Genomic DNA, 72,089 nt, shown 5'->3' with positions numbered 1-72,089 from the left:
TGTGGACTGGAGGTGAGCAGCGCCCGGACCGAGTCCATACCGTTCTCATGTGCAATATTCGTGTATAAACTTGCTATGTCGAGAGTTACAAGCAGGCTAGACTCCGGTAAAGTGCCAAGTGCTTCAAGTTTACGAATGAAATCAATGTGTTGTACAACTGGCTGTAACCAAAAATCAACAAACTGTGACAAGGGCTGAAATAAAGAACCAACTGAAGAAATAATAGGTCTACCTGGTGGTTTAATTAAAGTCTTGTGGACTTTGGGTAAAACATAAAACCAAGGGGTCCTAGGGTGTGTTTGGGTCAAAAACTCAGAAGTGGATTCATCAATATAGCCATTAGTTAGGCCCAACTTAATAGCAGCATCGATCTCCTTCTTGTAAGGATAGGTGGGGTCATAAGTAAGTAATTTATAGCAACCTGAGTCTGCAAGTTGCCTTTCTATCTCAGCAACATAATCGCATTTGTTGATCAATACTATACCGCCCCCTTTATCAGAGGGACGGATTACTAGGGACAAATTGTCTCTCAAAGAGTTGACCGCCATGTTCTCATCCTTAGTAAGGTTGGAGAAAGATACTTTTTGGGCATCGATATGGCTTGACACATCCCTTCTAACTAACCTGACAAAGGTCTCGATAGAAGGGTTTAACCCCGGGGGGTCAAAGGAACTGGGTGGTTTAAATCTTTTTTGTACCTGATCCGCCTCAGTTTTCTTAGAAAAATAATCCCTCAGTTTCAGTAAGCGATGAAATTTGAATAATTCGGTCTCAAATTCAAATGAAGATTGCCTATAGGTTCTTACAAAAGACAACCCCTTTGATAGGACAGCCATCTCTGAAGTGGTAGGGTTATAGTCGGATAGATTAAAGACAATTACGTCCTTATTTTCCGAGTGGGGTTTCTTCGGACGCCGCCTGGCTCCTCCCCTTCTGCACGGTTTTGTTGTTTTTTTGCACCTGTATTCTTTTTCTTGGAGGTATTTCCTCCTAAAAAAGAATTGGTGCGTGAAAAATCGGAATCACTGGCAGAGGTGTCAATCTCAGAAAAATCCTGATTGGCACGACCGCGTCTAGCTCTGCTTGTACTCCGCCACAGGGGTCTGTAATCCCCACCCTGTAGCCAGCTATAGACACGTTGGTCCTTGTAATCCTCCTTTATGATCTTATATTTCCCCTTTTTAAAGGCTAATAGCTCTGAATGAAACAGGGACAAATTATTCTCAATTTTAGACACCCAATCAGTGTCAGGGTATGATCTGAGAATATCTAAGCCTGTTGACTCACAGACTTGAATCTCCTTGTCCAAGGTTTCTAAATCGGTATTCACTTGTTCAATCACCAAGATCATGAGTTGTAGTGAACAGTCATTAAAAATTTGGCACCACTGCTTGCAAAAGCTGGGATCCAATCTACCTATCGTCGGTTGGTTTCTGATGCGGAAGCCTCGGGGCACTAATTTTTCTTTAAAATACTGGGACAATGTTGATCCGTGTAGGTGCAACTCCACACGTCGCCTTTTGAGTTTAACCCCTTCCCGACATTTGACGTACATTTACGTCATGGCCGGGATGTACTTCCCGACGCATGGCATAAATGTACGTCATGGCTTTAAACTGTCACCGCGTCTATAGACGCGGTGACAGTTTGGAGATGTCTGCTGTCCCTGACAGCAGACATGTCCCTGCATGCCCAGGGGGGCTGCGATGCCGCCCCCCGTCGGCGATCGCTGTGATTGGCTGTTCAAATGTGAACAGCCAATTACAGCGTTTTCTGTGTACCGGCGAATTACGTTCGCCGGTGACACAGGGATCGGTGGTGATTGGTGCTGTAAAGTACAGCACCAATCACCACAGGGTGTAAGGGTGACACTGGTGTCACCCCACCTCACCCCACCCGCCCCCAAAGGCCGTGATTGGTCCGTCGGACCGACGAACCAATCACAGCCATGGAGGGTGATTTAAACTAACGGTGACTGCACTGCAGACGCCATTCCGGTCTGGAATTGCGTGCAGTGCGGTCACCGTGCCTATCTGCCGTGATATACTGACCTGATCCTTGCAAATACTTACCTGATCACTGCTTGTAGCGTGCTGGATGCTTCCTGGATCTTGTTACTTCTTGTGACTTCCTGTGTTGTGCTGCTGCAGTGTAATAGAGTTATAGATAGAGAGATAGAGAGAGATAGAGAGAGATAGTGACAGAGAGTGCTATATTTTGTGCTGCTGCAGTGTGATAGAGTTATAGATAGAGAGATAGAGAGAGATAGTGACAGATTGTGCTATATATTTTTTATATATATACAGCTGTGCTGCGTGTGCAACTGACTGCTGCCCCCCCTTTTGTGCTGATCAGTATAAATTAACTGATCAGCAACTTTTTGGGGGTGCAGGGTTTTTTTTTATATATATACCTGTCAGTGCTGCTGCAGTGTCATAGAGTGATCGATAGTGAGAGATAGAGAGAGATAGTGACAGAGTGATAGAGAGTGCTATATTTTGTGTCTGCTGCCCCCCCTTTTGTGCTGATCAGTATATCTGTGCTGATCAGCAACTTTTTGGGGGTGCAGGTTTTTTTTTTTATATATATACCTGTCAGTTGCTGCCAGTTGCACTGTCAGTTGCACCAAAGGTTGTGCACCTGCTGCCCCTCACTGGTAATCAGTGTCGCATCAGTGATCACCTTTTTTTTTTTTGAGGGAGCTGTGGGGTCTTTTTTTAATTTTTTTTTTTACACACACTGTGATTTTGTGGGTGTCCTGTGGCCACTGTGCGCTGATCAGTGACGTACATCACTGATCAGCTTTTTCGGCACAGGGTTGATCTATTTTTTATTTTTTTTTGATCAAATTCCTGTTGCCTTTGAGCGCTGTTCAGTGACGGACGTTACTGACCAACATCTGTGCTCAATTTTTGGCACAGGACCTTTTTTTTTTTTTGCACTACATACACACTACACACTACATATCCCCCCCGGGTTGAAATAAAGTTTGTACCCCCCCTACACTATACACGTGTTGAAACATTTCACTACCAGAAACACAAAAATAAAAATGGCATCCCAAATGTCATCCCAAATGTCATCCCAGTCATCCAGAAGAATGTATTCAGCGGAGGAGGCATATGCCATGCTTGCCTCTGACTCTGACACAGCCAGTGATGCAAGCGGGGAATTTGAAGGATTCATCTTAAGCTCCTCTTCCTCCTCTAGTGATGAGGGACCCCCTCAAAGACGCCCCCGTAGAGCAGCTGAGACCCCCCCCCAATAATTGATCTCGTATGGACCCCACCACCAGACAATTTTGAGCCCCAGGTTCCTGAGTTTTTGGCCATCCCAGGAATCCAATTTGATTCCACAGGTCTCAGAGAAATTGACTTTTTCAAATTATTTTTCTCTGATGATTTTATAAATTTAATGGTGGACCAAACTAATTTATATGCCCAGCAGTTTATTGCTCAAAACCCCACGTCATCATTTGCTAGGTGGACCCCTGTAGATGCAGTAGAGATGATGACGTTTTGGGGTCTGGTGTTTCATATGGGCATAGTAAAAAAGCCAGAAATTAGGCAAGATTGGAGTACAGATGTTCTGTACAGCACCCCACTTTACCGTATGGCCATGACCCGGACTCGTTTTGAGTTAATCCTTAAATTTTTGCATTAAAACGATAATGCACAGTGCCCACCCAGAGATGATCCCACCTTTGACCGGCTATTCAAAGTCAGGCCGGTCATTGATCATTTCTGTGCCAAATTTGCAGAGATGTACATCCCAGATTAATTCATTTGCATAGACGAGTCCCTTATACATTTTAAAGGAAGGGTTAAATTCCGCCAGTACCTTCCCAATAAGAGGGCAAGGTATGGCATAAAAATGTATAAGCTGTGTGAAAGCACCTCAGGGTACACTCACAGGTTTAGGGTATATGAAGGGAAGGATTCAAGAATTGAACCGCCAGAATGCCCCCCCTCCCTCGTAGGTGTTAGTGGAAAAATTGTCTGGGATTTAGTGCACCCCTTCCTGGATAAAGGTTATCACCTCTATGTGGATAACTTTTACACTAGCATCCCCCTGTTTAAGGCCCTTGGTTCAAGAGGTACAGCAGCTTGCGGTACTGTGCGCAAGAACCAAAGAGGCCTCCCAAAAACGCACATTGCCCAAGTAATGAGAAGGGGTGAAAGCAGGGCACAATCCACCGAAAATATGTTGTTGGTCAAATATAAGGACAAGAGGGATGTCCTTATACTGACAACAATTCACGGAGACAGTACCACCTCCATCCCTGTACGAGGTACCAGTACCCACACCTCAAAACCTAATTGTATCCTAGATTACAATAGGTACATGGGCGGAGTGGATCTTTCAGATCAGGTACTGAAGCCGTACAGTGCCCTGCGGAAAACAAAAATCTGGTACAAGAAGCTGGCCGTGTATATCATCCAGATGGCACTGTATAACGCTTACGTGCTATTCCGTTCTACCAGCCAGAGGGGGACATTTATGCACTTTCAAGAGGAAGTCATAAAGGGCCTAATATTTGGGAACCAGCAGGCAGAGGGCCCCAGTACTTCTAGTACTGGCCCCCGTATTGTACCAGGGCAGCATTTTCCTGATGAAATCCCCTCCACTGGAAAAAAGGGCAGGACACAAAAAAGGTGCAAAGTTAGCTATAAAAAGGAAATAAGAAAGCAAACTATTTTCCAGTGTGACACTTGCCCCGACAAACCCGGCCTATGTATAAAGGAGTGTTTTAAAATATACCACACATCTATGGATTATTAGGTTCATCATTTCACCGTGCTTCGGGGGTCTTGCTAATGCCACATAGCACCCACCATTCATTCCACCAGAATCTGAGCCGCAAAATCCAAAAATCACTCCTTCCCTTCTGAGTCCTGCCATGCACCCAACTGGTATTTTTTGGTCACATGTGAGGCATTGCCGTACTCGGGAGAAATTGGGGCACAGATTTTGGGGTGCTTTTTCTCCTTCATACCTTATGAAAATGAAAAATTTTGAGCCAGAACTGCATTTTTGTGTAAAAAAATGTAATTTTTCATTTGCACAGCCCAGTTGTATCAAAATTGGTGAAACCCCTGGGGGTTTGAAATGTACACTATACCCCTAGATGAATTCCCTGAGGGGTGTAGTTTGCAAAATGGGGTCACTTGTGGGGGGGTTCCACTGTATTGGTGCTTTGGGGGTCTTGCTAATGCGACATAGCACCCACCAACATTCCACCAGAATCTGTGCTGCAAAATCCAAATATCACTCCTTCCCTTCTGAGTCCTGCCATTTTTTGGTCACACATGAAGCATTGCCGTACTCGGGAGAAATTGGGGCACAGATTTTGGGGTGCTTTGTCTCCTTCATTCCTTGTGAAAATGAAAAATTTTGAGCCAGAACTGCATTTTTGTGTAAAAAATTTAATTTTTCATTTTCACTGCCCAGTTGTACCACAATTGGTGAAACCCCGGGGGGTTTGAAATGTACACTATACCCCTAGATGAATTCCCTGAGGGGTGTAGTTTGCAAAATGGGGTCACTTGTGGGGGGCTTCCACTGTATTGGTGCTTTGGGGGTCTTGCTAATGCGACATAGCACCCACCAAAATTCCACCAGAATCTGAGCTGCAAAATACAAAAATCACTCCTTCCCTTCTGAGTCCTGCCATGCACCCAAATGGTATTTTTTGGTCACATGTGAGGCATTGCCGTACTCGGGAGAAATTGGGGAACAGATTTTGGGGTGCTTTGTCTCCTTCATTCCTTGTGAAAATGAAAAATTTTGAGCCAGAACTGCATTTTTGTGTAAAAAATTTAATTTTTCATTTTCACTGCCCAGTTGTATCAAAATTGGTGAAACCCCTGGGGGTTTGAAATGTACACTATACCCCTAGATGAATTCCCTGAGGGGTGTAGTTTGCAAAATGGGGTCACTTGTGGGGGGGTTCCTAACTTTTAGCATCTTATGGTGCCTAGAAACCTACATGGTGCCTTAAAAATAATCTCATAAAAAGGAGGCTCCAAAATCAAGTAGGTGCTCCTTCTATTATGAAGCCTGTGGTTTGGTCAACGTGCACACTAGGGCCACATATAGGATATTTATGAAAACAAAAGAATTGGGGGAATCAATTTTTAGTCACATTTCTCTAGTAAAATGTACTGTGTTCCTTAGAAAAATGTATTAAAATTGCAAATCTGCAAAAAAAATGAAATTTTGAAATTTCACCTACACTTTGTTTTAATTCCTGTGAAACACCTAAAGGGTTAACAAACTTCCAAAATGCTGTTTTGAATACTGTGAGGGGTGCAGTTTTTGAAATGGCATCATTTATGGGGGTGTCTCACATACAAGTCCCTCAAAGTCACATCAGAACTGAACTGGTCCCTAAAAAAATCAGTGTTTGAAATTTTCTTGAGAATTTGCTATTCATATTTTAAGCCTCCTAGTGTCCAAAAAAATTAAAAGGAGGTTGAAATAATGATGGCAACATAAAGTAGACATATGGTCTATGTTAGTTATTAACTATTTTGAGTGGTATGATTATTTGTCTCACAAGCAGAAAATTTAACATTTTGAAAATTGCTAAATTTTCCAATTTTTTACGACATTTTGGTATTTTTCACAAAAAAACACAGACTGTATCGACGAAAACTTACCACTAACTTGAAGTACAATGTGTCACGAGAAAACAATCTCAAAATCACAGGGATAAGTAAAAGCAAAAAAAAGTTATCCCCACTTAAGTGATACATGTCAGATTTGAAAAAAAGGGCTCTGTCAGGAAGGCAAAAACAGGCTGCGGCGGGAAGGGGTTAATCAGATCAGAAAAAACCTCAGTTGGGCTATCCACATTAAAAGCTAATGCAGCGGTATCATCAAATAGAATGCGAGAAATATCCTTGGCATCAAAGCGTTTGGTGTCTGTGAGTTCTTGATGGGAACTGGTCATATCCTCCATGAATAATGTTAAATCAAACAGTCCATGCAAAAAGACAGAAAAAATGTGAAAAAAATGAACAACCAAAAAATCGTGAAAAACAAAAAATGGCGGTGCAAGCCAAACATAGGGGTTAATGTAGCAAGACCATGAGTCGAGGCAGCACACACAAGGCAATCCAGAGAGTGCTGGAGCTCACAAATTGGTCATAATACAAAAATGCATTAGAGAGCCAGCAACATCCAATAAAAATATTTATTTAATTATAGGCATATAAGTGCAAATCGGAGCATAAAAGGGGTTAAAAATGCAGGTGGAAACATCTACTTAGCATGTTAGTAGAAAGCCATAATCACTGCGTTCATCCTCCAACAACCAGTCATCACACCCGACAGGCTGTTTCGGTGCTGCTCAGCACCTTAGTCATGGGCAACTGACTGAGCGCTCCCATGCAGTCTAATATACCCACAGCACCAATCAGCATAAGCCCCCTCACCTGTATTAAAGCGGTAAATCATTTTAGCTATGATGTGTAAGCATGTGTCAGGTTCCCAAGAAAACCAGTTAGTGTAGGACTTGCAGTGAAATGGGGTCCCTTGGCGATGGGCTGCAAGCTTAAATGCATTGATCAATTCATGAACTAAAACCCCATTATTTATTTATTGATTATTTGAATGTTAAGGTGAGTTAGTTTGTTGTAGTGAGTGCTGGGCCCCCTGTGTTTGTATTTACTAGAGTGTGTGGTCACAGACCACCGCACCCCACCCTGGGATGTGGGTGCTGTTTGCACCCCATTCCTAGGAATGGCGAGTGTGTTGGTACTTCTGTATCTATATATTTGGGTTGATTTTTAATTAACCTCTGTTACTGTGATCATAGCTTTCTCATGCACCCTTGATAAGCTCATTTACCTGAAACCTGTGACAGCTGCCCCTTTAATTCTAATTCAGGTGCTGTGTTTGGGATGGTCTCACCTTATAAAAGCCATTAGGTACTTGGCAGTTGAGCATTAACCCAGAGAAAAAACACATGTTCATTTTAGCTATGATGTGTAAGCATGTGTCAGGTTCCCAAGAAAACCAGTTGCTAGTGTAGGACTTGCAGTGAAATGGGGTCCCTTGGCGATGGGCTGCAAGCTTAAATGCATTGATCAATTCATGAACTAAAACCCCATTATTTATTTATTGATTATTTGAATGTTAAGGTGAGTTAGTTTGTTGTAGTGAGTGCTGGGCCCCCTGTGTTTGTATATATATATATATATATATATATATATATATATATATATATATATATATATATATATATATATATATATACACGGTATATATATATATATATATATATATATATATATATATATATATATATATATATATATATATATATATATGGTACTTGTTTCCTATCTGGGCGCCCGCTAAGTTAATTGCGCACCATGCTATTCTCCGTAGAGAAATCTGATCGCATCGCATCGTACACATACACGATATTGAACGATGCGATGCGATGCGATCCGATTTCCCATAGGAAACAATGTGAAATGGCTCAATTTAGCCAAATTATCATAGGAACAATAGTAAATGGGCCAAAAACACCCCTGAACATTGAAATGTCCCCCCAAAAGTAGTTGACGCCACCCCGCCATCAACGTGAACCCGAAGCGTGGCGAGCGCAGCGAGCCCGCGAGGGGCGGCAGTACGCGTCCTCCGACCTTTTCATGCCCTACTATCCACTAGGGCGTGGAGTGAGATTAGAATAGTGTGGCGAGCGCAGCGAGCCACCGAGCCCGAAGCGTGGCGAGCGGACGCGGATACCTTCACAGGTAAACGCGTCCCTTCGCGGGCTTCCCAGGTGTCCGCGTCGCCATGGACACCTGGGAAGCCCGCGAGGGGACGCGTATAACTGTGAAGGTATCCGCGTCCCCTCGCCACGCTTCGGGCTCGGTGGCTCGCTGCGCTCGCCACACTATTCTATTCTCACTCCACGCCCTAGTGGATAGTAGGGCATGAAAAGGTCGGAGGACGCGTACCGCCGCCCCTCGCGGGCTCGCTGCGCTCGCCACGCTTCGGGTTCACGTTGATGGCGGGGTGGCGTCAACTACTTTTGGGGGGACATTTCAATGTTCAGATGTGTTTTTGGCCCATTTACTATTGTTCCTATGATAATTTGGCTAAATTGAGCCATTTCACATTGTTTCCTATGGGAAATCGAATCGGATCGCATCGCATCGTTCAATATCGTGTATGTGTACGATGCGATGCGATCAGATTTCTCTACGGTGCCGTACGTAGAAAACCTGGGCGCCCAGATAGGAAACAAGTACCCCATATATATATATATATATATATATATATATATATATATATATATATATATATATATATATATATATATATATAGCAGGCAAATAGACAGCGGCACTCGCAACACTTTTCAAAGTAATACGTAAGAAATAAAGTCAAGCTCACACAAGTGGCTGCTGTGACAACGTTTCGGGCTTGTACACCCTTTATCAAGACACAAATGAAACAAAATACAGTACTTACATTTATAGACAAGATCAGTGCAAAAACCCGTGCTGTACAATTCCACTGACGCCGTGGCCGGGAGCCGGGTGACGTCACTGGTGCGCCAGGGCGCCGACGGGTCCGGACTCCCAGTGGGGGCGTGTTCTGGCTCAGTTTTCACCATCACCTGGGTGATATGATACAATAAAAAGTGCATATTAAAATTACAAGATACATAAAGTACAGGCAGAGACACTGTAAATAATGCATAATGAGCAGCATGTCGGAACAATAGGAACACGCTGATGAACATCGCAGAACGGATGTACAAAGTTGCACAGTCTGTGTGCACTAATCACATCTAATTGTCTGATCAATTGACGTAATAACTCAGTTTAGTTGCCAGTGATGTTTGGCACTCTATACTGAAGCTGGTGTGTGCGCTGAAACGCACTTAAGTAGACCACTGTATCTTTGAAGAAATTGTCAAAGTCAGTGGTTGCTTGGGAAGTGTCGACAGCGGAGGTCGACTATGTGTCAAAATGTGAAAGCTTGTATGACAATCATGAAAATTACAGAAACAAAGTAAAGGATAATTGTTCATTAAGGTTGTACTGTTTGAAGCTTATAGATCCATTTCGCCTCCAGCTGTAACAACCTACGGCCTCTATCTCCCCCTCTGGAATTGGCTGGAATACAATCTATCATTTTGTATCTTAATGATGGTAGGGAGTGATTATGAGACTTAAAATGACGGGCGACTGGTTGATCTGAGCCTTTGCCAGCCAAAGCTGCTCTGATGCTGCTCCTGTGCATTGCAATCCTTTCCTTGAACTGTCTGATGGTTTTCCCTATATAGAGTAAGCCGCACGGGCATTTGACATAGTATACAACATATTGACTGCTGCATGTGAGTGGGTGGTGTATTAATATCTTCTCACCGGATCTGGGATGAAAAAAATGGTCCCCCACTTCCAGGCTGGAGCAGGTGACACAGCCTAAACACTTGAAGTTCCCATTTTTACGGGTAAGAAAATGTTGTTGTGGTGGTGGCGAAAGTTTGGCTATGTCTGTGCATACTATTTTGTCTTTTAAATTCTGACCTCTTCGATAGGAAGGGAGAATTCTCGATGATTTTAAGGAAGGTAGATTGTTATCAGTTGCTATAATTGGCCAGATTTTTTTGGCTGTTTGCATCAGGGACTCACTGCCAGTGGAAAATCTCTGGGTCCAAATGACCCTACTGTCATTATTAGTGTTGACACGGGACTCTAGAACAGAAGTTCTGTCTAGTTTTAACACTTTGTGCTTAGTATCCAGAAGGAGTTTGTGTGGGTAACCTCTGACTAAAAAGTCTTTCAGCATTCTATTTATGTCTGTTTCAGCATCATCCTTGTTGCTGCAGATTCTAAGAGCTCTTAAAAACTGCGAGTAAGGGAGACCCCATTTTAATGAGGGGGGATGATGGCTTGTACTGTGCAGGATAGTGTTCCTGTCAGTAGGTTTTTTGAAAAGTGTGGTATGTAATTCATTACTGTCATTGACTTTCACATTGACGTCCAAGAAGTTTATGCTGCTATAACTGCATGTGTATGTGAATTTGATGGATTGATCCATTGTGTTAATGTGACTCATGGTATCGTGAAAGCTCTTTTCATCACCTACCCAAAGCAGAAAAATATCGTCGATGTACCTTAGGTACATTTTAATACGATCAGCTGTAACAGTGTTGGCAAAAAATAAATCTCTTTCAATGTCATACATAAACATATTTGCGACGCTTAGGGCCACACATGATCCCATCGCCACCCCAGAGCATTATATATATATATATATATATATATATATATATTGCCAATGGAAATTTGCATGTAAACCCCTGGCAACAAGCAAAAAACTACTGTCAATAAATGAAAAATAAAGGTAAAAAGATAATAAATGTATGGGGGGGGCACCAGAATTTGTTTGACAAAATTTCTAGTTACGCCACCATACCTCCCAACTGTCACGATTACAGCGGGACAGTCCCGATTTTCGGGTCCTGTCCCGCTGTCTCACCCGCGGCAGGTATTGTCCCGCTGCGGGGGCTGGCAGTTGGCAGACCCCCCAATCTAATAAAATAGAAGCTGTGCGCTTGCGCACAGCGTCTATTCTCGTATGAAAATAAGGTTGTGGCTAATTAGCATAAGCCACACCCTCATTTGCATACGCCCCGCCACCTTTTTGGACGCTCGCGCGAGTGTCCCTATTTCATCAGCACAGACGTTGGGAGGTATGCCACAGGGTTATTACCACAGGGCTACCACATAGCTATTACCACAGGGATATTACCACAGGGTTATTACCACAGGGTTATTACCACAGGGCTATTACCACAGGGTCATTACCACAGGGATATTACCACAGGGATATTACCACAGGGTTATTACCACAGGGTTATTACCACAGGGTTATTACTACAGGGCTATTACCACAGGGCTATTACCACAGGGCTATTACCACAGGGTTATTACCACAGGGTTATTACCACAGGGTTATTACCACAGGGATATTACCACAGGGATATTACCACAGGGCCACCACATAGATATTACCATAGGGTTATTACCACAGGGATATTACCACAGGGTCATTACCACAGGGTCATTACCACAGGGATATTACCACAGGGCTACCACAGGGCTATTACCACAGGGCTATTACCACAGGGTTATTACCACAGGGTTATTACCACAGGGTTATTACCACAGGGTTATTACCACAGGGCTATTACCACAGGGCTATTACCACAGGGTTATTACCACAGGGCTACTACAGGGTCACCACAGGGTTATTACCACAGGGCCACCACATAGCTATTACCACAGGGATATTACCACAGGGATATTACCACAGGGTTATTACCACAGGGATATTACCACAGGGTCATTACCACAGGGTCATTACCACAGGGTCATTACCACAGGGTCATTACCACAGGGTTATTACCACAGGGATATTACCACAGGGCTACCACAGGGCTATTACCACAGGGCTATTACCACAGGGTTATTACCACAGGGTTATTACCACAGGGTTATTACCACAGGGTTATTACCACAGGGCTATTACCACAGGGCTATTACCACAGGGTTATTACCACAGGGCTACTACAGGGTCACCACAGGGTTATTACCACAGGGCTACCACAGGGCTATTACCACAGGGCTATTACCACAGGGATATTACCACAGGGTTATTACCACAGGGTTATTACCACAGGGATATTACCACAGGGATATTACCACAGGGTTATTACCACAGGGCTATTACCACAGGGATATTACCACAGGGCTATTACCACAGGGATATTACCACAGGGTTATTACCACAGGGTTATTACCACAGGGATATTACCACAGGGTTATTACCACAGGGATATTACCACAGGGTTATTACCACAGGGATATTACCACATGGCTGCCACAGGGATATTACCACAGGGCTATCGCAGGGTTATTACCACAGGGCTATCACAGGGTTATTACCACAGGGTCACCACAGGGTTATTACCACAGGGCTATCGCAGGGTTATTACCACAGGGCTACAACATATATATTATAATACAATACTATATACAATATAATAAACTATAATATAAAATACATTATATTAACCTGCGGACAATTGCTTAATCTGCAAAATTAATATAATAAATGCATCTAAGACCTAGCAATATATTATGTAATGTGCCCTTTGTGCGTTTATTTGTAGTACACGATGAGTTAAATATTAACCTGCAAACTGTCATTACCTGCTGTAGTATGAGACTGAACTGTGGGCAAAAAGTATATAGCCAGCTAGGATTTGCCCTTAGTTAAAATGGCCACCGGAGCATCGCCGTATACACACCTCTCTAGGAACAGAAAGGGGGTGGGGACTGACACAGACAAGAAGTACAATGATAGCAGCGACGCGCCCAGCCTGACCCGGAAGTGGAGGACCAGCAAATAGTGCACACACTGACCCGGAAGTAGGGGGTGTAAGTCGGAGACAGAAGCAGCACTGACTCCTCCTGTACTTACACACTGGTACCAGCAGCTGGGAGACCCGGATTACTGTGGTCCTGAGGGGTCTGTAATACCCAGCAAGGTATGTGATCAGTCTGACCATGCCGAGTATTGTGTTATATATGTCTGTTCTACTAACAGCGGGCAGTGCTGGGGATAACAGCGCTAACCACACTGACTGCTCTCTGTATGGGAACCAGTATATATATATATATATATATATATATATATATATATATATATAGTGAATAGTTAGAGGCCAGCATAACGAAATGAAAGTAGTAAAGGATAGCAAAAAAAGCCAAAAAAGGCTGTGTTTAATCATAAAGGTGGACACACCAGCATATCAAAAATAGTCCATATACATATTACCAAGTCTAAATAACAGCATGGCAACTGCAGCATGGTGGTCCACCTAGAGAGTCACTGATGCCCTGGGCATTTTGGGCATCAGTGACTCTCTAGGTGGACCACCATGCTGCAGTTGCCATGCTGTTATTTGGACTTGGTAATATGTATATGGACTATTTTTGATATGCTGGTGTGTCCACCTTTATGATTAAACACAGCCTTTTTTGGCTTTTTTTGCTATCCTTTACTACTTTCATTTCGTTATGCTGGCCTCTAACTATTCACTATTACACATCTATGTGGCTTCAGCATTTCCCCGGATGATGTGAATGTAGTGTGCTAACTGCTATTGAGATATATATATATATATATATATATATATATATAGCATTGCACTAACCACGCTGACTGCCCTCTGTAAGGGAACCTGTGTGTGTGTGTGTGTGTGTGTGTATATATATATATATATATATATATATATATATAGCATTGTACTAATCACACTGACTGCTCTCTATAAGGGAACCAGTATATATATATATATATATATATATATATATATATATATATATATATATATATATATATAGCACTGCAGTAACAACACTAACTTCTCTCTATATGGGAACCAGTATATATATATATAATGTATATCACTGCAGTAACCACACTGACTGCCCTCTATATGGAAACCAGTGTGTGTGTGTGTGTGTATATATATATATATATATATATATATATATATATATATATATATATATATATATATATAGCACTGCAGTAACCACACTGACTGCTCTCTATATGGGAACCTGTATATGTATATATATATATATATATATCACACACACATATATACTGGTTCCCTTATATATATATATATATATATATATATATATATATATATATATATATATATATATATATATATATATATATATAGCATTGCACTAACCACACTGACTGCCCTCTATAAGGGAACCATTATATATATGTATGTGTATAAATATATATATATATATATATATATATATATAGTACTTGTTTCCTAGCACGGCCACAATCGCGGCCATCGGGGGTAATTTTTAGTGGCCTGCGACCGACGCGATGCCCACGATTTTCCCATTGAAATGCATTGAAAATAGTGAAAAATCGGGTCGGTCGCGTCGTGTGCACCTAAAAATGCTTAAATGGTCCAGACGCGATGCCCCCGATTTCCCCATAGGGAACAATGTTAAATGCATCAATTTACCCGCGATGACCACGATTTCCCATAGGAAACAATGTTAAATGGATAAATTTACCCAAATCAGCATAGGGAAGAATGGTAAATGGGCCAGAAACCCCCCAAAAAAACACAAAGCAGTGGAATGTCCCCCCAAAAGTAGTTGACGCCACCCCGCCATCAACGTGAACCCGAAGCGTGGCGAGCGCAGCGGTACGCGTCCTCCGACCTTTTCATGCCCTACTATCCACTAGGGCGTGGAGTGAGAATAGAATAGTGTGGTGAGCGCGAAGCGTGGCGAGCGGACGCGGATACCTTCACAGGTAAACGCGTCCCTTCGCGGGCTTCCCAGGTGTCCGCGTCGCCATGGACACCTGGGAAGCCCGCGAGGGGACGCGTATAAGTGTGAAGGTATCGGCGTCCCCTCGCGGGGCTCGGTGGCTCGCTGCGCTCGCCACACTATTCTATTCTCACTCCACGCCCTAGTGGATAGTAGGGCATGAAAAGGTCGGAGGACGCGTACCGCCGCCGCTCGCCACGCTTCGGGTTCAAGTTGATGGCGGGGTGGCGTCAACTATTTTTGGGGGGACATTTCAATGTTCAGGGGTGTTTTTGGGCCATTTACTATTGTTCCTATGATAATTTGGCTAAATTGAGCCTTTTAACATTGTTTCCTATGGGAAATCGTGGTCATCGCGGGTAAATTGAGGCATTTAACATTATTCTCTATGGGGAAATCGCGGGCATCGCGTCTGGCACATCGCGACCTATTTTTAACGGCCGCGATGGCCCCGATTTTACCCCCGATGACCGCGATTAAGATCGTTGTGGCCGTGCTAGGAAACAAGTACTATATATATATATATATATATATATATATATATATATATATATATATATATATATATATATATATATATATATATATATATATATATATATATATATATATATATATATATATATATAGTGTTCCTTTGTGTAGGCGGCACTCACTCCAAAAAAATATACTCAAGGGGTAAATGAAGTATTTCAATCGACATTTCGAAGCTTTAATAAGTGTGCTTCTTCATCAGGACAAACATACAATGTTTCCAAAAGACACTAGATTTCTCTAGAGGGACAGGCGCTAATATATGGTGAATTATATTGTTATTTTTATTTCAATGTTTATTCCACTCAATATGGGATTATGTTGAACAAGCTGCAGAATTTATACAGAGGTGTCAGTGTGATCACCTCTAATAGGTCTAGGTCTGAATCATATAAAATGATTCAGACTTTTAGAACTATACGCCACAATTTTGAAACAAGAGAAATTCTGCGCTGAGTTTTTTCAGTTAACCATTTGGCTGAATTCACACTACACAATACACAGATATAAATATTTTAAATATATATTATTATTATTTTTTTATTTTTGAATAGCTAATATGAAAACTTTTCTACATGTATATCACTGTAAAATAAGATTAAGAAAATATACAATTAGGTGGCCACCTTAATTCAATTATAATACAGTTACAAAAACATATATATAAAAAGTATAAACAAATATTCAATATGTTAAAAATATTCTTGTGTAAATTAATATTGGTAGACTGCTTTAGAATTTGCCATACAACCTGTACCAGGATAGATCTCGTGTATTTTCCAAATAGGGTCCCAATGAAGAGAGTATTGTGATTTTGATATTCACAATATATTGTATGTAGTGGTCGATCCGGGCACCACTAGCCGGTTGTAATTTGTATCAAGAGTCACAGTAATAAAGGATATATGTTATGAGAGTATTGAGCGAACACCACGTCTCTCACCCGCGGTGTACTCACTCTCTTTTCTGTCAAAATGACGGTTGTACTGTCCACCGCTGTAGACGAGCCGGGTCTTATGGATGTTAGATGGCAGATGGATAATGCAGCTCTCACCCGCAGTGCCGTAACACTCGATATCCCCCGATCGAATTACTTCCCACTCCAGGGGTGCTCTAGTCGACAGGCTGATGTGGACACAGTAGTAGATGTTGCAGTAGCAAAGTAACAATTTAATTGTCCGTGGCTGTGGATGAGCTGGATCTGAGTAGTGCTGGGCAGCAGTTGGAATATGCGGCTCTCACCCGCAATGCTGTACCACACTCTTGTCTCTGACCTTGTGCTTCCCACTCGTGGGGTGCTCTAATCGACAACTTTATAGTGGACACGATGATGTATATTGCGGCAGCGGATTGAATTTGGCAGATCACGCCCGCAATGCCGTGGTGCTCGGTAGTCTGACACCTGAGTATTAGACGCTGTTGTCTCCTGCGTCTCTCACCTCAGTGTTGATAGACAGGTGTATCTAGTCTCCTCGTGGGGATCCGCCGAATGGAATGGCTGTGGATATAAGCAATCTGGTAAAGTTTGATGGGTGCCTTGTATTCCTTAGGTATATGGCCGCAGTTTCCCAATATATAGATCAATGGTGCTGGAGTGGGAAGTAATTCGATCGGGGGATATCGAGTGTTACCACACTATTCTATTCTCAACTCCACGCCCTAGTGGATAGTAGGGCATGAAAAGGTCGGAGGACGCGTACCGCCGCCCCTCGCGGGCTCGCTGCGCTCGCCACGCTTCGGGTTCACATTGATAGTGGCTTGGTTGTGAACATCCAATATCATTCATCAATATCATTCATATCTGACACATTAAGGACAACAGAATTTAAGGAATAACTGTAATTAGCATATATCAGAAATAAATTATAATAACAACAACACATAGCATACAATAATTAATCGCCGTAATTATTTAGCCAACAAACTGAGTGCATGTAGAATGCGGTTAAATGGGCTGTCACCCGCCAGGCACTTTCGCCACACAAACTCTTGCATATAAGAGTCCAGGTGATGGCAGGCTGTGCCCCGCTGGCGTTTGTTCCGCCACTTTGCACATCCCCATAGTCTTTCGATATTTTGGGTGTGTGCTCCAGTCTCCGGGTCCACAAAGTTATATCTGTGATTCACTCTCAACTGACTGTATCCAGCCTGCTCCAGTTCTGCGGTGTTGTACGCACGCCAGCAATCGCTGACAATTGTACTTCCAGCCTCGATGTGCTCCGCAATTGCAGTCATCAGGGTCGTCGCATCTCGCTTTTCCACTGGTAACATAAAACAGTCCCCTGTTTCACGACACACTCCTCCAAAGACCCACTGCTGTGGGAGAACTCTGCCGACATTGGCTTGTCTCTTTGCGAAGAGCGACTCATCAATTTCAACAATTTTGCCTGGTCCACCAATCCGGCGTTGAGGCTGGGACATGAGGTCGCATTGACACGCCTCCCGCATCAATGTATTGTAAAAGATAGTGCTTTTATTACATATCTTCAAATGCTTGGTGCAAAACTCTATAGATGTCAGTTCGTCACACCAGCAGAAAATAAAGCGCAGTATGGTCATAAATGGAAGCCTGCATCCGGGGTAAAATAGTGAGGCCCGCAGACTTTGCTTTTTCCCACAGCTTTTGATATAGCAGCGCCATTTCCGCTCTTTCACAGACAGGCGCATTGGGTGTCCATTTGGACAGGTAGCTGTGGATGGAAGCAGCCCATTGTCCTGCATGAATTTAACTGTATCCTCTTCAGTTTTGGGGAGGCGGAAGATACTGTCTGGCAAAGCCATACTGGGAAATAGGGTGTAAGGGGCAATATGGGGCAAATTTCAGAAATTTCACCTCACAAAAACTCTGAGACACACCAACACTGCAAATCACTTCTTTTCTCCTGTCAAAACTCCCTCAGAGTGAATTTGTGTCAGATGTGGCAGAGGGCGGGTTTGAAATTGGGCGGGATGTGGTAAAATCGCGTCGCATCGCGTGCCATTGTATACCATACAATAGCATACGATGCGACGCGATTTTGGATACGATGAAATTTCAAGGGAAATCGCGTCGCATCGTATGCTTATTGTACTGACATTCAATTTCCACATCGGGCGCCCGGATAACTCACAAGTACCATAAATTTTTCTACCATTAGGTCAATTTGACGTTCAGCCACGATCTCGTTACTACAGATACGCCGTGCCCGCAGGAACTGCGAGTAATGCAATCCAAACTTGAGCGAGCGTGGGTGACAACTATTGGAATGTAAGATAGTATTACGATCTGTTTCTTTTGTATAAAGTGTCGTAGAAATACGACCCTGTGCAATCATTATCTTGACATCCAAAAAGCTTACGGTATCTGTGTCGACAGAATAGGTCAACTTCACTGTCTGTGGCATTATGTCGCTCAATGACTCTCCATCACCCTGCCAGATTAAGAACAAGTCTTAATCTTGTCTAAATCTAGTCTAAATCGTGAATACAATTTCACACATCCCACTACTTGTGGGTCTGCAAAAAAGATGTCCCTCTCGATCATTTGCATGAATGCATTTGCATAAGATGGCGCAAAATTACTGCCCATCACACACCCACTTCTCTATGTAAAATTTATTATCATACAGGAAGTAGTTGTGCGTGAGCACAAATTCCAGTAAATTTACCAAAAACTGCACATCAGGACCATCATAAAAATCACTGTGTTCAATGAGTCGACGCACCGCCTGTAAACCCCCGTCATTTGGGATGACGGTGTACAGGCTGGTGACGTCGACGCTACATAATAAACAGCCTTCAGGTAATACATCCACCAGTGCCAATTTTCTCAAAAAAAGCAGTAGTATCACTAATGCTGCTTTCCCACTGCAGACCCGTTTAAGTTTACAGGTAATCTTAAATGGTATTTAGCATTCCCACTGCAGCAGATTACAGTTTCAAATGCCATTTAAGTACCATTCCCATTGCAGGTAAAACGTTTTAGCTCTTCAAAACGTTTTTACAGCACAAATGAGTGCCTGTGACTTTAATGGGCTTTTCAGGGATGAAAAGGTGCTTATGATTCTCATTGGTGCCCAGTGGTTCCAGAAATATATAGATTGCTGGCATGTGCCAGCAATCTATATATTACTGGCTTACGATTCTCATTGGTGCCCAGTGGATCCAGAAATATATAGATTGCTGGCATGTGCCAGCAATCTATATATTACTGGCTTATGATTCTCATTGGTGCCCAGTGGTTCCAGAAATATATAGATTGCTGGCATGTGCCAGCAATCTATATATTACTGGCTTACGATTCTCATTGGTGCCCAGTGGTTCCAGAAATATATAGATTGCTGGCATGTGCCAGCAATCTATATATTACTGGCTTAGGATTTTCATTGGTGCCCAGTGGTTCCAGAAATATATAGATTGCTGGCATGTGCCAGCATTCTATATATTACTGGCTTACAAAATCAAACATTGGTGGCCAGTGCTGCTCCGTGTGGAGCAGGACGGAGGGAGGCGGTGCATGTGGGTGGACCCGGCCAGCGTCGCGATTATCCACCGCAGCAGCAGCCAGCCGGACACAGCGTGAACAAGTGAGTATGACAGGAGGGGGGGGGGGGGGTCAGCGGGGCGTACCGCCGGGCTGAAAGTGGTTAATCTTTCAGCCCGGCAGCGTACACACACGGAGATGATGGCTGAAAAAAATCAGCCATCATCTCTACCGTTTAAGATGCATTCCCATTGCCTCTTAAACTGTAGATTACCGTGTAAAACCCTGCTCTGAAAACGGGTTGAAATACCCGAGTTTAACTTTAAACGGTATTTCAACTCTGGCGCTTTCCCACTGCAGCCTTAAACGGTATTTTGCCCTCAAAAATCGGCAAAATACCGTTTTAAGGCTGCAGTGGGAAAGGGGCATAAGATGATCTGGGCTAGCTTGTTTACATGGTTGTAGTACTGCATCTATGAAAGTAGGAACGTTCTGGAATAGAGAACCCCTGGCGGCGATAATGGGTCGACCAGGGGGCAATGTATACATGAGTGGTATAGTGGGGAATGGAACCAATGATGCACTTTTTAACTCTGATAAAATGATTCCCTCACTCACCGCCTCATGCAACATTGCCTCCAATTCACCTGCAAAAGCATCTGTAGGATCTCTTTGTAGTTGCGCATACACTAAAGTATCAGAAAGCTGTCTTTCTATCTCACATCTGTAGTCGAGCACATCCTGAACAACCACGGCACCGCCTTTATCAGCGGGCCGTATTATAATATTGGTATAGGACGCAAGGTCCTTTAATGCTTTAAACTCTTTTTTTTATTCAGGTTGTGGTCGACTCTATCATTAGTGCATGGAAGAACCTCCTCTCTAACATCTGAATCCACCATTCTCATGTAAGTCTTAATAGTAGGATTATAATAGATAGGCTCAAACACTGATTTAGGTTGCAAACGTTTAAGCTGAATAGGCATAATAATATAATCATTGGGAACAGTCACAGGTTGTTTACCAAAATATTCTTTAAGCTTAAGTTGTCTATTAAGCTTATACCCCTCAATGTCTTATTTAAGTGGATCAAAGTTCACAGTAGGTACAAATGACAGTTTCCTCTCATCGTCAGTAAGTGGCTGAGATGAAAGATTATAAACTATCTCCTGAGGGGCGGCCTGCCGCGTTTGCCTTGCCCTCTTGCTCTGGCCACCACGGCGCGTCTTGTATCTCTTACGGGGCTGTCCCATCGTCTTGTTCGAACCCCTAAAGGGTACTGGGAATTAGAAGATGCCAGTCCAGAACCACCTTGTACATTGCCATCAGAATCGCTGGTTGTAGGCTGTTCAAAAGAGGATTCAGCATATCCCCCAAATCTCCGTTGTTTAAACTGCTTAAGTGGCTGCTGCCTGTTAACATTAGGCCCCCCTTGGACCCACATATAAACACTATTTTGTTCATAATCGAGATTGACCTTATCTAGTTTGTCTCTTAAACTGGATCAAATCCCTTTTATAGCTAGCCACTTGCTTAGTCAAACGTTCCAACCAATCCTGGTCGGAATCAGCCATAAAAGCAGCTTTATGCTTATCCTCAAACGTTTTGATACGTTCCCGGGCAATCTCCTGCTCTCTGCCCAACTCCTCAATTACAAGCAGCATTAGATCCATGCTACATTTGTTTACCACAGCTATCCATTTTTTGCAAAATGCTGTGTTAAAGCGACCAATTGTCGGGGCATTCCGCACCCGAAATCCACGTGGTATGCTCTTTCTTTTATAATAGTCGCTCAAAGAAATTGTATGGTACATGTAGTCGATCTCTCGCTGCTTCAGATGCAACCAATCTCTGTACAAGTGGGCCAATAGTCTGTCATCCTCCTCATCAACCAAAGCATTTTTAGATAGTATGGCTTCAGCCTCAGATTCAGTCTTGCCCTGTGTCAAAAGGGCCAAATTGATGCTGTCAAAGGGCAAATCACCACCACCTTCAGCCATTTCAGCCATCACTCAGTCCACAAATAAAACCAGGAAGAGTCACTGGAAGACTGCATAAACTTTCAATAAACGGGTGCTTGAGTTCCCAATGCCACAGTGTTGACCTCACTGTCGCACCATACAAAGTCCCATAGGAACTGCACTCCTCACTACACTCACATGTGGGGTGCCATCCAGAAGTACCCAGAATCAGGGCCCAATATAGCGTTCCTTTGTGTAGGCGGCACTCACTCCAAAAAAATATACTCAAGGGGTCATGAAGTATTTCAATCGACGTTTCGAAGCTTTAATAAGTGTGCTTCTTCATCAGGACATAAACATACAATGTACATAACAACATATTTATACATACCCTCCAAAGTGCCAATCCCCTCTCCATCTCCCGCGCGCACCACGATCCCTGAAACTGTCTATGGATCCCACTTCTAAATTTACTAAAGAACTAAAATCTTTACTCGATCAGGCTCTAACTATTGACATTATCTCAAAGGAACAGTATTGTTTTTTGTTTGTGGAACATGCAGTTATTCCGGTTTACTACCACCTCCGTAAAATTCACAAGTCCATCACTGCACCCCCGGGTTGCCCTATTATTTCGGGTGTTGGGTCTCTATCCTCTAATTCAGTGGTTCCCAACCTTTTTTGTCTCCTGTACCCCTTGATTAGGCTTTTCATTTATGAGTACCCCCTCGTGAAATTTTCAGGGGGCGTGGCCTAAAAGCGGTGTGGCTTAACAGGGGCAAGTCATACTGGCAATGACGAGAAAAAAAAAAGTGCAACCACTTGACCACAATATAAGCTCAGCCCATTCTGCAGACAGCATATAAAATAACAGAACCTTGTCAAATCTCTATTACTGAAGCAACAGACATTCCAACGGATCACGTTAGCCTTCCAATAGTGGCAGATACACATATGCCCCCAAAAGTGCCAGATACACATATGCTCCAATGGTGCCAGGTATGCCACCACGGTGCCAGGTATGACCCCATGGTACTGGGTATGTGCCCACAGTGCCAACAATGCCCCTACAGTGCCAGCAACAAGTATACCCCCATAGTGCCAGCAACAAGTATGCCCCACAGTGCCAGCAACAAGTATGCCCCACAGTGCCAGCAACAAGTATGCCCCACAGTGCCAGCAACAAGTATGCCCCACAGTGCCAGCAACAAGTATGCCCCACAGTGCCAGCAACAAGTATGCCCCACAGTGCCAGCAATGCCCCACAATGCCAGTAACAAGTATGCCCCCACAGTGCCAGCAATGCCCCACAATGCTAGTAACAAGTATGCCCCCACAGTGCCAACAATGCCCCACAGTGCCAGCAATGCCCCACAATGCCAGTAACAAGTATGTCCCACGCCTGAGAAAAGACAAAATCCCTCCCCCCTCTCTCCAAGGCCACAGCAGAAGCACATAGTCAGCAAAATTTGTTACTTACATAAATGTAGTCAATCCGACCTCCTGGGCCCTGGCTGAGCTGGCTCCAGGCTACCAAGCAGCGTGTGGAGTGGGTCTGCTGGCTGTCCGCACTGCAATGTCAGCCTGCCTGTGCATAACCGCGCGGGTACCTCCCTCCTCTGTCCCCTGCTTGGCTAGTCTGGATCAGAGGAAGGGGGAGGCACTACCCGGCAGTCACCACTCGCATGTCGCACACACAGTGACATAGCTCCACCTCCACGCCGGGTCCACTCTGCTCTGAGTGGTCTCCCCGGCTGAGGCTCCCTCTATGCCCGCCTCCGCTCCTTCGTTCAGCCGCCCAGACCAGTCCCCGCTCTGTGCGCTGCTCGGCGCTCACAGACAGTCACAGCCGCCTGTCAGTCTACATATCAATGTGACAGGCAGCTGTGACTGAGCGCCGAGCTCTCAAGTCCGGCGCCCGACCACAGCCACCGGCTCGTCCCCCTGTAAAAACGGCCCTGCGCGGCCGCCATTACAGGCCGGGCAGCGGCGTACCCCCCAGCGTGTGGACGCGTACCCCCAGGGGTACGCGTACCACAGGTTGGGAACCGCTGCTCTAATTTATCACATTATGTTGACACGTATCTCCAGCCACGAGTTTCCACACTGAGGTTGTATATTAAGGATACCACCCATTTTAAAAATTTAATTTGTCAAGTAGAATGGAAAGACTCGTACGCCTTTATGACCATTGACGTACAGAGTCTATACTCTAACATTCCCCATCCTTTGGGTATAAAAGCCATAGAGGGAAGACTTACTCTGGATGAAGACCTCAGTGTGGAACATATTCACTTTATTTTAGGTTCGATAGCAATCATTTTAAGTCACAATTATTTCACATTTTCGAAGACCACCTTGTGTGGGGTGGCGGCTGGGGTGCGAGTCTGGTTCTCTATGGCCGTTACATTGATGATTTATTTATCATTTGGGATGGGGACTATTCTTCAGCACTTTCTTTTGTCACACACTTGAATTCTAATTCATTTAATTTAAAGTTCACTCACACTTTTCACCAAACCAATATTGATTTTTTTGGATATCAGTTTGACAATTAAAGGAGGTCAAATTCATACCTCAAATTTTAGGAAAGAAGTGAATACTAATTCAGGGTTTGCAAATACTCACTATAGTGAGTATTTTACCCACTTTGAAGCAACAGGGACTAATTTTTTATGAATGGCTGGGTCCCCTGGGACCTGCTCCACCCATTTTGGCGTGCACGCCGTGTTAATGTGTGTGTGACAAGGGTGGAGGGACCTGTTTCCCCCTCATTTGTGATGTGACCGTGGAGAAGACACAGCGGGACTTACGGCTGCTTCACACATCTGCTGGGCGCGAAAATGAAAGGGTCCCTGTCACAGCAGAGTCTTAGGCAGAAGTGCACGGAAGCCGCGGAAGCTGGCTCCTGCACTGTGCCTCAACAACTGCTCAGCAGGGGAACAGAGCTGCGGCTGGTGTGAGGACGGAGCATGAGGAACTGAAACCAGCATTGGGGGCCAGAACCAGGGAGTTGTGACAGTGAGGACGGAGCAGACCCGGGCAGGAATCAGAGGTAAGAGGGTTGCGTGGTCCTTTTAGCAGGCTGCTTGGCTGTGTCATGTAAGGGGATTTATTGCTAGCAGGACTCGGGCTGCAGACTTCCCTCCTCCTCTCCTACCTTGCGGTGCTGCTCTCTTGTGTGTCACTGTCACCTCCTCCAGGCTCTGAGTGCTGGCTGTTAATGGAAGGGGATTAGGAGGCTTTATTCCGTTGGAACCCAGAAAAGGGCAAGTAGGACCCCGATTTTTGTAAGTGAGGGGTCCGCGGACCCATCATTTTGGGGGGTTTTCAGCTATTACTATGATGATTTTTTCAATCCGTCCCCTAAGACATACTGTGTTCTATATTGGTTGGTTTTCCCTTAAATGCGTTCCATACATCCAGAAAACTTCCCTATAGAGAGAAACTTTAGCGTTCCAATTGCTGGAACTGCGGATTGCCGGATGTGACGCAGGTTTAGAGAGACCGGACGGGCTGGAGTCACACCATCAGTGAGAAGGGTCATGTCCGGCTCCGGCACATCTACATCATGTAGAAGATCGGGAGGTTTGCACCAGTGCAGAGTTCAAATTAGAGGGTCGTAACCCTGTGGCGCGGTGTACTGTAATGTACTATCTATATAGTGTTCACTCTAGAAATTTTTTTAGGGCAGGGTGCTGACCACGGGGAGGGCACATTTTAATTTTAAAAGGGCAAAATTATGCGAGATTGTATGTGTGTGTGTGTGTGTGTATGTGTATAAATATAGATATAGATATTCTGGCAGCACAGAACTGACTACCTATACTAAACTGGCTGTGGTGACTGAAGCAATTACCAATGAACAGACTTTATAGACTATGCTGTCAATTACCGCCAGGACGGAGAAGCGCGGCACTGTCAGTGCAGCTAGGGAGACTGCAGGCAGGGCTGCCATCAAAAATTCTGGGGCCAGGGACAGACAATAGGCAGCCCCCCTCCCCCGCTCCCCACCATAATACTCATTACATATTACACTACAAGCTTTAATGCCTATGACACATTATGCTACATGCTGTAAATGCCAATTACACATTATACCAAACACGGTAATGGCCATAACACATTATACCAAACACTGTAATGTGCATTACATATTATACCACGTGCTGTAATGCCTATGACACATTAAGCCCCACACTGTACTTTTCGGCAACCTACGGAATATCATCCTGGGTGTCGGAGAAACACATTTACTGTCGTATATTAATTAATTAATTTATAGTAGAGAATAGGTGTCACTCCCCAGACTTAAAAAATGACACCTGGAGACAGGGTACAGGGGGTGGAGTGACAGAGGGCCAGATGAAGGGGTGAGGTGATGGCATGAGGTGATGGGTGGCGTGACGAGCTGAGGCAATGGTACACGTGAAATATCCTGGGATTATTGTGTACTGTATGTTTGAAATGAATATGGAATCCCTCCAACACAAATATCTGAACTGCAAGTTGGCATACTGGATGGCACCACTGCCTCAGTACTGAGGTCTTATTATAGAGATATAGATCTATATAATCATTTTATATATTTATAATCATTTTAGGAAATTGAATTATTTTGGTAAAAGCCTATTAGCCAGGTCAAATGATTAGCCGATCAAAGGTACACTTCTTGGAGCCAGAACCCCCCCCCTGAACTGCAGACAGTAGCCCCTACCTCAGACCCAGCGGACCTCCAAATTGCATACAGAAGCCCCCTCAGAGCCAGCACCCTCCAGACAGTAGTGCCCTTTAGAGCCAGTGGTTCCCACACTGCATGCAGGAACCCCGAAAGAGCCAGTGGTCTCCACACTGCAAACAGGAGCCCCCCTCAGAACCAGGGACCCACACACACACACATTACAGACAGGATCCCCCCGTCAGAGCCAGTGGACCCAACATTGCAGACAGGAGCCCCCCACAGCACCCCCCTCCCCCAACACACACACACACACACACACAGGAACCCCTGTGACACCTGCTCACCAGCATTTTCAGTTCCTCCTTGGACATGCCGGTATAGAGGTACCGCTGCTACTCAAACTCATAGCGGGTGGTCTTGGTCACCATGGCCACCCTGTTCGGCCTAAAGCCCTCGGGTTTGGGGGGACCCGCAGGCACTCATCTTGGGAGAGGGAGCTGCGCGGCCACCGATGCTGGGGTCATGAGGTGGCGGCGGCACCGGGTGCACAGGAGAGCCGGGCAGGAGCCCACCATGGCCAGGCGTGAGACCTCTGTTCCAGGTCACCTTCCGGTGGGGATGACACAACGCGCATGGGGGGCTACCCAGACGCGATGCAGGAGGACACTTCCCGTGTGAACGCGCCATTAAATCGTGCTCCATTCACTCCTGAGTCCTGACCATCTAGGGAGGCTGCAGTACTGAGGCACCGGGGTCCGGGCAGCGCAGGTGGGCAGGAGAGCCCTGCTGACTGCCCAGGGACCGCCTGCCCGCGCTGCCCGGACCCCGGTGCCCAGGTACCACCTGCCTCCCAGGGCTCCCACAGAACTGATTTGTCAGCGGCTTCTGTTTACTGTGCAAGGCGCAGGGTGGCGAAAAATGGGCAGGGCGGAATTCGGCGGCCTTTAAAGGGGCAGTGCCCTGTGAAATAAGCCTAGCGGGAACACTATCTATCTGAGGTATAAGAACTGAGTAGTTTATATAAGCCGAAAGAGACACGTAACCATAGCAACTAACCAATCAAACAGTTGCTGATAGGCCGAAATATGTTGTAACGTCACTTCCGGTTTGAAGCAGAATAGCCGTGATTATTAGAACACTGATTCTAGATCGGTGAAGGCTATATAACATCCGAGAAGCCTCAATAGATACCCTCAATGCAAGGAAAAGGATTATATCCTAAAATGAAATAGAAGGGGTGCTAATTTTATTACGGAAGTTAAGTTTACCTAAATGACACTGGTGACCCGGAAGTGGTACGAATTACAATACGCATAAATTTAATTTCTGATTTTGTTTTATGAATTTATTCAATTAATATTTCTTCTTCCTACTTCATGGCAGCCTTTACAATGGGTTTAACCCCTTCTTCCCCAAGTGTAGACAGGTAGATTTTTTCCTAGGATCCTCCTCCTCTTCCTCCTTCCTACATAAGCCAGCTCCTCCCTCTCCTCCCTTAGTCTTTTTCCTGTCTCCTCTGTTTAGACAGGTAGTATAGTGTGAGGTTTGTTATTTTTCTCTACCGTCCAATGGGATACTGGGCTTCACTACTATGGGGATTGAGACCTCCGCAGGAGAGACAGGCACATAAAAGAACTTTCAGTGTGGGTGCACTGGCTCCTCCCCTCAATCTCCCTCCACTAGTCAGTTTTGAAAAATGTGCCTCAGGAGAGGCAGTGCTTCTGGATGCTCCAGAGTTTTTCTACATTTATTTTCAAAGTTTGTTATTTTGGGGCGCTGTGGTGACCACACAGCTGTCCTGCTTCGTGGGTGTCAGGGGAAGGGTCAGTCCCCGACCTCTTCAGGTGCAGAGCTGACCCTGCTACAGGACAATTCGGTCCTGCGTGGGGCTTGTCACCGCACAGCATTGCGCTGTGGCGAGCAAGTCCCCTAGCCGCCGCACACCCCTGACAGGTCTGAAGACTTCAGTGGTGAGTACAGGCAGGGGGTCCCACAAGGGGTCCCCGCAGCCATTTCTGGTGCGGCAAGACGACGGCTAGTAATGGCGGCTCTCCAGCAGGGACTGCGTGAACACCGCGTCTGGTAACTGGCATAGGGGTGCTGCCGCTGGACCACCAGGGACACCCCTCAGGTTATAAGTATATAATATTGCATTTATTATATATATATATTACACCTTTATTATATGTCAGTATAATCATATAGAAGCGCCAGCTCCGTGTACAGGGGGCGGGGCTTCACTCAGAGCGGGACCAAGCTCTGCTGGGCGCGCGCTGTCACTTCCTGCTTCTTCACACGCTGCCAGACTCCATTACAGAGGGCTCCTCACTGGCGTGGTGGATCCGGGTCCTTGCAGCACGGCAATGACAGCAGGTTTTTATAGCGAATCTGGCTTATATTAGACACTGTGTTGTTTATCACTGTGTTTAGCGTTACCAGCTCACCCAGATCTGTGAGTTCAGGTTAAGGGTGCACTTGGTTATCCAATTGCTCTGTTTTTCCCCCACTGATTAGTTAAGAACACACTAAAACAAGCACATAGTCTGCTTCACATCCAGAGGTGTGGTGTGTGCACGGGTGTGACTGCGTGGGGGTTGTGTTGTACTGCTGTACACTGTAGTACTTTCTCAGCATGGTGAAAAAGTTCACTTGTATGGTGTGTAGCACCAAGTTTGTGCCCAAGTCACAGTCCCAGGTTACTTGTGAGGCTTGTATGTCACCACAGCCCAGTAGTGCTGTCACCCAGATCAGTGGGGTGCCCCCACAGCTTGTGGGGCCGTCTCAGGCAGACGAGCAGGAGCCTGTTTGGGCCTCCAACATAAAGACTTTGTTGGATTCTGTGGCTTCACAGCTTTCCACTAACACTCAGCAAACGCAGAGGGTTCAGAGGGAATTGTCCATGTTAGCTGCCAGGGTGGATATTCTTCATACCCTTAATGTACCTCCTCCTCCCGCACAGCCTCAAAAAAGGCAGGCTACTGCGATGGCTCCTGACACAGATGATGACGATGAGGACATACTGGAGGAGGGTGAGGAGCAGGTTCTGCAGGAACCAGTCCCTGAGGCGGCAGTGCATGGTCCTGAACCGCTTATCAGGGCCATCAGGGATGTTTTAGATCTCCCAGTGGAGGCATCCGCAGAAGGAGATCCTTTCTTCATGACTCAGAGGAAACAGCCAGTGTACTTCCCTGAGCAGGCGGAGTTAGAAACTGTTTTCAGGGCTGCATGGCAAAACCCTGATAAGAGGTTTACTCTTTCAAAGCGGTTCACAAATGCTTATCCTTTTGAACCTTTGAGCAGAAAAAAGTGGGAGGAGCCACCGGTAGTGGACTCCTCTGTCTCCCGCCTTTCTAAAAAGGTGTTGCTACCAGTCCCAGGGGTATCCACCCTTAAGGACGGGGCGGACAGGAGGCTGGAAGCTACCCTCAAGTCCATATATACGGCTAGTGGGGCATCCCAGCGCCCAGTTTTAGCCAGCTGCTGGATGGCTAAGGCTATTCATACCTGGTCAACCCAGATTCAGGAAGGTGACATGACTGTGGCCCAGATAGGTGACAGCCTGCGTCACATTCAGGATACCGCTAAGATTCTGTGCGAGGCGCAAAAGGAATTGGGCGCAATAAACGCGCGCAATTCAGCCATGGCGGTTTCAGCCAGACGGGCCTTGTGGCTACATCAGTGGTCTGCAGATGTAGATTCAAAGAAGAGTGTGGAGGGTATTCCCTTTACAGGAGAATGGCTTTTTGGGAGTGAATTAGACGGTTGGATTTCCAAAGCCACGACAGAAAAATCTACCTTCCTTCCATCAGCTCCCACGGTTGCAAAGCGTACCTTCACAGGTGCTTCCCAGCAGTCCTTTCGTGGGAACAGGTTTCGCCCCAAGGCTAGGGGCGCCTCCAATGCCAGCAGGGAACGAGAGGCAAGTTTCGGAAGCCTAACACCTCCAACTCCCAGGACCGTCCAAATGCCGCGGCTTCCTCTAAGCCTGCAGCATGACGGGGTTTTCCCGCCACGAGACTCTCTCGCGGTGGGAGCGCGATTGTTGCATTTCAGCCATGTGTGGGACGCCTCGGGTCTGGATTCCTGGACCAGGGGTCTCATTTCTCTAGGTTACAGGCTGGAATTCGACAAACCCCCTCCCAGAAGATACTTCAGGTCGGCACTTCCAGCATCCCAGGAGGATCAGGTGCTCCTTCAGGGGGCCATTACCAGGCTGCTTCAGTCTCAGGTAATTGTACCGATGCCAGACACGGAGCAGGGCCAGGGATATTATTCCAACTTATTCCTGGTACCGAAGCCAGACGGCTCAGTAAGACCCATCCTGAATCTAAAGTCACTGAACCCCTTCCTGCGTGTGTTCAAGTTCAGGATGGAGTCCTTGCGCTCTGTGATCGCCAGTCTAGAGAGAGGGGAGTTCTTGGCCTCTATAGACGTCAAAGACATCTACACATCCCTATCTGGCCCCCACACCAAATCTATCTCAGGTTTGCCTTGGGGAACGACCATTACCAATTCCGGGCGTTGCCTTTCGGCCTGTCAACAGCCCCGCGGGTTTTCACAAAGGTAATGGCGGAAATTATGTCACTACTCAGGCTTCGAAGGGTGAATGTAGTGCCATACCTGGACGACCTGCTAATAAAGGCAGGGTCGGCAGAGGCTTTAAGCAGTGCTCTCAATCTGTCCATACAGGTACTCAGAGACCACGGGTGGATCCTGAACATGCCCAAATCATCGCTGTTTCCGACCCAGAGGATGGTTTTCTTGGGCATGATCCTGGATACATCGGAACAAAAAGTCTTTCTGCCGATGGAAAAGGTCACGGCAATACAACAGCTGGTCAAGGAGGTCCTACAGTCCCCTCTGGTACAGATCCATCTTTGCCTCCGGCTTCTAGGCAAGATGGTGGCTTCATTCGAAGCAATACAATTTGCCCGCTTCCATTCCAGGACCTTTCAGTTGGATATTCTGACAAAATGGTCCGGCTCCCCCCTGCAGATGCGCAGAAGGATTGGCCTTTCAACAAGAACCAGGATCTCGCTACAGTGGTGGCTAGATTCATCCAATCTGTTGGCAGGCAGACGGTTCCAGATCCAGGACTGAATTCTGGTAACCACGGACGCCAGCCTGAGGGGCTGGGGAGCTGTGACACAGGGAGTCCGCCTACAGGGTCGATGGTCTCCACTGGAGTCGGGCCTTCATATCAACAAGCTGGAGTTGAGGGCGGTCTACTATGCCCTGTTACAGGCAGCTCCATTGTTACAGGGCAAGGCGATCCAGGTCCAGTCGGACAATGCCACCACTGTGGCCTACATAAATCGGCAGGGTGGTACCAAGAGCATGCCTTGCATGAGAGAAGCTTCAAAGATTCTGTCTTGGGCGGAACAGAATGTCCAGGCCCTGTCTGCCATTTTTATCCCGGGGGTCGACAACTGGGAGGCGGACTTCCTGAGTCGTCACGATCTTCACCCGGGAGAGTGGGGCCTTCACACTCAAGTGTTCGATGCCATAGTGGATCTGTGGGGGCTCCCTCAGATCGACCTGATGGCTTCACGATTGAACCACAAGGTAGCAATGTACTGTGCACGGACCAGAGACCCAGGGGCGATAGCGGTGGACGCTCTCACCTGGACCTGGGAATTCCAATTGGTGTACCTGTTCCCACCTCTCCCATTGTTGGCTCGGGTGCTAAAGCGGCTCCGGCATCAGGGGACGGAGGCCATACTGGTGGCACCAGATTGGCCAAGAAGGGCCTGGTACGGGGACATTCAGGCCATGCTAGTGGAAGACCCGTGGCGTCTGCCCCTAATAAAGGACCTGCTCCTCCAGGGCCCGTTCGTCTTCCAGGACTTACAGCGGCTACGTTTAACGGCCTGGAGGTTGAGCAGCAGATCTTAGTCCACAAGGGTCTCCATCCCTCTGTCGTCACTACAATGATAAAAGCCAGGAAGCCAGTGACGGCTTCTCATTATCATGTAATATGGCGCAGATATATTGCCTGGTGTGAGAAGAATGACTTGCTTCCGGCCAGTTTTCGATTAAACAGCCTGCTACGTTTCCTTCAGGCTGGATTGGATAAGGGACTCAGATTGGGTTCCTTAAAGGTCCAAATCTCCGCACTGTCTGTGTTTTTCCAGAAAAAGATTGCGGCCTTGCCGGAAGTGCAAACCTTCTTACAGGGGGTTCTGAGGATTCAGCCCCCCTTTGTGCCTCCCACTGCACCATGGGATTTGGAAGTAGTTCTTACTTTCTTAAAATCAGCCCGGTTTGTTCCACTGGAGGAGTCTGAGCTGCGACACCTCACTTGGAAGACAGTTGTTCTGCTGGCTCTAGCTTCGGCCAGGAGGGTGTCCGAGCTTGGGGCCTTATCTTGTCGGAGCCCTTACCTTGTGTTCCACAACGATAGGGCGGAACTCAGGACCAGACCACAATTCCTTCCAAAGGTGGTGTCAGGGTTCCACCTAAACCAACCTATTGTGGTTCCTTCTAGCGCGACACACCCGGATATACCAGATACCTTGGATGTGGTCCTCACCCTTAAGGGGTATGTCAAGCGCACAGCTAGGATCCGTAAGACGGACAGCCTGTTAGTGCTTTATGATGCGCAGAAGAAGGGTCTACCTGCTTCAACGCGTACCATTGCCAGGTGGATAAGATGTACTATCCAACAGGCTTATGCATCAGCTGGTTTATCGCTTCCTTTTTCAGTAAAGGCTCATTCAACTAGGTCTGTAGGTACCTCTTGGGCTGCTGCTCGAGGGGTGTCGGCAATGCAGCTCTGCAGGGCCGCAACTTGTTTAGGGCAACACACATTTGTGAAGTTCTACAAGTTTGACACCCTGGCCAGGGAGGATTCCCAGTTCGGGAATGCGGTTCTACAGCAGAATCCGCACGTTCCCACCCGTTCTGGTAGCTTTGGGACCTCCCCATAGTAGTGAAGCCCAGTATCCCATTGGACGGTAGAGAAAATAGGATTTTGGGTACCTACCGGTAAATCCTTTTCTCGTAGTCCATATGGGATACTGGGAGCCCGCCTCGGTGCGGCTTTTCTGCTGTCAGATCCTACTTCATTGTTAGGCTTATTGCCTTGTTTTTCTATAGGATGAATATGTCTATAGACTTGTTCTAGTTTACAGGTGTCCTCTTAAGTTGTTAGGATTCACCTCTTTTATATGTTTTTGTTCGTTTGGGTGTGCTGGATGAATCTCACCACAATACATTATCACATACTCCTCACATGCTCTCCTTCGGCACAGTTTTTGCATTAACTGACTAGTGGAGGGAGATTGAGGGGAGGAGCCAGTGCACCCACACTGAAAGTTCTTTTATGTGCCTGTCTCTCCTGCGGAGGTCTCAATCCCCATAGTAGTGAAGCCCAGTATCCCATATGGACTACGAGAAAAGGATTTACCGGTAGGTACCCAAAATCCTATTTTTGTGTACTTACGGCTGGCTGGTTTGCTGTCGTCCCTGGGCAGCATAGGGAATGGTGGAGCCTTATATTCCCCTTCTGGTATGGGCCGGCGGCGATACCAAGGAAAAGAGCAGGGCACCAGATTGATAAGCCGCAGCCTTATTGTGTGTTCCATGCTGGGAGAGTGTTGGTGTCTCCTCATGCCGTCTTTTGGGACCGGCGTCCTGCCCGGCTGACGCTGCGCTGTGTGTAAGACACGCTGCATTCCAGACGCATCACTATGACGCGCATGTCGAGGGGGCGCTGCGTTCCACGGCATTCTGAATCGTGTGACGATTTCCGGTATTCACATGTATGAAGCCAGAAGTCTGGTACACGCTGCGCCAGGCAGTACTATATATGTCGCTGGATTCAACACAGCATGGCGTTTTTTCCTGTGGACAGTAGCGCAGTGCTAAGAGGAATCGCTGTACTGGATGCTATGGAGGAAGCCTCTCAGAAGTTACCAACATTGCTGCCCAGGTAGGTCCTCACAGAGGACTGGCTAGCCTTAGCTATGATGAAGACACAGCACAGAATTTCTCTGATGATGCCGGGTCATGTGCTTCAAATGTAGAATCTGGAGAGTTGGTCGAGGAGGACCGTCATTTTGATTTAGAAGTGGTAGAATTAGTTCTAAAGAACTTATATAAAACCTTGAATTATAAGGAACCTATCAAATCAGAAAGTGAAGCGTTGGTGAAGATAGAGGAAAGAAAAGATGTTTTCCAGTGCACAAAGTTGTGAAAGATATTATAATGAAAGAATGGGTTAATACGGATAGTGGGTACCTTTAAACGATTAGACCGTACATACCTGGTACAGGATGAGGAATTCCTGAAGTGGTGTACCATCCCAAAGGTAGACGCAGTGGTAGCTGAACTGTCTTATAGAACTACTAATCCATTGGCGAATGGAGCATCACTTAAAGACCCAATGGATAAAAGAATGGAGAATGCATTCAAAAGGCTGCATATAGCAAGTTCTATATCCATGAAGTCTGGAGTTGTGGTGGCATCTATATCCAGAGCCCTTAGATCAGGGCTGGGCAATTGCGGCCCTCCAGATGTTGATGAACTACACATCAACATCTGGAGGGCCGCAATTGCCCAGCCCTGCCATAGATTGTGGTGTGGGGCGTTGCAGGATGATCTTCAGGATAAAACTTCGAGGGATCAAATCAGTAAGAAGTTATCGCACATACAGATGGCGGTCGAATACATGTGCAAGGCTTCATTGGATGTTATTGATTATGCAGCAAAAGCTGTTACACCAGGAGTTGTGGCCAGAAGAGCCTTATGGCTTATGACCTGGGCGGCGGATTCCCATTCTAAAAATAGGTTGGCAATGTTACCCTATGAACGCTCATTCCTGTTTGTGACCAAGTTAGATGCCATGATATAGAGAATGTCCGGGGGAAAATCGGTCAGGCTCCCACAGGACAAACGAGGCAGATTTGGGAATGTGTACCCAAGACAGAATTTTAGGCAAGCAAGGTCATACAGACCAGGTCGCCCTTCTAAGGACAGATATGCTCCAGCAACCTCCAGAGCATTTTTTTGTCAGTCAATTAGAAGGGATTTCCAGAAGCAATGACTGCCCAGTCCCAGTGGCGTCCTTACCAGTAGCGGGGAGATTACAAAAGTTTGTAAATATATGGACCCAGTAAGCGCAGGACAAATGGGTTTTAAACATAAAAAAGAAGGATATCAAAGTTTTTGACAAGGCCAAGATTGGGCCAGTTTTTGGTTTCAAGACTTCCGGAGAGGAGAAAGAAGCTTTAAAAATAAGTTTAAAGGGATTAATAGACTCAAAAGCAGTCAAAAAAGTTCCGCTGTCAGAAGAAAGGTCAGGGTATTATTCCTGTCTGTTTGTGATAAAGAAAGTGTCAAGAGGATTCCGAACCATTCTAGATTTAAGAAGACTAAACAGAAAAATATGGAAGAAAAAATTAAATATGGAAACGGCAATAACAATTCTTATGTGTCTAAGGCAAAAAGATTATTTAGTGTCCGTAGATTTAAAGGAAGCCTATTTCCATGATCCTATCCGAGAAGCAGACCGAAAATATCTGAGGTTTTGTATCGAAAAAGATCACTTCCAATTCACATGTTTGCCGTTCGGCCTGACATCATCGCCAAGAGTGTTCACAAAAGTTCTGGTAACCCTTATAGCATGCCTCAGAAAGAAAGGCATCATGATTTGGGCTTATCTGGATGATTTACTAATATCAGGTCGGACAGAAGAAGAAGCAATAAGGGCATCAGAACAAGTGATACAATTTCTACAAAAGCACGGTTGGATCATAAATTGGGACAAAACTCATTTAGTGCCTTCACAAAATATACAGTTTTGGGGAATAAAGATAGTCACAATAAAATTTGAAATATCGCTATCCGACAGAAGGTGCGAAAAGATTCAGGAGTTGCTTCAAGTGGTCCATTCAAGAAGATGCATCCCACTAGGAGTGGCACTGAGTCTATTAGGAATGCTGGTTTCGGCCATCGACATCGTACCTTGGGCAAGGTGGAGAATGAGACCATTCCAGTGGTTTCTGCTTAAATATGCAAGGGGCCAATTTTCCATGAACAAACTGATAGAAATTTCTTGTCCAGCAAAAGAGTCACTTCTATGGTGGGAAGGCGATTGTCTAGGTCAAAAGACTTCATCGTTACTAAATCCCCAGTTCAAAGTCATCACAACAGATGCAAGCGCAAGAGGATGGGGAGCACATTTCTTGAACTTATATAAAACCTTGAATTATAAGGAACCTATCAAATCAGAAAGTGAAGCGTTGGTGAAGATAGAGGAAAGAAAAGATGTTTTCCAGTGCACAAAGTTGTGAAAGATATTATAATGAAAGAATGGGTTAATACGGATAGTGGGTACCTTTAAACGATTAGACCGTACATACCTGGTACAGGATGAGGAATTCCTGAAGTGGTGTACCATCCCAAAGGTAGACGCAGTGGTAGCTGAACTGTCTTATAGAACTACTAATCCATTGGCGAATGGAGCATCACTTAAAGACCCAATGGATAAAAGAATGGAGAATGCATTCAAAAGGCTGCATATAGCAAGTTCTATATCCATGAAGTCTGGAGTTGTGGTGGCATCTATATCCAGAGCCCTTAGATCAGGGCTGGGCAATTGCGGCCCTCCAGATGTTGATGAACTACACATCAACATCTGGAGGGCCGCAATTGCCCAGCCCTGCCATAGATTGTGGTGTGGGGCGTTGCAGGATGATCTTCAGGATAAAACTTCGAGGGATCAAATCAGTAAGAAGTTATCGCACATACAGATGGCGGTCGAATACATGTGCAAGGCTTCATTGGATGTTATTGATTATGCAGCAAAAGCTGTTACACCAGGAGTTGTGGCCAGAAGAGCCTTATGGCTTATGACCTGGGCGGCGGATTCCCATTCTAAAAATAGGTTGGCAATGTTACCCTATGAACGCTCATTCCTGTTTGTGACCAAGTTAGATGCCATGATATAGAGAATGTCCGGGGGAAAATCGGTCAGGCTCCCACAGGACAAACGAGGCAGATTTGGGAATGTGTACCCAAGACAGAATTTTAGGCAAGCAAGGTCATACAGACCAGGTCGCCCTTCTAAGGACAGATATGCTCCAGCAACCTCCAGAGCATTTTTTTGTCAGTCAATTAGAAGGGATTTCCAGAAGCAATGACTGCCCAGTCCCAGTGGCGTCCTTACCAGTAGCGGGGAGATTACAAAAGTTTGTAAATATATGGACCCAGTAAGCGCAGGACAAATGGGTTTTAAACATAAAAAAGAAGGATATCAAAGTTTTTGACAAGGCCAAGATTGGGCCAGTTTTTGGTTTCAAGACTTCCGGAGAGGAGAAAGAAGCTTTAAAAATAAGTTTAAAGGGATTAATAGACTCAAAAGCAGTCAAAAAAGTTCCGCTGTCAGAAGAAAGGTCAGGGTATTATTCCTGTCTGTTTGTGATAAAGAAAGTGTCAAGAGGATTCCGAACCATTCTAGATTTAAGAAGACTAAACAGAAAAATATGGAAGAAAAAATTAAATATGGAAACGGCAATAACAATTCTTATGTGTCTAAGGCAAAAAGATTATTTAGTGTCCGTAGATTTAAAGGAAGCCTATTTCCATGATCCTATCCGAGAAGCAGACCGAAAATATCTGAGGTTTTGTATCGAAAAAGATCACTTCCAATTCACATGTTTGCCGTTCGGCCTGACATCATCGCCAAGAGTGTTCACAAAAGTTCTGGTAACCCTTATAGCATGCCTCAGAAAGAAAGGCATCATGATTTGGGCTTATCTGGATGATTTACTAATATCAGGTCGGACAGAAGAAGAAGCAATAAGGGCATCAGAACAAGTGATACAATTTCTACAAAAGCACGGTTGGATCATAAATTGGGACAAAACTCATTTAGTGCCTTCACAAAATATACAGTTTTGGGGAATAAAGATAGTCACAATAAAATTTGAAATATCGCTATCCGACAGAAGGTGCGAAAAGATTCAGGAGTTGCTTCAAGTGGTCCATTCAAGAAGATGCATCCCACTAGGAGTGGCACTGAGTCTATTAGGAATGCTGGTTTCGGCCATCGACATCGTACCTTGGGCAAGGTGGAGAATGAGACCATTCCAGTGGTTTCTGCTTAAATATGCAAGGGGCCAATTTTCCATGAACAAACTGATAGAAATTTCTTGTCCAGCAAAAGAGTCACTTCTATGGTGGGAAGGCGATTGTCTAGGTCAAAAGACTTCATCGTTACTAAATCCCCAGTTCAAAGTCATCACAACAGATGCAAGCGCAAGAGGATGGGGAGCACATTTCTTGAACAAAAATTGCCAAGGGATGTGGTCCCCACAAGAAGCAGAATGTTCCTCCAACCTAAGAGAGTTGAGGGCAGTATGCCGTGCAATAGAAAGTTTTCAGGAAGAAATCAGGGGTTCACACCTTCGTATCTTCTCAGACAATGTTACTACAGTAACGTACAACAACCATCAAGGGGGTACAAAAAGTACATCACTAATGTTGGAGGTGAAAAATATCATGGATTGGGCAGAAGACAACTTGCTCTCAATATCAGCTCTCCATGTTCCAGGGAAGAAGAATCAAGTAGCAGACTTCCTGAGTCGGAACAGCATCATTCCAGGAGATCCCGAGATAGATCTAATAGCAACTTTCAGGAACAAGAAACTTCCAAGTATCTTTTCAAGGTACCCGTCATGGGATTTGTCAGAAGTGGATGCTCTGTCACAGAGATGGCAGTTCAGTCTGGGGTACATGTTTCCCCCGTTTGCTTTGATCCACAGAGTACTGAAGAAAGTCAGAGAGGAACAAGCAGAAGTCATTATTGTCCTTCCATACTGGCCGAGACGGACCTGGTTCCCAGTAGTGGAGAGCATGTCGGTGACATCCCCAGTCGTTCTGCCTCCAATACCCAATCTCCTGAAACAGGGGCCAGTGTATTACCAGGAACCGGAAGAGTTACATTTGATGAATTGGAAATTGAGAGGCAGATTCTGAAGAATAAGAATTTGTCGTCAACAGTAATCAACATCCTCCTGCAAGGAAAAAGGTGTCTTCAAATATTTATTATAGAATTTGGAAAGTTTTTGCAGAATGGGCAAAAGACAAGTGTGATTTCTTAAAAGCTGGGATTCCTCAGGTGTTAAGATTCCTTTGTGATGGTTTTCACAAAGGGTTGGCAGTGGCGAGTCTAAAGGTTCATATCTCTGCATTGAGTGTTCTATTGGACATGAAACTTGCGGATCATGGATTAATAAAACAGTTTTGTCAAGCCATCAAGAGACTACGTCCGAGAATTAAGTCAATTGTCCCTCAATGGGATCTTAATTTAGTATTGAATGCTCTCATGTTGCTCCCCTTTGAGCCTATGGATAGAAGCAAATTGAAGTTTCTTACATGGAAGATGGTCTTTTTGGTGGCTGTTACTTCAGCTAGGAGAGTAGGAGAACTTCAAGCTTATTTGAAAAATTTTCATGACCATTTGGTGCTCAGGACAAATCCAGCATTTTTGCCCAAAATAGTATTTTTTCACACCATCGAAACAAACCATCTCTAGGTGGCTGAAGGAAACTATTACGTTCGCCTATAAGAAGGTTGGTCGTCAAGTTCCGAACATTATTAAGGCACACTCGGCTAGAGCACTGTCAGTGTCATGGGCAAGGGAGGCAAATGTGTCGGTGAGAGACATATGTCAAGCAGCAACCTGGTCTTCTATTCATACATTTTCCAAGCATTACGCGCTGGATGTTGCAAGGGACCAATTTGGTGGAAAGGTCCTGAGTCAGGCTATGGCTTAAGATATAGTATTCCCTCCCCTTACTGCTTTGGTACATCCCATTGTAAAGGCTGCCATGAAGTAGGAAGAAGAAAACAACGGATTATGCTTACGATAATTCCTTTTTTTCGGAATACTTCATGGCAGCCCATAATTATCCCTCCCTTGATTTTCTTTTTTTCTCTATCATTCTTATGGGATACAGGGAGTCGTTCATAACGATGGGGAAAAGAGCTTATCCGAAGGAGACTGGCACATATAAAAATGTATACAGGGTGTACTGGCTCCTCCCCTCTGCTCCCCTCCCTCTAGCTTCAGTTTGAGAACTGTGCCTCAGGAGAAGCACAGATCAGGAAGAGCTCCAGAGAGTTTTATCTTCTGTTTTATTTCTTTATTATTTTGGGGCTGCTGTTTGGACTTAACAGCAGTCCTGCGTCGTGGGAGACTAGGGGAAGGGTTCAGCTGCTGGCCACTTCAAGGTACCGAGCTGTCCCTGCCACAGGACCACCGTCCTGAGTGGGTGATGTTACCGCAGGCATTGCGCTGCAGCGCGCACACCCCTGGCACGCTGCACACCCCTAGTCCAGCGTGAAGACGTCAGTGGTGAGTATTACCCCGGGGTCCCCCGCCGTGGGGTCCCCGGGTTATTGTGCGGCAAGATGGCGGCGGTATGGCGGTGCCCTGCACAGGGACTGCGTAACCCCCTGCCTACACTGGGACAGGGTACAGTTCCTGTTTTGTCCAGGGCAGTTACCAAAGAGGTTTGGACATTCCCCAATGTCAGTCTCAGTATAAAACGCAGGTAAGCTCCGGCGCCATTACGCTGGGCGGAGCTTACCCAGAGTGAGACCAGCTCTGTGAGGGCGCCAAAACCTGCTTCCTGCTTCTTCCCTGGCTGCTGGAAACGCCATTATACTGCTCCAGACACTCCTCAGCGGTGTGGATCAGAGGGAATCTGCTTGCAGAGACAGCTTCAGGTTTTCAGCGCTTGTGTACTTGTACACTTGCCTGCTTACACTGTAAAGTACTGTTATTGATTACTGTACTGTATTACCAGCCCTTCTAATCGGAGAGCTAAGGTTATCAGGTGTATTGGTCTCCTCCATTATCCTCTGTACACCACCCCACTGGCTTGTTAAGCTGTACAAGAGCAGATAAAGCTACACATAGTATTTATCTGGTTAATTTCACACTGCATATCCACTGTGTGTGCGTGCTGTGTGAGGGGAGACTGTTTGTCACAATGGTGAGGAAACTTACATGTATGGTGTGCAGTGATAAGTTTGTGCCAGCATCTTCATCACAGGTTACTTGTGAGCCATGCATGTCCCCACAAAGTACTGGGGTCCCCCCACAACTTACTGGGCAGCAGAGTAGCTCACAGGAGCCAGCCTGGGCTACAGGTATGAAAGCCATGCTTGAAACTGTGACTACACAGTTAACTGCTACTGCAGCACAGACCCAGAGAGTACAAAGGGAGCTGGCTATCCTCTCTGCCAGAGTGGATGTAATTACTCCCACCCCTGGGGATACTCGTAAGAGAAAGGCCCCCTCTCAAACCCCTGATTCCGGGGCTGATGATGGGGATGATGATGATGATGTGGATGATGCAGACGCAGGTGATGACGAGCCTGATGCTTCACAGTCACTGCTGCGGGGCACAGAGCCATTGATTATGGCAATCAGGGAGGTGTTGGACCTTCCCTTAGCTGAATCCACAGCAGGGGATGCCTTCTTTGCTACTCAGAAAAAGCAACAGGTGGTTTTCCCTGAGCAGGCTGACCTGGAAAGTACATTCAAGTCAGCGTGGAATAACCCAGAACTGAGGTTTAAAGTGGCTAAAAAGTTTTTAAGTCCACGTTTCCTTTTGATCCTGAGGGACGTAAGGTGTGGGAGGAGCCACCAGAGGTTGATTCTTCTGTGTCTCGCTTAGCCAAAAAGATGGTACTCCCAGTACCAGGGTCGTCTTCACTAAAAGACACCACGGACAGAAAGGTTGAAAACACCTTGAAGTCCATTTTTACTGCTAGTGGCGCGTGTCAGCGTCCTGTATTAGCTAGTTGCTATATGGCCAAGTCCATATACACGTGGGCCTCCCAGATCCAGGAAGGTCTTCTGGGCGACATGACAGTAGCGCAGGTGTCTGAGAAATTACACCATATTCAGGATACTGCTAAAGTTCTGTGTGAAGCGCAGAAGGAGTTAGGAGCCATTAACGGCCGTAACTCAGCCATGGCAGTGTCAGGGCGCAGATCCCTCTGGCTCCGGCAGTGGGTAGCTGACGCTGACTCCAAAAGGAGTGTAGAAAACCTCCCCTTCACAGGTGGCAGGTTATTTGGGAGTGATTTAGACGAGTTAATCTCTAAAGCCACGGCGGGAAAGTCCACTTTCCTGCCATCTACTCCACAGGCGCCGAAGCGTCCTTTTCAAGCTCACTCCCAGCAGTCCTTTCGGGCAAGTAAATTCTGCCCTAAAGCCAGGGGTGGCTCAAATGCTGCAAGAGGCTCCCGTGGTAAATTCAGGAAGCCTTCCGCTTCGGCCACCGCAGAGCGGCCATCCGGGACAGCTGCAGGGAAACCCGCAGCATGACGGTGGGGCTCCACCATTAGCTCCGGCAGAGGTGGGAGCCAGACTGGCGTTCTTCGGCCAGGTTTGGGAAGCCTCGTGCCTCAATTCTTGGGTGCAGGCTCTTATTACGCACGGCTACAAGCTGGAGTTTGCAGTACAGCCACCTCAGAGGTTCTTCAAATCAGGCCTTCCAGCGTCCCCAGAGGACCAAGTGGTGTTGCAGCAAGCAATCCAAAAGCTGGTACAGGCCAAGGTGATAACCCGGGTCCCTCCCCTAGAGAGGGGGCAGGGTTATTACTCGAACCTATTTGTAGTTCCAAAACCAGACGGGTCAGTACGCCCGATTCTGAACTTAAAATCCCTGAATCCCTTCTTGAAAGTAACCAAATTCAAGATGGAGTCCTTACGGGCCGTGATAGCGGCACTGGAGGAGGGGGAGTTCTTGGCGTCCTTAGATGTGAAGGACGCCTACCTTCACATCCCTATATGGCCCCCTCATCAGAAATACCTGAGGTTTGCGCTACTAAACGAGCACTATCAGTTTCGCGCACTGCCTTTCGGCTTGTCCTCAGCCCCGCGCATATTCACCAAGGTGATGGCGGAGATGATGGTGGTTTTAAGGAAAAAGGGTATCTGTGTGATACCATACGCGACTTGGACGCGGTCGCCACAGGAATTACAGACAGCCTTACAAGTTACCATACAGACCCTGTCGGGCCATGATTGGCTTCTGAATCTGGCAAAGTCCTCTCTGATCCCTTCACAGAGACTGCAGTTCCTGGGGATGGTGATGGACACAGCTCTCATGAGTGTCCCTGCCACAGGACAAGGTGTTGGATATCCAGCAGCTGGTCATGGACTTGCTGAGGACCCCCCAGGTGACGGTGCACCAGTGCATTGTCTTATTGGGAAAGATGGTCGCCTCTTTCGAGGCTCTCCAATTCGGGAGGTTTCACAGCAGGATTTTCCAGCTCGATCTCCTAGGGAAGTGGTCCGGTTCACACCGCCAGATGCACCGGCGAATTGTGTTGTCATCTCGGACCAGGCTGTCACTACAGTGGTGGCTCCACACGCCCAACCTGCTGGCAGGGCGTCGGATTGGCATCCAGGATTGGGTCTTAGTCACCACGGATGCAAGCCTCACGGGATGGGGGGCAGTGACCATGGGTCAGTCCTTTCAGGGCAAGTGGACCCTATGGGAAACACGCCTCCATATCAACAACCTGGAATTACGTGCTGTGTATTACGCACTTCTGAAGGCGGCCCCTCTCCTCAGCGGTCAGGCGGTCCGCATCCAATCAGACAATGCCACCACTGTGGCATTCCTGAACAGACAGGGCGGGACCAAAAGCAGGCCCTGTATGAGGGAAGCATCAAATATCCTGTCCTGGGCAGAGAGTCACTGCCAGGCGCTCTCGGCCATATTCATACCCGGGGTGGACAACTGGGAAGCAGACTTCCTCAGTCGCCACGAGCTCCACCCCGGGGAATGGAGTCTACACCACCAGGTATTCAGTTCTCTGGTGGCTCGGTGGGGGACCCCACTGGTAGACTTGATGGCATCAAGAAACAACTGGAAAGTATCCAGGTACTTCTCGAGGGCAAGAGACCCTCAGGCAGAAGGAGTGGACGCCCTCTCCATACCGTGGACGTTCAACAGCCTGGTGTATGTCTTCCCACCGATTCCCCTAGTGGCTCGGGTGCTAAGGAAGATAAGAAGAGACGGAACCGGACTTCCGGGGCACGTCATGGAGGAGTAGGCAGCGTCTCCTCGTGCTCCGTCTCCCGGCAGCTCGTTTCAGGCAAAAAAAAGCACTAAAACGGAAGAAAAAACATCCCCTCCAACTCACCGCATCCCGGACAGAGTGCAGGCGTGTGCTCCCCCACTACAAGGGATCGACGCTGCAGAAGGCACCGCGACATCAGGCCGGACGAGTGGGGCCTGCACCGCTCAGAGGCGGACGTACGCCGCACGATCAAAACTGCGCAGCTGATATCGGCGGTGTCACACCGGAGAGACGAGTGAACCGGCTACTTGAGCGGGTAGGTGCCCGCTCAGACGAAAAGAGCAGACGGATCATGGGTCTCCTAAGGTAGGCACTTGTGGCTTAACACGCTCCACTCCCAGCCCACACGACTTGATCTAAGGGGCCCAGTGAAAAGCGACACGGGGAAAGGCAATTCCCACAGTACAGTGACCAGAAATACCTTGCAGCAATTCTGCCGACCCCTTCCCTCCCTGCAACAGATACTCAGCAGGGGTGCAGACGGTAATCTAAACGGCTATCAACACAAAACGGGCATACCTGCTTCTGAATTCACAGATCTCATTGAGACAAGGACAGTTTGATTTATACCCATTTTGCACCGCATAGGGAATTCCATCTGTTCTCTTGCAGAAACCTACTTGACGGCAACCCTGTCAGCAACACACAGGCCCCGATCCCGCTCACCCAGGAGGAATACTGGGGACATGGATATCACCCCTGAACCCCAACCACCTGGCAAACAGGCATCCCCAATCCAGCCACAGCCCCAACGCCAAGAAAAAAGGCGTGTGGAGCAAAATACACCGGCAACCCCAGACAAAGCTCAGGGGAGCCCTGTAGCAAAAAAAACAATTATAGAATCTGTGACATTAGACACAGGCACTCATATAATGCTAAACTCGGCCAGTGCTGTACAAGGTGACCTAATATCAATAATACAGGCATCTATGGCCCCTTTACTACGAAAGGTGGTGACTGACATAGCCGCACAGATTGATAGACTCAGCGACAGAATGACAGAAGCCGAAAGCCAAATCAGCATAAATATGGATGATATCCAATCACTACAACAGACAGTGAAAGGCCTGAAAATAAGCAACAAACAGCTCAATGATCGCTTAGAAAATGTCGAAAACAGGGCACGACGAAACAATATACGGATTGCAGGGATACCAGAATCCATAAAAGGCCCCCAACTAGAAGGATTTGTCCGTAATACCCTTCTCAACCTGTTGAAGATTGAAACGGCTTGCGCTGACATTGTAATTGAGAGAATACACAGAGTGGGAGCCCCAACAACCCAGGACCAATCAAGGCCGAGAGTGGTGATAATGAAGGTGCTTAATTTTCTGCATAGACAAATAATCTGGAATGCATCAAGGAAAGTACAACCGTTGAAATGGGAAGGACATCTAATAAGAATTTTTCAGGACTTCTCCAGTGAGGTGTCCAAAGCCAGACGGGCATTCTCACATATTTGTACAGAGTTGATAAAAGCCGACTGCAAATTTTCTATGTTGTTCCCTGCACGCCTCAGAGTTTTCACAGACTCTGGGACCCACGACTTCACAGAAGCCAAAGAAGCGGAAACTTTCCTCACCAAGAAGCGTATAATTACTCGCCAAGACCCCCCTAAAGGGAACTCTTCCAAGAAACCTGGCTGAGTATATTATTATAAGTGCTAGGCGCAAAAATCACTAGAATTGCTCACGTCCCTGATATAATTGAGGGAATTTGAGCATTTTGGTGGAGAGGTGGTGGAGGTATTTCCCCTCCTCCCCTACCCCACCTTGCAATTTTGGAGTGGTAACAAAATACTTAGATTAACACTGTTTTAGTTGCTGAGTTAAATTTAATCATTTTTCTGTTATAATAAGAGCTGCCGAGGACAGAGGCAATGACGCTATATGTTAAGTAGAATACATTTTATGTTATTGTTGCTTATAAAATATTGCTATGTGCATCTACACCTGCACTTAGCAATGCATTGCCGGAAGTCCCTTGAGGCGAAGGTTACTAGAGCTGCATGTGTAAATAAGTTTTTTACCCCCTTGTCCATGTCTCTGTGTTCTATGTTTCCCTCATGTGTCATTCCTCATGTCTTCCCCCAGGATTACAACAGCAGTTTAAATGGAGATATCAAATAATCTTACATAATGTCTATTAATGTTAGCAGTTTGAATATTAGAGGCATACACACCCCTAGTAAACGGCGCAAACTATTGATGTATTTGAAGAAGCAGAAGGTTGACTTGATCTGTTTACAAGAGACACATTTAATGCCAGAGGAGGTCAAGAAATTAGGAATGCTTGGTTGGGAAGTTTTGGGCTCAGCATCACTTAATACAAAATCATGTGGTGTAATCACTTTAGCTAGAAAATCCCTGGGATTCAGGGCTGTGTCTGTTGTCTCTGACCCTAACGGTCGTTATGTTTTCACAAAGGTAACAATTGAGAACTACACTTTAAACATCGGAAACATCTATGCCCCAACCCAATATAAAAAGTCCTTTTTCACTGAACTATTAGCCAAACTACACTCATATGACCCGACTAACCTCATATTGTGTGGAGATTTAAATCTCATCTCCTCAAACTATTTGGATAGATCCCCCTCCTCAAAAAATTCAGAAACCTCTTCCTAAAATAGGCATCCCCTATATATTAAAATCCCTAAATCTTATAGATTCATGGAGAGCTCTAAATCCAATAGAAAGGGAATTTACATGTGTCTCTTTGACACACAAAACATGTTCAAGGATTGATTATATATTAATAGCAGAACCCTTATTCCCAAAAGTTAAAATCGCAAAAATAACATCTCCAGTCCTTTCCGATCACGGCATGGTGTCCATTGAGCTGGAACTCACGAAAGTTAGCTATGTCAAACCCAGCTGGAAATTCCCATCGCACCTTATACAATCCAAAGGGCTACGCGACGCATTACTTAAAGCATGGCATTCATACGCAGAGGCTAATGCTCAAACAAAAATCTCCAACCCTACTTTATTTTGGCAGGCGGCAAAAGTTGTCATAAGAGGAGAGATTATAGCATATATATCAGCAGAAAAAAAAACGGTACTTATGTAATATCTGGACTCCCGTTTTTCTTATGAGACCGCGTCCCCTCGCGGGGCTCGCTGCGCTCACCACGCTTCGGGCACGGTGGCTCGCTGCGCTCGCCACACTATATAAAATCAACTCCATGCGTAGTTGGATAGTAGAGGTATGAAAAAATGGGGTGCATTTAACATGGGAGTCCAGATAATACATAAGTACCAAAAAAACACATAATGTAAAATACACAGAAATACAAAACAACCTTTCGGAAAAATACCAATTTTTTAAACAAGGCCCTACTGAGGAAACAAAGCGGGAATACCAGGTAGCAAAGATTCATTATGAGGAATACCTAAAAACACAAAGTGATAAATATCTTTTTAACATTAACTCCAAATTCTATAGGTTTGGAAATAAGATAGGCTCTATGCTAACAAATTTATTACAAGGCTCGAGGAAAAAAATCACGGTCCATCCCCTGGTTACAGAGGATGGCTCTCTTACAAAATCAGACACACAAATTGCCAAAGTTCTAAGAACCTTTTACGAGAAATTATACACACCCCCACAAGAGGCTGTAGGAGGAGCCGATGACCGCAGAGATGCCCCCTACTGAGGCCGAGGGTCAACCACGTATGGACTCCTTTTGGAGCACCCTATCCCTCTTGCAGGTACCGGAGGATCTTAAAAATATTTTGATTTCCCCCATTACACTGGAAGAGGTGACGACTTCCATTAAAAAATTGAAACTGGCAAAGGCGCCAGGCCCGGATGGGTATGCGAATGAATTTTTCAAATTTATGGAACAACACATAGCCGAACCATTGACGGCGTGTTTTAATCACATAATGGAGAGCGAGACCCTTCCATCATATTTTTCGGACGCAATCATAAAGGTACTACCAAAGGAAGGCCGGAATTTGAACTTGGCTGGTTCATACCGCCCAATCTCTCTGCTAAATATTGATTATAAATTATTTGCAAAAATATTAGCAGAGAGATTGAAGCAAGTTTTACCGTGGATAATACACAAAGATCAGACCGGCTTTATAGCTGGCAGGCACTCGGTCTCAAATGTCCGTAGAGTCCTGGCGGCTATCCAGCAGTCAAATGCCTCCTCGTCATCCCTGAGCGAACAACAGATGGTCTTAACGCTGGATGCCGAGAAGGCATTTGACCTCGTGTTATGGCCACACATGTTTAAAACACTGCATCAATTTGGTTTTCCCCCTAAATTTATACAGTTAATTCAAATGATATATACAGCTCCGAAATCAACTATATCATGTAATGGAATAATGTCACCTGAATTTCAACTGGGAAGAGGCACCCGCCAGGGATGTCCTTTATCGCCCTTGCTTTTTGCAATTGCGATAGAACCCCTGGCGGTGGCAGTCAGGTCCTCCCCACTAGTTCATGGTATCAAAATTAACTCGGAAGAACTTAAAATTGCTCTATTCGCAGACGACACTTTAATATTTATATCTAATCCGTCGGTTTCTATTCCGGCGTTGCTGCACCTCATCGGCTCTTTCGGACAGATCTCGGGGTACAAGGTGAACCTCTCCAAATCGGAAATATTACTGTTGGGTAAATCTAACCAACAGATTCTGCAACACCTGGATATCCCGTTTTCTTTCACCAGCTCCCATTTCAAATATTTGGGAATCCAAATAAGTGCTAATTTATCTAATCTTTACCCATTAAATTTCTCACAAGTTATTAACAAGCTGTCAACAAAATTACTGGCCTGGAAAGACTTACCCATTTCCTTATTAGGTAGGATAGCCATAATTAACTCAATAATTTTTCCCAAGCTTTTTTATTTTATGCAAATGCTTCCCATCAAATTGCAAAAGTCAGACATAGTAAGATTAGACGCATTATTTTCAAAGTTCATATGGCAGGGAAAACGTCCTAGAATCGCCAAATTAAAGTTACAAACACCCAGAAGTGAAGGAGGCCTAGGTCTCCCGGATTTAGAAAGTTACTCCTCCGCCATCTTCTTAAGATACATTAGTGACTGGATCTTGAACAAGTCCACGTACACGGATCTTGATCTAGATCGAGCTGTTTTTTTACCCATATGCCCCAGGTGCACTGATACAAGCAAAATATAAAGACATACCTGCAGAACTGAAGTTACATGTTTTATTCCATGACACGTATCAAAATTGGATAGGTATGAACAAGACCTCTAATAGAAACCCACTTATATCCCAATTTATATCTATCTGGGGTAACCCTTCTTTTCCCCCCCTCGATGATCAACACTTCATTCAATACATGGCGTAAAAAGGGGTTAGAGACATCAAACAAGATTTTTGACCCAGGAGGCTCCATATCTACTTTTTCAGACCTGATGCAAAAGTACTCCCTACCCAAGTTACATCATTTTATGTATCTCCAAGTGAGACACTTCTTGACCTCAATTAAGGCTCCTCCTCCAAACACAGTTCAAGTCATCTTTCCCTCACAGATCATCTCAATAGATTTGCTTCTAAACTTTGTGCAATTCAAAAGTTACAAGGTTAAATACTTGTATATGCTCTTGGTAAAGAAACGTTGCACAGAACATGTCCAATGGAGAATACTGAGAGATAAATGGGCCAACGATATACCCTATATTACTCAGATAGAAGATCTGACTGGGCTGTGTGAAACCTCCTTTAAAGCCTTACAGTCAACATACTTACAGGAGGTTTATATACGTACTCTACATAGAGCATATATAACTCCCCATAGGCGAAAGTATATGATAGCAGAAGAGACAGGTGAATGCCCTAAATGCAGAGTTGTTAAAGCAGACTTTGCACAATGCATGTGGCAATGTTATAAGATAAACCGATTCTGGCATAAAGTTACCAATTTTCTATTCGATGTGTTTCATACACGCTTTCAGGTTGAACCATTGGCCATTATGGGCCTATCTTTTGACAAATGGCAGTTGGATGGAATCACAAGCAAAGATTTACCACTGCTGATACTAATTCTAACAATAGCTAGGAAATGTATACTCATCCACTGGACTGCCAAAACAGCCCCGCAACTAGCTGCTGTTAAACAAAAGTTGCTACACATACTCTATTTTGATAGGAGATATGCAAAGCTGGACCTGACGCATGGTTCAGACAGATTTCTTAAAAATTGGTCACTTTTTATCAACTCTCTAGACTCTGTCGAAAAATCACAAGTTATGTCAGCCTTTGAATATGCTTGATACTCTCTCTCTTCTTTCTCTTTTTTTTTATTATTCCTTTTATTTCCTTTCTACCCTTCTTGAGATTTTGAACCCCACAGTGCTAAGGATTCAGAATAAAGGTAGACTGTCTCAACACGTCACTCGTGCAAGACCATTCGTGAAGTATTATCTTGTGAAATGTATTGTTAGTGTAAATTGTAACAGCAAGTATAGACAAAACGGTAATTAAAACATATCTTAAAATAAACTGCAAAGGAAGATTTATATACTGATGATCCACTCCCCCCCCCCCCTCCACCCTCGCTCCCCCCTTTATAGACCTCTTCATATCCTTTGCAAACCTCATCTCCTTATCTCGCATAGTCTGACTGAATCTAAAATGCAACCCCCCACCTCCCCCCCCCCTTTCTCTTGTCTTGTCTTACGTCTGTCTGGTTAGGTCTACATGTTATTCCAGTGTTGTGATGTGATAAACGTCTTTATAGAAATAGAAATTAGCAGAAGTTCGAATGGACTGTTATAAACAACCAAAATAACTAGGAAAGTGAATTGTTTATATACACTGTTAATGAATATCGCAGATGCAAAATGTATTGAAAATAATTACTAAGATACATTGTATGATGTAATAACATATAATATGATGATCTAACATTGTTGTCTTTAAGTTGAAAAATTTTCAATAAAGAAAGTTAAAAAAAAAAAAAAAGAAGAGACGGAACCGAGGTGATTCTGGTGGCTCCAGATTGGCCACAAAGAACGTGGTACCCGGAGCTTTTAAGTCTACAAAGGGACTCGTGGCACCTACCCCTGCAAAGAGATCTACTCATGCAAGGACCGTGCGTCTTCCAGGCCTTGGAACAGCTGCGTTTGACGGCCTGGAAGTTGAACGGCAGATCCTGACTCAGAAGGGGTTTCACACTTCAGTCATCAGAACTATGACAAGTGCAAGGAAGCCGGTAACGGCTGCACATTACCACCATATCTGGAAAAGATATGTGGGTTGGTGTGAACAGAAAAAGTTTACTCCTTCAGAGTTCAAACTGGAAAGGTTTCTTAGCTTTCTTCAAGCTGGTCTGGATCTAGGCCTAGGCTCTTTGAAGGTGCAGGTATCTGCATTATCTGTTTTCTTCCAGAGGAAACTGGCTAATATTCCTGAAGTGCAGACATTTCTGCAAGGAGTATTGCATATACAGCCTCCTTTTGTGGCCCCTACTCCACCGTGGGACTTGGATGTTGTGCTAGAGTTCCTTAAATCCTCCTGGTTTGAGCCCTTGGAGGAAATTGACCTGAAATATTTAACTTGGAAGACAGTGGTCTTACTAGCCCTAGCTTCGGCTAGGAGGGTCTCGGAGCTAGGGGCATTGACTTGCAAGAGTCCTTATTTGATATTCTTTGAGGACAGGGCTGAATTACGCACTAACCCGCGTTTTCTACCCAAAGTGGTGTCTGCGTTCCATGTGAACCAGCCAATTGTGGTTCCTGCTGGTGGGCCTCATTCTGAGGTGCCAACGTCCTTGGACGTGGTAAGGATTCTCCGTGTCTACATCAGGAGAACAGCGAGGATTCGCAAAACTGATGGACTTTTCGTCCTCTATGACGCCCAAAAGATTGGACGTCCTGCTTCCAAGCAGTCTATTGCACGATGGATATGTGCAACCATTAAACAGGCTTATGTGGTAGCAAAGCTGCCTATGCCTGTTGGGGTGAAAGCTCACTCTACTCGTTCTGTGGGGACATCCTAGGCGGCTCCCCGAGGAGTTTCGGCCTTACAATTGTGTAGAGCGGCCACATGGTCTGGCCAACACACTTTTGTCAAATTTTATAAGTTTGATGCTCTGGCCACTGAGGATACTCAGTTTGGGCAAGCGGTGCTGCGGCAATAGGTTCCACACAATCCCGCCCGTTCTGATATCTTTGGTATATCCCCATTGTTATGAACGACTCCCTGTATCCCATAAGAATGATAGAGAAAATAGGATTTTAATACCTACCGGTAAATCCTTTTCTCAAAGTTCTTATGGGATACAGGGCGCCCGCCTCTGTGCGGAGGTTTGCCTTGCTCACTTTGTGAGATATGGACCAATACTGGGTCCTTCTGCTACCCTTTTTGTTCCTGGCGGACATAAGGGTGTAGGTTACCTAGGTAACTTACTGTTACATAGTGTACCTTAAAGGTTCACGTGTGTAAATTGTCACTTAGGTGATAATCCTATACATTGTTCCAGTTGGAACACAGTTCAAAATAGTTGTCATGTTGACATGTTCTTAGGCCCTTAGACTTCCCAGGTTCTGGGGTTGCTAATGTGGTCTGTTATGTTGAATGTTGGGTGTGCTGGATGAATCTCACCACGGTAAATATACATATATTCCTCTCATATTGTTCTTCTCCTTCGGCACAGTTCACTTAGCTGAAGCTAGAGGGAGGGGAGCAGAGGGGAGGAGACAGTACACCCTGTATAAATTTTTATATGTGCCGGTCTCCTTCGGATAAGCTCTTTTCCCCATCGTTATGAACGACTCCCTGTATCCCATAAGAACTTCGAGAAAAGGATTTACCGGTAGGTATTAAAATCCTATTTTCCTAGGCTCTATGGCCGAGACAGTCAAAGAATAAGGGAGGAGAGGGACGAGCTGGCTTATGTAGGAAGGAGGAGGATCCTAGGAAAAATCTACGTGTTTATACTTGGGGAAGAAGGGGTTAAACCCATTGTAAAGGCTGCCATGAAGTATTCCGAAGAAAAGGAATTATCGTAAGCATAATCCGTTTTATTTCTACATAATGTTTATTTAATGTTTTCTCCGAGCAAGTAATATGTTTTATATGAATTCATATGTATGCATCAATAACTTATGCAAATTATCCATACAGGAAGTTAGGTATATAAAACGTGGACTTCCACTAGCAGAATACACCTTGATAAAGCTGTGATTTAGCACAGCGAAACGCGTTGGTCATTCTGGGCCATCAATTGGAGAAGAAATCTAATCCCACTTGGAAAGTGTTTCTGACCACCTGCTGATTCATCTGTTCCCGTCCTACAAAATTTCATCTGAGTTCGTGAACCATCCACAACTCCTGATACTGGAGTGTGTATTCTGAAAAAGGTTCCCTGGGCTGGCTATACCATCTTCTTTGCCAACAGGTGATCAACCCAAGCATCCTCAGGACATCCAAATATATGACGGACTTCTGATGAACTTATCCGGACGCATGCTCAAGATCAGTGCAGGTTTATCAACCTCATAGTGGTGATTATAATACTCCAATTTGGTCCCATTCATATGTATTTTTATACAGTATGTATTTTTTTATGTGCTATTAAAATATAGGTACTTGTTTCCTAGCACGGCACCCATCGCATTGTATACCATAAGACTAAATATGGTATGCGATGCGATATTGTACAATAAAAAATCGTATCGCATTGTATTCCATGCAATGGCATACAATGCGATGGTATACGATTTTTGTATTGTACAACCACCCTGATGGGTCCTTACAATGTTAAATGCCCCCCCACTATCAACGCCAACCCAAAGCGTGGTGAGTGTAGCGAGCCCGCGAGGGGCGGTGGAAAGCGTCCTCCGGCCTTTTCATTCCCCAGCTATCCACGTCTTCGTGGAGTTGATATTAGATAGTGTGGCGAGCGCAGCAAGCCACCGAGCCCGAAGCGTGGTGAGGGGACGTGGAATACATGTAAAGTAATACGCGTCCCCTTGCAGGGTTCGCTTCGCTCGCCATGCTTCGGCCTCGGTGGCTCGCTGCGCTCGCCACATTCTCTGAAATCAACTCCACGCCGACGTGGATAGTGGTGGTATGAAAAGGTCAGAGGATGCGTACCGCCGCCCCTCGTGGGCTCACTTTGCTTGCCATACTTCGGGTTCGCGTTGATAGTGGGGGTGCATTTAACATTGTAAGCACCCATCAGGGTGCTTATACAATGAAAAATCGCATTGCATGCATCGTATACGGCTATATGGCATGCAATGGCATAAGATGTCATAAGATTGAAATCTTGGGCGCCGTGCTAGGAAACAAGTACCAAAATATATTTTTTTATTATTGATGCATACACTTTTATGATATGTCTGTTCTAGCGCTGCTTTCTGTTGTTTTTGCTATCCAATTTTATTTGGGGGATTGACCACCCCCAAAGCAGCAGCAGCAGCTTATTAAGGAGACAACCCATATGGAGGCACTCTAAAATTAACTTTGGTTAATTATTGCTCAGTATATCTTACATATTACTCTGTGCAGCAGGTTAGTGTATATAAAGGGGTATCTAGGTGACAGCACCATCATAGTATCTTACATATTACACTGTGCAGCAGGTTATAGTATATAAAGGGGTATCTAGGTGACGGCTCCATCATAGTATCTTACATATTACTCTGTGCAGCAGGTTAGTGTATATAAAGGGGTATCTAGGTGACAGCTCCATCATAGTATCTTACATATTACTCTGTGCGGCAGGTTAGTGTATATAAAGGGGTATCTAGGTGACAGCTCCATCATAGTATCTTACATATTACTCTATGCATCAGGTTAGTGTATATAAAGGGGTATCTAGGTGACAGCTCCATCATAGTATCTTACATATTACTCTGTGCATCAGGTTAGTGTATATAAAGGGGTATCTAGGTGACCGCTCCATCATAGTATCTTACATATTACTCTGCAGCAGGTTAGTGTATATAAAGGGGTATCTGGGTGATGGCTCCATCATAGTATCTTACATATTACTCTGTGCAGCAGGTTAGTGTATATAAAGGGGTATCTAGGTGACCGCTCCATCATAGTGTCTTACATTTTACTCTGTGCATCAGGTTAGTGTATATAAAGGGGTATCTAGGTGACAGCTCCATCATAGTATCTTACATATTACTCTGTGCATCAGGTTAGTGTATATAAAGGGGTATCTAGGTGACAGATCCATCATAGTATCTTACATATTACTCTGTGCAGCAGGTTAGTGTATATAAAGGGATATCTGGGTGACCGCTCCATCATAGTATCTTACATATTACCCTGTGCAGCAGGTTAGTGTATATAAAGGGGTATCTAGGTGACAGATCCATCATAGTATCTTACATATTACTCTGTGCAGCAGGTTAGTGTATATAAAGGGGTATCTAGGTGACAGCTCCATCATAGTATCTTACATATAACACTGTGCAGCAGGTTAGTGTATATAAAGGGGTATCTAGGTGACCGCTCCATCATAGTTTCCTACATATTACTCTGTACATCAGGTTGGTGTATATAAGGGGTATCTAGGTGACATCTCCATCATAGTATCTTACATATTACTCTGTGCAGCAGGTTAGTGTATATAAAGGGTTATCTAAGTGACGGCTCCATCATAGTATCTTACATATTACTCTGCAGCAGGTTAGTGTATATAAAGGGGTATCTAAGTGACGGCTCCATCATAGTATCTTACATATTACTCTGTGCAGCAGGTTGTTGTTTACAAAGTAGTATCTATTTGTCGGCTCCATCATAGTGTCTTACATATTACTCTGTGCAGCAGGTTAGTGTATATAAAGGGGTATCTAGGTGACAGCTCCATCATAGTGTCTTACATATTACTCTGTGCAGCAGGTTAGTGTATATAAAGGGGTATCTAGGTGACCGCTCCATCATAGTATCTTACATATTACTCTGTGCAGCAGGTTAGTGTATATAATGGGGTATCTAGGTGACAGCTCCATCATAGTATCTTACATATTACTCTGTGCAGCAAGTTAGTGTATATAAAAAGGGGTATCTAGGTGTCAGCTCCATCGGGATGCAGTTAAAATCCCGGCGGTCGGGATCCCGGCGTTCAGAATCCCGACGCCGGAATACCGACCGCCGAAATGCCGACACATTCTCCCTCCTGGGGTGTCCACGACACCCCTGGAGGGAGAATAAATTAGTGTGCCGAGCGTAGCGAGGCACCGGGCCCGCTGCGTGGCGAGCGCAGCGAGCCCGCAAGGGGGGGGGGGGGGCGATCCACATCCCCCCCTTGTCGGCATTTCGGTTGTCGGGATTCTGAACGCCGGGATCCCGACCGCCGGGATTCAATACTGAATCCAGCTCCATCATAGGGTGACATTCAATGAGATGCGAAAATGTGACTTTTTCGATTTTTTTCGCCCAAAACGGCCGAAATCCCGAATTCGCATATTTAATGAGATGTGAAAAACTGCAAAAATCACAGATTTTGTAGTGAAATCGCACTTTACTAGTGCCGGAACTCGCATCCAGATGTTTTCCCATTGAAAAGTATACAATTCGCATATTTAATGAGATGCGAATTTGGGTAATGTGTCTAAAACTTGGCAAAAAAAAAATCAGACCAGGTTCTGATATGCGAATTGGCCCGAACCCTGCACAGATCATTGAGATCTGTGTTTGGTCCTGTCTTAAAAAATGTGTTAAAGTGTTTTTTTTAGAAAAAAAATGGCGTGGGGTCCCCCCTCCTGAGCATAACCAGCCCCGGGCTCATTGAGCCGCACCTGGTTCCAAAAATACGGGGGACAAAAAGCATAGGGGTCCCCCACATTTTTTAAACCAGCCCCGGACTCCAACAGCCCATGGTGTCATGCCACAGCTGGGGGAATCTTTTAACATAAGGTCCCCCGGCTGAAACATGAGCACCATGGCTGATCAGCCTTGGACAGGGTACCTGGAGTAGTGGGGACCCCCCAATAAAGGGGTCCCCCCGAGGCTTCACCCGTCCAGGTGAAGCCCGGGGCTGTCACCGGCATCCTTGCCCAGTGGACGCCAGCCTGATAGGGTTTAATCTCACATCTGTAACATTGCTTTATGCAGGAGAACTACAAGTGCCAGCAGACCTCCCCCACTTTCTGGGACTTGGAGAACCACAAGTCCCAGCATGCGGGGCATTAATGGGCCCGCTGGTACTTGTAGAACTCCTGTAAAAAGAATGTTAAAAGAAAACACACACACACCAAAAAGTATAACTTTATTTTACACACATACACACACCTCACTTTTACACCAACATACTTACCAATCCAGGATCCAGTGCTGGCTCCCTGCTCCACAGCCAGACACCAGGGTAACATGGCTTTCTCCGGTGCAGCTAACAGCCTGTGTAGCTCTGTCTCAGCACTACACAGGCTGATAGCGTGATTGGCTGATGCGTCTCCATGGAGACGCATAAGCCGAAGACGCTCTCAGCCTCTGTAGCGCTACAGAGGCTGTTAGATGCGCTGGAGAAAGACGGTTCAGCCCGGTATTAGTCTGCCACTCATGTGATTCATCCCACCAAGTTTCAGTAATGCCTATGAGATCAAAATCTTCCTCCAAAACTACGGTCTCTAGTTCCCCTATTTTACCAGTTAAACTCCTAGCATTCAGATAATGGCATTTCAGCTTTCGCTTTTCCTTTGCCCCTGTCATGTTACCTGTTACAGTTGCAGAAGGTTCCTGAAATGATAAATCCGTATCATGGACAATATTTGTTCTTGGCTGTGTGTCTCTCATACACTTTTCTTACACCTTGTTCCCTTTTTCCTCACAATAATAGTAGCGTTATCCTGGTAACATTATGCTTTTACATATTTACTTTCTTACAGGACATATAAGGAGCAGGATTCAAATTAAGAAGACGTGGAAAGGGAAATTGTTCTCCGATCAAGCCAACTAAATACATCATATCTCCTTACACCTCAGGAGGAGGAACAGACACAATTTTATTTTCTGGATAGAAGAAAACTTCAGCAACTAATTTGTTTCTCACCTCATACATGATGAGTCTCACAGGAGAGAAGCCACATGTGTGCTCTGAGTGTGACAAAGGCTTTACATATAAATCACAGCTTCTGGTACATCAGAGGAGTCACACAGGAGAGAAGCCACATGTGTGTTCTGAGTGTGACAAAGGCTTTACATGTAAATCACAGCTTCTCAGACATCAGATGAGTCACACAGGAGAGAGACCACATGTGTGTTCTGAGTGTGACAAAGGCTTTACATATAAATCACAGCTTCTGGTACATCAGAGGAGTCACACAGGAGAGAGGCCATATAAATGTTCTGAATGCAGCAAATGTTTTTCCTACAAGCCAAATCTTGTCCAACATCAGAGGTGTCACACAGGAGAGAAGCCATATAAATGTTCTGAATGCAGCAAATGTTTTTCCCTTAAGTCACATCTTGTCCTACATCAGAGGAATCACACAGGAGAGAAGCCATATGAATGTTCTGAATGCAGCAAATGTTTTTCCCTGAAGTCATATCTTGTCCGTCATCAGAGGAGTCACACAGGAGAGAAGCCATATAAATGTTCTGAATGCAGCAAATGTTTTTCCGATAACTCACAGCTTGTCCTACATCAGAGGAGTCACACAGGAGAGAAGCCATATAAATGTTCTGAATGCAGCAAATGTTTTTCCCAGCAGTCACATCTTGTCATACATCAGAGGAATCACACAGGAGAGAAGCCATATACATGTTCTGAATGCAGCAAATGTTTTTCCCACAAGTCACATCTTGTCCGTCATCAGAGGAGTCACACAGGAGAGAGGCCAAATAAATGTTCTGAATGCAGCAAATGTTTTTCCCTTAAGTCACATCTTGTCCTACATCAGAGGAATCACACAGGAGAGAAGCCATATAAATGTTCTGAATGCAGCAAATGTTTTTCCCTTAAGTCACATCTTGTCCTACATCAGAGGAATCACACAGGAGAGAAGCCATATAAATGTTCTGAATGCAGCAAATGTTTTTCCCAGAAGTCACATCTTGTCCGTCATCAGAGGAGTCACACAGGAGAGAAGCCATATACATGTTCTGAATGCAGCAAATGTTTTTCCGATAACTCACAGCTTGTCCTACATCAGAGGAGTCACACAGGAGAGAAGCCATATAAAGGTTCTGAATGCAGCAAATGTTTTTCAGAGAAGTCAGATCTTGTCCGACATCAGAGGAATCACACAGGAGAGAGGCCATATAAATGTTCTGAATGCAGCAAATGTTTTTCCCAGAAGTCAGTTCTTGTCCGACATCAGAGGAGTCACATAGGAGAGAAGCCACATAAATGTTCTGAATGCAGCAAATGTTTTTCCCAGAAGTCACTTCTTGTCCTACATCAGAGGAGTCACACAGGAGAGAAGCCATATAAATGTTCTGAATGCAGCAAATGTTTTTCCCAGAAGTCACTTCTTGTCCTACCATCATAGGAGTCACACAGGAGAAAAGCCATATAAATGTTCGGTACTTGTGTATTATCACGGCGCCCACGATGTACATCGTAGGGCATCTAATCTCATCACATGCCATATAGCGTCATACGATGCATGCGATGCGAAGCAATTTTTAATTGTACAAGAACCCTAATGGGTGCTTACAATGTTAAATGCCCCACCATTGTCAATGCCTCCCCCAGTATCAACGCCAGCCCGAATCGTGGTAAGGGGCGGCGGTACGCATCCTCCAACCTTTTCATACCCCCACTATCCACATCGGCATGGAGTTGAGTTTAGATAGTGTGGTGAGCGTAGCGAGCCACTGAGCCCGAAGCTTGATGAGCCCCGCAAGGGGATGCTGATTACTTTACATGTATTCCGCGTCCGCTCACAATGGGGGGGGGGGGCATTTAACATTGTAAGGACCCATCAGGGTGCTTGTACAATTAAAAATTGGGTGCCATCGCATACCATATTTAGTGTTATGGTGTACGATGCGATGGGCACCATGATAATACACAAGTACCAAATGTTCTGAATGCAGAAAATGTTTTCCCAGAAGTCACATCTTGTCCTACATCAGAGGAGTCACACAGGAGAGAAGCCATATAACTATTCTGAATGCCGCAAATGCTTTTCCCAGGGGATGCAGTTAAAATCCCGGCGGTCGGCATCCCGGCGTTCAGAATCCCGACGCCGGAATCCCGACCGCCGAAATGCCGATACATTCTCCCTCCTGGGGTGTCCACGACACCCCTGGAGGGAGAATAAATTAGTGTGCTGAGCGTAGCGAGGCACCGGGCCCACTGCGTGGCGAGCGCAGCGAGCCCACAAGGGGGGGCGATCCACGTCCCCCGCTTGTCGACATTTCGGCTGTCGGGATTCCGGCGTCGGGATTCTGAACGCCGGGATCCCGACCACCGGGATTCAATACTGAATCCTTTCCCAGAAGTCACATCTTGTCCTACATCAGTGGAGTCAGACAGGAGAGAAGCCATATACATGTTCTGAATGCAGCAAATGTTTTTCTTCTACTCTGCCTCCCTCCCAGTACATACACTGCTGGGAGCTGCCTCCCTCCCTGTACATACACTGCTGGGCTCTGCCTCCCTTCCTGTATATACACTGCTGGGCTCTACCTCTCTCCCTGTATATACACTGCTGGTCTCTACCTCTCTCCCTGTATATACACTGCTGGGCTCTACCTCCTTCCCTCCCTGTGTATGTACAGTGCTCTGCACTGCCTCCCTCCCTCTACATACACTGCTGGGCTCTGCCTCTCTCTCCCAGTACATACACTGCTGGGCTCTGCCTCCCTCCCTGTACGTACACTGCTGAGCTCTGCCTCCCTCCCTGTACGTACACTGCTGGGCTCTGCCTCCCTCCCTGTACGTACACTGCTGGGCTCTGCCTCTCTCCCTGTACGCAGACTGCTTGGCTCTGCTTCCCCTCCTGTATGTGCACTACTGGGCTCTGCCTCCTTCCCAGTGTACATACACTGCTGGGCTCTGCCTCCCTCCCTGTGTACGTACACTGCTGAGCTCTGCCTCCCTCCCTGTATGTACACTGCTTAGCTCTGCCTCCCTCCCTGTACATACACTGCTAGGCTCTACCTACCTCCCTGTACATACACTGCTGGGCTCTGCCTCGCTCCCTGTACATACACTGCTGGGCTCTACCTCCCTCCCTGTACATACACTGCTGAGCTCTGCCTCCCTCCCTGTGTACATACACTGCTGAGCTCTGCCTCCCTCCGTGTATACATACACTGCTGGGCTCTACCTCCCTCCGTGTATACATACACTGCTGAGCTCCGAAGCAGTGACTACAGATACAAAATATATATTTTTTTACAGAATTCAGTGGGATTGCCTTTCAGGATCACCTAAGCAGCTGGGTCCCATAGCAGATGCATCCCCTGCATCCTCTATAGTTACACCACTGATTATAGGAACCCTGTATGCGGCCTTGTACCACCCTACAGGTCTCCTCTGGTCTCTCTCCTTTCCCTCATGCCTCTATATTGCTGCCTAACCTCACTCTCTCTGAATACTATGTACTACCCGTATCACATAGTAACAAATCATTATTACATGTGTTAGGTCGCTGACGCTAGACTGCTAATAGTGGATTTCTAGTTGCTATGGGTTACAGCACATCCTTCCTTCTCACATGTTATTAACAAGGTCTGATGGAGAGCACATTGTGTAATAGGACAATACTAACATCCTCCATAATAATTAGCAGCCCAGTAACAGTATACACGTTACTATGACACTGTATATAGTGATATAACCTGCATGTAGACTGAAGGACGATGATCTAACAATATCTGTAATAACCATGTATGTTACTAGTAGCTGTCCCCAGAACAGGGGAATAAAAGCTGATCTGGATAAATGGGATTCTGTTACCGATTGTATAACTATAGACTTTGTTTCTCTATAATACTTTGGGTACTTGTTTCCTATCTGGGCACCCACAATGATCGTGGGCATCGTTAGTAAAAAAAAATCGCGTTGGTCGCGATTTTACATAGGGAACAATGTTAAATGGCCCACAGACCCCAAATACCCACTGTGAAGTGTGAAATGCCCCCCCCCCCCCCCAATTGTTAACGCCACCCCACGATCAACGTCAACCTGAAGTACGCGTCCTCCGACCTTTTCATACCCCTACTATCCACTAGGGCGTGGAGTGAGAATAGAATAGTGTGGCGAGCGCAACAAGCCACCGAGCCCGAAGCGTGGCGAGTGCAGCGAGCCCAAAGCGTGGCGAGTGCACGCGGACACCTGTGAAGCCCGCAAGGGGATGTGGATACCTGTGAAGGTATCCGCGTCCCCTCGCGGGGCTCGCTGCGCTCGCCACGCTTCGGGCTCGTTGGCTCGCTGCGCTCGCCACACTATTCTATTCTCACTCCACGCCCTAGTGGATAGTAGGGGTATGAAAAGGTCGGAGGACGCGTACCGCCGCCCCTCGCGGGCTCGCTGTGCTCGCCACGCTTCCGGTTGACGTTGATCGTGGAGTGGCGTTAACAATTGGGGGGGGGGGGGGGCATTTAACATTGTTCCCTATGTGAAATCGGGTCAATTGGGACATTTAACATTGTTCCCTATGTGAAATCGGGTCAATTGGGACATTTAACCCCTTCACGACATTGCCTTTTAAGGTAATTTTTTTTTTTTTTTTCCTCCTTGTGTTCAAATAAGCGTAACTTTTTTAATTTTCCGGCTATATAGACACATGAGGGCTTTTTTTTTGCGGGACAAGTTGTACTTTCTAATGGTACCATTTACTATACCGTATAATATTCTGGGGAATCAGGAAATAATTCAATGTGGGGTAAAAAAAAAAAAAAACGCAATTCCACAATTTTGCGCTGGTTACGGTTTTTTTGGAGTTCATAGTTCGTTTAAAATGATGGGTTATCTTTATTCTATGGGTCGTTACGATTCCGGTGATACCAAACTTATATAGTTTTCGTTACATTTTACCACTAAAAAAAAAAATAGAAAATGTTACGGTTTTTCGAATTTGCGTCGCGTCGCCATGTTCTGCGGCTTATTACTTTTTTATTTTTCCACCTACGGACCTGGGTGAGGGCTCATTTTTTGCGGGCTGAAGTGTACTTTTTAATTAATACCATTATGGGATATGGGCGACTTTCTGATCTCTTTTAGCTATTTTTTTTTGGGTAGGCGATGCGACCAAAAAGCGTAGTTTTGGCGTTGGGGATTATTTTCCGTTTACGCCTTTAACCGTGCGGGATAACTAATGTTATATTTTAATAGATCGGACTTTTAGGAACGCGGCGATACCAAATATGTTTATTTTTTTTATTATTTATTTATTTTTATTTGGGAAATGGGGAAAGGGGGGTGATTTGAACTTTTAATATTTTATTATTTTTTTTTTATTTTTAAACTTTATTTTTTTTTTTTTTTTACTTTTACTACAAGGCCCCCTAGTGTACTTGACCACTAGGGGGCGCGATCGCCTGTACTAGGTTCAGCCATAGAGCTCTATGGCTGAACGTAGTGATTTTTTTCACTTCCTATTACATCCTGCCTGAGGCAGGATGTAATAGGTATGAATACACGGACAGCACAGGGGTCTACATTAGACCCATGGCAACCGATCGGCACCCTCCGATCGCGCTGCGGGGGGCCCCGATCGGCGCCGGAGGGGGGCGCCCCCCCTCCGATCAGCTATTTAAGCACTGCGGGCGCTTTGCCCGCGGTGCTTAAAGGGTTAAACGGCCGCGATCGGCGAACTCGCCGCTCGTGGCCGTGAGAGCAGGGACATGGCTGTAATATACAGCCATTACCTGCTCTCTATCAAGCCAGCTCACTCCGTGAGCTGGCTTGATTCACCCCCAACCGACATATGACGTATATATACGTCATATGTCGTGAAGGGGTTAACATTGTTCCCTATGTAAAATCGCGGTAATCGCGTCGGTCGCATCGCATGTCATTATAATGGCATGCGATGTACATGCGATGCCCGCGATGGGCGCCCAGATAGGAAACAAGTACCATACTTTGTACATTCTTCTACATGTTACAGATAGTTAGGTGGTCCTGTAATGATGACCATCTGGTAACCTATAATAACAACCTAAATAAACTAATAATCTTTCAGCAAATGGATTATTGATGTCTTTATTACTGGTGCTGACATATAACCACAGCGACTACCTGCCAATCGGGGATTGCTCAGTACAAGGAGAGATGCATTATATTCCCTGCTTGCTGTGGTCCTTTCTTGTCTGCTGTCCTCCAGATGGAACTCTCAGACTAGATCAGTTGCTGTGACACATAACAGCTTGGCCATCTTATGTCTCTGGGCCTGATTCAGAGATGATCACTAATCTGAGAAAATGGCAAGTGACTGCGAGTAGTAAGCTGCCGCTCAGACAGAAAGCAAAAACACCTTGGGTGACATTTAATGGGATGCAATTTTTAGTAAGGTTCTGAAATCGCACATTATCGCATTTTCCAAAATCTGGAATTTTTTGAGAAAATCAACTATTTGAATTAGATGCGAACTCGCGCCAAAAAATGCAATTTTTTTGTCATGAAAATGTGCGAATTAATGCACGTGTGGTTTGTGTAAAAAAAATACATAGGTTCCCCCTCCTGAGCAAAAGCAGCCTCGTGCTGGTTTCAGAAATTCAGGGGAGTTAAAACATAGGGGATCCCCAGGATTTCCAAAACCAGCACCAGGCTCAAGGGCCGGTCCTGGTTCCTAAAACACGGGTGAAAAAATGACTAGGGTCCCCCGTATTTTGGCAACCAGCACTGGGCCCAAACAGCCATTAAAAGGTCCGCTGGGTCTTGTAGTTCTACAACATTACAAATAGTGAAATAAATCACACAAACACATGTATACAGTATAGCTTTATTACATACTACATACATTTACACATACGTCACCTATGGATTCCCTCGTAGGCTTGTCCATGTAGAATCCCCAAGGAGAACCTGCGGAGGGAATATATACTCACCAGATGCCTCCCTGCTCGGTCGCTGTCTTCTCCGGCTGGCAGCATCCCTGTGAGAGCAGTCCAAATGTTTGTTTACATTCGTGGCTCCTTCCACATGTCCCTCCCACCAGCCAATAAGGAGCGGCCATTGGCTGGTGGGCAGGACTAACCCCTGGCATGTGGGAGGCACCCTTCCTTTATTGGGGGGGGTCCCCACTCCTCCAAGGTCCCTGCCACAGGGATCAATGCTTTGGCCAGGGAAACTTATGTAAAAGTTTCCCCTGGCTGTGGCATTAGCCTGTTGTCTTTTTGGGCCGGTGCTGGTTGCCAAAATACGAGGTGACCAGTGTTCCCTCTAAGCTGTGCGCGCACACACAACTCGACGAGCGTGCGCACAGACATTACAACAGAGCGCACAAAGCAGCAGTGGTCCCTTTTTGCAGTTGTGGACTCAATTAATGTGTGTTTCACCCATTAGCTACATTGTGTGCTGTGTTTTGAATGTTTAAATGTTTAATATCATTTTGAAGTAAAGTTAACACAAATGCTGAACGTCATTTTCCAGTGACGGAAAAACATTTAAATTTCCTTCCAAAGTTGCACAGCCAAAATTTATGCCGCACACAGCCTTCGTAAACTTAGAGGGAACATTGGAGGGGACCCCTAGTCATTTTGTCACCCGTATTTTAGGAACCAGGACTGGCCCTTGAGCCTGGTGCTGGTTTTGGAAATCCTGGAGCTCCCCTATGTTTTTGCTCCCCTGAATGTCTAAAACCAGGACCGGATCTTTGAGCCCCGGTCTGGTTATACTCAGGAGGTGGAACCAACACATTGTTTTACATTACCATGCACAGATCACACTGGTCTGTGCATGGTTCTGTCAAACTCAACATGTTAAAATAGGTCTATTTGTTGCTATTTTTGGTAATGTTTTCCAATATTCGCACCCCAGTATACTTTATAATGGGAAAACATCTGGATGCGAAGTGTGACAAAATTTCTACAGGTCAGAATGTGTGATTTTTGCAGCAAAAAGTGCAATTTTCACTGCAATTCGCATCCTATTAAGTTGGAGATTTTCGGAAACCGTACGAATTTCAGCCATTTTTTTTACATAAATTTTCCAAAGTCCAAATATTTCATCCCAGTAAATTGTGTCCATTAGCGAATGTATTGCAAAACTATGGCAGATCGCTATCCACTCACAAATCCATATGCAATTCCTGCATTGAAAGGACTTTGCTGTCTGTGACAATGGCCCTTATTCTGGTCGGTGCGGATATATCCGCGTGCGTTCGGCCCGCCGATGTTTTGTGTCTGCGCATGTGCAGGGGCGTCTGTTCTATTAGATCGGGGGGTCTCACAACTGCCACCCCCCGCAGCGGGACAATTCCTGCCGCGGGTGGGACAGCGGGACAGGACCCGAAAATCGGGACTGTCCTGCTGTAATCGTGACAGTTGGGAGGTGTGCAATAATGGCATACGATGAGATTATTGTATGTAATGTATTGACTGTGAATACTCAGGGAATACATTCAAAAGATAGGATGCGATAGAAATCGCATCGCATGTCATACAATAATTTACAATTTTCTATCGCATCCTATCTTTTGAAAGTATTCACTTCACAGTCAATTGTATGACGTGTGATGCGATGGGATGCGATTTTTTATTGCACACAATATTTTTAATGGTCTATACCACTAAATGACATACAATGTCATTTAGGCCCTTATTGTGGTTGGTGCGGTAATGTCCGCGTGCGGTCGGTCCGCCAATGTTTTGTGTCTGTGCATGTGCGAACGGGTCGCACGTCCAACAGGGGGTGGAGAGGATCGTGAAGGGCTGTTTGGGCTCATTACCATATGTTTACACCCCATGTTTCATGGGCGTTCCCATGAAAATGCTGGGCGTACGTATGGTAATGCGGTCGTGACGCACGTGTAGGGGGCGGACATATGACATTGCCGGATGTCAGCTGCCCGCCCAGATCCCTGCTTTTGCACGGAGAAATGCCCGTGTGGTCTGAGGTTGCGGGAGCTGCCTGACCACTCGGTCCTGCATTCGATGGTCTGCAACCATCGAATGATGGGGGAGGTTCCCTGAGATGGAGGAGGTGTATTCATGAGAAATACACTTGCGGTCCGTTCGGACAGCTTCTTATCGCATTCGGATGGAGTGAGCGATCTGTACGAAAGGCGGGGTTTAGGACGCACGGTCCTGGCCGCATATTCGGCTCCGTCCGCACAGACCAGAATAAGGCCCTTAGTTTGGCCCCCTTCCCCTCCACTATCCACGTCATCCCCCCCACTATCCACGTCAACTCCCTACCCCCACTATCCACATCATCCCTAAGCGTGGTGAGCACAGCGTTCCCCATGAGGGGTGGCGGGACATGTCCGCCCGACCTTTACATACCCCCACTATCCACCTTGGGGACACATTCACACCAGCAATATCAATCATCTGACACAGTAATGACAACATGTGTTATCGAATAACTGTATTAATTTACTGAAGATATAATGATTACATTTTATAGAATAATCAACAATAAAAGTGGCAATGATAGGCCAATAACAATGACACCAACCATCGAGCACAGAAAGCACCGGAACAGAGGATCAGACCATATGTAAGGAAACGGAAAATGCAGTAAGGTGAAGTTCAGCAAGTGAGCAGGTGTCAGTCCTGTGAAAGTGAAAATGTTCCCAAGGAAAGAAAATCGATGCCTCAAGACCCCTGTAGCAGAGGAGCTCAGGGATGGAGGTTCTTCAGTGTATCGGCAGGCTGGGAAGCCGGATCTGTTATTTATTGTCAGAAAAATGCAGTGTATTTGGAAGTACTGGGAAGAAGCTCAGCAGATGATCAGCGGGTGGAGAGTATCCAGCATACAGGACAAGTTGTGTTACCTGGGGGATGCATTCCTGCACTGTAAAGGTGAGGCCACCTCGTGGAATCTGCTGGGAGAGCCAGAGTTTGTAGAATTTACAGAGGAAGTGATTGCTACAGTTACCCAGATGCTACAAAGAGGATAATATTCTGAGGCTGATGGACAAGTCCAGAATAAATTGATGCCCCAGATAGAACCAGAGAAAAGGTCCAGAAGGGGGCTACTGCAATCTGGGCAGACAACCGAGGGATCTGCCACAGAATTATTTGTTACCACAAGAGAAGGGTCATTGTCAGGGGGGCCCCTAACTGCCCTTGAAGAAATGAGTATGGAGGAGCTGATAGCAGAATGTCAGCTGCGAGGTATACCCATCCAATCCTGCATGCGCAGGGAAATCATCCAGCAGATCCTTCAAGATCAGGGGGATCCTACAAAAGCATTTACCGATTATCGGGCATGGATCCTCCATTTCGGTGCACAGCTGAGTGTGTGGGAACAATTGGAGTGTCTGGAGGAGTGCTTCGTGGTGGCAGAGGAAGAGGCGATTGATCCCGGGCTCCTGGACACCCCAGCATGGCGAGACCAGTGTCGCAGGGGGCGTGATGAAAGGCACCGCCTGCAACAGCTTCTCCCACAGCCTAGGGAAGAAGCTGCTCAGTGTTCTATACAGGGGGAGGTTATCCCCAAAGTGAAGGAAGTGAGGCCCCTGAGCCAGGCACCCCGGGAGGAGCTGCACTACAGCTTCCCTTTTGCTGAGATGGAAGATGAAGAGCTATTATCCTGCTGCCAGGGGATCTATGAGGACTGCGTCCAAGAGGAGATCACCGTGGTTAGAGGAGTATTCGCCAACATCCAGGCCACAAGAATACCAGTCACAGATGACGTCTTGTTTCAAGCTGCCCAGCATATTCAGCTGGGGAAGGAGGTTATCCAGGAGGAGGAGGTGTGTGCAGAAGTAGCTGCAGGTGAGCAACTGGCTTTTAAGGGGACAGAGCGGATGCGGCCTGTCCTGCAGCCACCAGCGGAACTGTTCCTGATGGAGGGTCCCTCCTCAGCCCTGGGCATTGAGACCAAATGCTGTACTGAAATTTGCCATGCCCCTAGTTTGGGTTGGAGGGAGGAAGGATGTGACAGAGTGGCGGAAGTGCCAGGGCCAGAGTCCCTATATTGGCCTGCTGTTTGGCAGCTGTTCCTTGTGCAAGAGGGGGAGGTGGAAAGTGCTCCCTGCCCCATTATGCCAGAGGCAAAAGTATTAGTACACCCTATAGGTGTACCCAGTGTAAAAGGTTACAATGTTGCAGAGAGGGGGTACCCAGCATCTGAAGAGGAGGAATAGCTAAATCCCTTGTTATTGCAAACCACCTGCCTTTTACAAGATGGGTTTGGTATGATGTCACACTGTGGGACTCAGGTGGTACATCCAAACCTCAGATTCTCTGCTCTGCATCCCACTTCAGGTTGTTATTGGTTCCTGAACAACTTGGTACAGGGACTAAAATAGTAGTGAAGTTATCAGACTCACTGTAAGACTGTAATTATTATATTTTATTAGGTGTAGTGATTCATGTACTTTTTAGTCCGTCTGTACCCTCTTCCTCTCCGTAGATATTTCTATCCCCCAAATCTTTGTGTATTTCCAGAACCATAGTATTAGACTGTATATTGCCCAAATATGATGAGTAAGGAAATGTCCACAGGGAGTGATCCAATTCCCCTGCTATTTACAGGAAGGTTATGTCCACAGGGGGTAATCAGGACACAACCAAATTACCTTCCTTGTATTTACACTCCTTTGTGCCTTTCTGGACTCTAGTAGACTCTTTGGAACCGGACCCAGCAGGGGGGCAGCAGCAGAGGGACAGCTGCAGCTTGAAGGGGGGGATATACCTGACTCTTGAATCCACCAATCCGGACCCAGTGCAAGTCCACTAATAGTTCAGGTACCGTGGGAAGTTAGAAGGTTTTAAAATGACTTGTTCACATGCCGGCTCCTCATGTTAGTCGCAATCCTGGCTCAGGGGTCATACCCTCCACTGGATCTTGTGGAACACATCGTTTGCCCGGGGCGGGGGGGGGGGGGGGGGGGGGGCATCCTACTAAGCTCTGGTGTGGAGCGTCCGGTGCTGTGTGGATTTACACAGGTTTCGGCTATCACTGCTGTGTGGAATAAGTGATAGTTTTGTGATTTGGAACTGTGATGCTACAAGGACTTGAACTGCTACCTGGATGTTTCTATGCTACATTTTGCCTCTTGTTCCTGTCTTTATCTACCTGTGTGTGCTGTGATAAAATAAACCGTATTTTGGTTTGATCTGCTTGGTGTCTGAGTGATTGAAGAACTCGTATCCTCACAGAGGTCATCTCCTCTGACCAGGAGTAAATTAACTTGACAAATGGCAAGCGGCACCCCGGAAAGACATGCCCCGCTCTCAGGCTCACCTTTTGCCGACAGTTCTTGATGTGGCACCTCCACATACATTCCTTCAGGGACAACCTCATGGGGTGTCCGTTGCTGCATGTTGCCATCACTGGCATCAGGTGATGCTCCTGTAAGAAGCGAACCGCGTCCTCCTCACTCGGGAGTGTGAAAAGAGTCACAGAAGATGCTGAAGAAGATGCTGCCATCACTCAGGAAACTTCAAATCGATAAAATCCTCTCAAAAAACACTGAAACACCCCCAAAATCACTACAGCTCTCTAATACACCTCTTATCTCCTCACAAAATCACCTAAGAGTGAAATTCTGCCAGATGTGCCAGGGGGCGGGAATATCACGGAGTAGGAAGGGTAAAATCGCATGTCATAATTGTATGGCATGCGATGCGATTTCACTACGTTAACGTGCGTAGTTAAACTGGGAGCCGTGCTAATACACAAGCACCAAAAATCCTATTGGTAAAAGTTCCATCAGGAGCTGTAAGATGCAACATAAAAACTAGACTGTAGTAAATGATACATATGGCGTTAATGGGACACAGTACATAGGACCTAACCTCTTCCATGACTAAGTCTGATCCCACTGTCACCATCCACATTGTAGATATGATGACCTTTGAGAAAGTGCACAGATTAGTAACACTGTATATGAC

The 72,089-nt window shown here is 45.7% G+C and overlaps 1 protein-coding gene across 2 annotated transcripts; it reads left to right on the top strand.

Moving 5' to 3' along the window:
- The first annotated feature begins 13,457 nt into the window (after nt 1-13,457).
- On the top strand, nt 13,458-63,218 carry LOC146076012 (uncharacterized). Of its 2 annotated transcripts, XM_083185775.1 has the most exons (3): nt 13,482-13,585; nt 54,288-54,667; nt 59,009-63,218. In XM_083185775.1, exon 3 carries the CDS (start codon nt 59,180-59,182, stop codon nt 60,611-60,613), a length of 1,434 nt encoding a protein of 477 aa, XP_083041901.1. In that variant the 5' UTR covers nt 13,482-13,585; nt 54,288-54,667; nt 59,009-59,179; the 3' UTR covers nt 60,614-63,218. The 2 variants fall into 2 exon arrangements, with proteins under 2 accessions (XP_083041902.1, XP_083041901.1); XM_083185776.1 differs by lacking the exon at nt 54,288-54,667 and having other exon boundaries at nt 13,458-13,585.
- The last annotated feature ends 8,871 nt before the right edge of the window (nt 63,219-72,089 follow it).

The sequence above is a fragment of the Crinia signifera genome, chromosome 4 (genome assembly GCF_055691185.1).
Source record: "Crinia signifera chromosome 4, ASM5569118v1, whole genome shotgun sequence".
In the NCBI taxonomy this organism is placed as follows: Eukaryota; Metazoa; Chordata; class Amphibia; order Anura; family Myobatrachidae; genus Crinia; species Crinia signifera.
This window is presented reverse-complemented; position numbering and strand designations above follow the sequence as displayed.

Coding starts and splice junctions, on each gene's coding strand:
- LOC146076012 (XM_083185776.1), top strand. CDS start 59,180: ATGATGAGTCTCACAGGAGAGAAGCCACATGTGTGCTCTGAGTGTGAC.